The 59,137-nt window shown below is 32.7% G+C and overlaps 1 long non-coding RNA gene across 1 annotated transcript; it reads left to right on the top strand.

Annotated features, from left to right (window-relative positions):
• Nucleotides 1–43,795: 43,795 nt before the first annotated feature.
• Nucleotides 43,796–53,171, top strand: LOC132720233 (uncharacterized). Its single transcript, XR_009624314.1, has 3 exons — nt 43,796–43,871; nt 48,611–48,710; nt 50,564–53,171. It is a non-coding gene; the product is annotated as an uncharacterized LOC132720233 (long non-coding RNA).
• Nucleotides 53,172–59,137: the final 5,966 nt, after the last annotated feature.

The raw sequence follows: 59,137 nt of genomic DNA, 5'->3' as shown, positions 1-59,137 counted from the left end.
TTTTTAATCTTGATTAACCATGTTCAGCACAGTAATTGTCTGTTATCAAAACCAAAGGTTAAAATTATGCTATGGAGGCTTAACCATGGCATTTAATTTATAAAACCATGTTTCTTAAATAACATATTCACCCACTTCAACTTTGTCATTGTGCAACTATAGAATTTGATCATTTTTTATGAAATGAAATTTAAGCTTAACCATGTAGTAGTGCAAAAATGTTGCATTTATTCAATATCCCTCATGTACAGACTCCAATGAAACCGAGAGTCTGCAATTTTCATGTAATTTTGTTGTGATTATTACTTCCGAGGAATCTCTTTGTTTCCAGATTTTTGTAGTAGATAGAAGTACTGTTATGACCCCCTCGTCTTCATTGATTTAAACTTGCAAAAGTCCATCTCCAAGAATATTTATTATAATAATATCCTTATAACTGGAAATGATAAACAAACTTTTACTTGATGTTCATTTACGTTTTTTAGCTCACCAGAGCCGAAGGTTCAGGGTGAGCTATTAGTATCAAAGGGGGATGCTCCGGCGTCCGTCGTCATGCGTCAACAATCGTCTTCTTCTCTGAAACTACTGGGCAGTTTTACTTCAAATTTGGTCTGTAGCATCCTTGTGACAGTCACAACTTGAATTTGCTCATTCATGTCATTCCAATTGGCCCCTTTTGGGTCAGCAGAGCTAAAAATCAAGATTCCTTTAAACATCTTCTTCTACAGAACTAATGGATGGATGATCACCAAACTTTGTCTGTAGCATTCTTGGGTAGTCTTTTATCAAGTTTGCTCATATTATTTTGATTGGCCCCTTTTAGGGGTCATGCACTAGGGCTAAAAATAGAAAAACCTTTAAACATCTTCTTCTACAAAACTAATGGATGGATGATCACCAAACTTTGTCTGTAGCATTCTCAGGTAGTGTTTTATCACGTTTACTCATGTTAATTTGATTGGCCCCTTTTAGGGTCCGCTAATGCTAAAAATAGAAATACCGTTAAATGTCTATTTCTAGAGAACTAATTGATGGATGATCACCAAAGTTTGTCTGTAGCATGCTTGGGTAGTCTTTTATCAAGTTTGCTAATATTATTTTGATTGGCCCCTTTTAGGGCCCTCAAAAGCTAAAAATAGAAATACCTTTAAATGTCTTTTTCTACAGAACTAATCGATGGATGATCACCAAACTTTGTCTGTAGCATTCTTGGGTAGTCTTTTATCAAGTTTGCTCATATGAATTTGATTAGCCCCTTTTAGGGGCCGCTTAAGCTAAAAATAGAAATACCGTTAAATGTCTATTTCTACATAACTTATTGATAGATGATCACCAAACTTTGTCTGTAGCATGCTTGGGTAGTCTTTATCAAGTTTGCTAATATTATTTTGATTGGCCCCTTTAGGGGCTGCGAAAGCCAAAAATAGAAATACCTTTAAATGTCTATTTCTACAGAACTAATTGATGGATGATTACCAAAATTTGTCTGTAGCATTGTTGGGTAGTCTTTTATCAAGTTTGCTCATATTAATTTGATTGGCCCCTTTTTAGAGGCCTCTATAGCTAAAGATAGAAAAAACCTTTAGATATCTTCTTCTACAGAACTAACTGATGGATGATCACCAAACTTTGTCTGAAAGGGACCACTAAAGCTAAAAATAGAAAAAAATCTTCAAACATCATTTCCAACTGAAATAATTGATAGATGATCACCAAACTTTGTAGCATTCTTAGGTAGTTTTTATACCCCCGCACAACAAAGTTTGACCCTTAGTCTTCATATTTGGCATGGAGGTTAGTCATGATTAGTAGATGACCCCTATTGATTTTGAGGTCACTAGGTCAAAGGTCAAGGTCACAGGGGCCTTGACTTCAAAAAGCTTGTCCGCCCAATAACGTAAGATTCCTTTGACTCAGTCGTCATATTTGGCATTGAGGTTAGTCATGATAAGTAGATGACCCCTATTTGATTTTGAGGTCACTAGGTCAAAGGTCAAGGTACACAGGGGCCTTGACTTCAAAAAGCTTGTCCTCCCAATAACTTAAGATTCCTTTGACCCACAGTCTTCATATTTGGCATGGAGGTAAGTCATGATTAGTAGATGACCCTATTGATTTTGAGGTCACCAGGTCAAAGGTCAAGGTCACAGGGGCCTTGACTCAAAAAGCTTGTCCGCCCAATAACTTAAGATTCCATTGACCTACAGTCTTCATATTTGGCATGGAGGCAAGTCATGATTAGTAGATGACCCTTATTGACTTTGAGGTCAAAGTCAATGTCACAGGGCCTTGACTTCAAAAAATCTTGTTCGCCAATAACTTAAGATTCCTTTGACCCACAGTCTTCATATTTGGCATGGAGGCTAGTCATGATAAGTAGATGACCCCTATTGACTTTGAGGTCACCAGGTCAAAGGTCAATGTCACAGGGCCTTGACTTCAAAAAGCTTGTCCGCCCAATAACTTTAGATTCCTTTGACCACAGTCTTCATATTTGGCATGGAGGTTAGTCATGATTAGTAGATGACCCCTATTGACTTTGAGGTCACCAGGTCAAAGGTCAAGGTCACAGGGGCATTGACTTCAAAAAGCTTGTCCGCCTATAACTTAAGATTCCTTTGACCCACAGTCTAATCATATTTGGCATGGAGGTTAGTCATGATTAGTAGATGACCTTATTGATTTTGAGGTCACCAGGTCAAAGGTCAAGGTCACAGGGACTTTGACTTTCAAAAAGTTTGTCTGCCCAATAACTTTAGATTCCTTTGACCCACAGTCTTCATATTTGGCATGGATGTTGATCATGATTAGTAGATGACCCCTTTTTTGATTTTGACGTCACTGGATGAAAGGTCAAGGTCATAGGGACTTTGACTTCAAAAAGTTTGTCCACCCATTAACTTAAGATTCCTTTGACCACAGTCTTCATATTTGGCATGGATGTTGATCATGACTATAAGCTGACCCCTATTGATTTTGAGGTCACTGGGTCAAAGGTCAAGGTCACAGGGACCTTGACAAAAAAAAGCTTTTCTTCTCAATTGCTAAAGAATGTCCTGTCCGCAATGTATTGATTTTGACATTTTCACATTTGAAGCATGTAGAATACATAACTTAGCAATGCACTGGTGTAGTAACCTCAGATTTGGCAGGGAGCTTGTCCTTGAGCTCTAAATGGCCACTGTTGATTCTGACAAAGTGGTATGCGGGGGTATTCACGCCATGATAGTGGCAGTTCTAGTTTTGTAAGTTTGCTCATATTAATTTGATTAGCCCCATTTAAGCTAAAGCTTAAATACCCCAGGTCATGGCATTTCTTCCAATTATTGTTTAAACATATTCTATGGTTAAATTTAATATTAGGAAATATTGACATTCCTACACTGAAGTTGTTTCTGGTGAGCGACTCAGGGCCATCATGGCCCTCTTGTATTTAAATCTGGCCCTTCATAATGTAATGAAAAGCTACAATGTTTTTGTAAAGCAAAACTCTCTTTACAGATACATGTTTATTAATGTATGGGATTACAACAGATAATTCCCTTTTAATGAAGTCCACAACCTACCATACACACGATTCTTTTCACTTGTGTATATGACAACATGTCACATAGAGATGAAAATAAAAATCCTAAAACTGAAGAATGCGGCATATCTATCTGTTCATCCACTTTACTTTGAACAATATCTTCTAAAAATCACTGAGTAAATAATTTCAAAACTTTCTCATTACGATGCCTAGAGATCCTCTTTTAAAGTTGTTAAAAACAGTTCATTCCACGCAGACATCTGGTTGCAATGACAACCGAAAGTAAACACTTCTTCTAAAATTAAAAAACAACATAAAAGCTAGAGCTTAGATATTTAACATGAAACATCGTATAGTTGTTCTTCTATCAAGTTTGTTCAAACATCATGGTAAGGTCACGTATTTGCCTCAGAATTTTATAGTATAATCTTTAGCAAACAGTGATTTCCAGTGATAATTTACTTTTGTAACAACCAAAGACTTTCATGACAACAATTTATTCATAGAATGTAAATTCATTGTATATGTAAAATTAATAAATCATGTTGTGTCCCTTGACATTTTTACATTTATAATAAAAAAATGACAAATTTATAAAGGTAAAAAGAAGTTTGTTACAAATAAGTTGTTTCTGGGTCATTGTATATTTGTAACAAACCTTTGCAAATCTTGCGAGGATTGCTGCAATTTAGATATTTTTAGAGATAATATTAATTATTATGAAATGTCATATGCCTGTAATAATCAATATTACTTTAGAAAAAATAATCGTTTCAGGCAATTCCTTCTTATGTTCAGAATTTTTGTTTAGTTGTTCAAGCTTGTAATTTGTCTCCGGACAAGCCTTATTAATTTATTAAAGTAATAGAACAAAATTAGCATTTATTGTAATTGCCCAAGATACTATCATTTGTTGACCGAATGCTTAAAAGCCATGAAAAAGTATATTGAATTTGATTGAATGGAAATTTGGAACAAAATGAGATTTTTCTGATATGTTTCTGTGAGCATTGAAAAACTAACGTTCTCTGTATAGATCAGTATCAACAACTGATATGTTTCTGTGAGCATTGAAAATCAGTCCAGCAGACGCTTTCTGTATTGATAAGTATCAACAAATTTCGTTTTGGAATACGGCATTGAGAATGAGTATGCATGTATATGTATTTCTTTATATTGCAAGTTTTTTGTTTTAACTTTTCTCCAACACCACATCAACATTAAATACAGCTTTATTAAGGAATAATCAGTTGATTGGATAAGAAACTAATGATGGGAAAAAAGATGTAATATTGTATATTTAGCAATTTATGAACATTTTCTTGACCGATCTCTCTGAAATAAAAATTTTCATTTTGGTCCGTTTGATTTACCGCTTAGAATCTTACTTATATTTTTACACGACATCACTGTTTTTTCTATACACTTGGATGTTTTGCTTTCTTACTGAATATCTTAAAGTGATCAACATCAAAACATCAAGGCAAGAAGTTGTAACTGTTGGTTAACTTTTTTGTACCACAATATTTCTTATCCCTTTGAGGTAAATTGTGTGCTGCTTTTTAAATTTGAATACTTGTTAAGGACTTCAAGTTCTATTTTCAGACAAGTGAACATACCTCTGCCAAGAGTTTTGACAAAAGAATGCCCGATTAACGCTTGTTCTATTTAGAATTCTGTTTACTTTTCGTACCATTTCTATAAGCTTATGTTATTGCTTTGAAACCCTAAATATTTATTAGTGGCCATTTTCCCTACTTCCAGACAATAGCAGATGTCTGTGAAGCATATTTACAAAATTGTTCCAATTTTGGACTTCAACTTCGGTATATTTTAGCTCCATTTTTATTGAAACGTAAAACTTTGAATATGTGTTAGTCCTAGGGTTTTGTATCCCCTTTTTATATGCCCGTTTCAAAAACAGGTCATATCACAGGAAAGTCTCTCGCGGGCTGGCCGCGTCCAGTTTTTTCCGCAGCATGTCTCCTACACATATGAAGGGATTTTATTAAAACTACATAGAAATGATCGCCACAATGAGAAGCGGTGTCGCGGGCATGAACCAGGTATCTAGGGTAAAGGTCAATGTTACACATAGAGGTCATTGAAAAATGGTTGTCCGGAGCAAAACTTTTACATGCATTGAGGGATTTCAATATAACTTGGCACACATGTTTACCATTGTAAGTCAGAGTGTTGCGAATTAAATTCAGGTCCTTGCTTCCAAAGTCAAGATTACATATAGAGGTCAAAGTTTAGATATAAACAGAAGATTTTTTTAAAGGGACCATTTAGTCATCTTTCGTTGATGGATTGTGACATAAATGATAGCTATCATGACAACAAGTGTGGCGATAATAAAATATCCAGATATTGTCTGGATATTGCCCAGAGCATATCTTGTCTATAATGTCCACATCTCTGTCAAAAGCTTTTGTGACAGACGTATTTTTTGACAATTTTGCCCTTGTTCAACTTAAAATGATGGTTTTGTTTTTTGTATTATAAACCCCTCTGTTTTCATAAAAGGGATAATACCCTTTGAATTTTTTATAATGAATCTTAATTATCAATTTTGCATTTTGTACCACTTAACATAAATAAGGTTTAACTTCACCTGACTTATTAATAGAACTGTAATTTTGGTTTTTACTTTTGAAGTTAACCATTTATACCTCTAATTTAACATTATCCAAAACTGTTCATATTACACTATCAAGTACGTAATAATAATAACAGTCGAACACGCTCTCTTGTTTAAATGAAATAGAATCATAAAACCTCCACATTAAAAATTAGGTAATGAGATTAATTGAACTGCACCTAGAATTTGTTCGTATATCTTGTCATGTTTTATTTCAAGCCAAAAACTATAAATGTTGTAGGGAAGATCCTATTTTATAGATATTGTACATCTCATTACAGACAATTCCGTGTCATTCTCGATATGGGTATAATACGTGTTCAAGCACGTAATTAATTTGTCTCCGGAAAAGTCTCATTAGTTTACGAAAGTCTTACATTCGAATCAGCATTTAGTAAATCATCCCAGATTATGTCATTAAATGTTGACATAATGCCTGAAAGCTATTAACAGACATCCTGATTTCAATCAAATATCGTGGAAATGAACTGAGAACTTTTGGTCAATGCCTGTGAGCACTGTTGTAGTCAAATGTTAACAGTTTTGCCAAGAAAAAAACATTTTCCATTCCCTGGCATAAACAAAAGATATATGCCATACATTTAAATTATAAATTAAAGCAAAATGTTCTGAGCAATTTAAATTTTCTTAGGTATTATATATTACTTTAATGATGGAGATAAACGAATTGCCTAAGCATATTTTATAATTGCCAACCCAATCATTTTTGGAGCTTATAAGACAATATCAAATAGTTTTCCTATTTTATAATATAGCGAGCAAAGAAAGACATGTATCATGCAAACCCTCTGGTTGTTAGCCTGAATCCTGGTGTATATCACTGATCAAATTAGAGAAAAATTCCTATGGAAAAGGCAGTTTTAACAGAGTTTTAATTTTTTTTTCATTTTCCTTACGAAAAATATCGTAGCAAGATATCCTACAAAGGTTTCATTACTTTAAGAAGACAGAGGTGTACACTTGAAATAACGCCAAACATTTCTTGTATATCATCTCCATTCAATGCTAGTATATTTCTATTATTATTTACTTTCTATAAAGCTGTCAGAATGTATATATAGTTATGCAGATTGTCTTATTTATCTGTCATGTTTATATCTGTGTGCCAGTAAAATAAAAAAAAACATGCAATGTTGGTAGATAAGGATTTAAAAATTCACGAAGAATTGGTTTCCTAAGCAAACTTGTGGCAGGTATAATGTTTATAAGCGATCACTTACACAGTAAAGATCTATGATCAATAAAAACATTTACTACTTGTCTTACAAAAAGTTGAATAAATGTGAGGTATGATTAGATTCGTCAATTTTATTTTTCTAAAAGCAAAAGAGATAAGATCAGTTTAAAATTACACTGAAAATTACTTAGCATTTTACATTATTTAATGGCAAATCGTGTTTCCCATGTTCTGTTACTTTTATCGTGATGTGATTGAGACATAATGTGTGGAAGCATATTTATTTTTTATACCCCCGCACAACAAAGTTGTAAGGGGGGTATACTGGAATCAGCTTGTCCGTCCGTCCGGCTGTCCGTCCGGCCGGCCGTCCGTCCGTCCGTCGGTTTTTTCTTGATCGCCCAATAACTTAAGATTCCTTTGACCCTTAGTCTTCATATTTGGCATGGAGGTTAGTCATGATTAGTAGATGACCCCTATTGAGTTTGAGGTCACTAGGTCAAAGGTCAAGGTCACAGTGGCCTTGACTTCAAAAAGCTTGTCCGCCCAATAACTTAAGATTCCTTTGACCCTTAGTCTTCATATTTGGCATGGAGGTTAGTCATGATTAGTAGATGACCCTTATTGATTTTCACAAGGTCAAAGGTCAAGGTCACAGGGGCCTTGACTTCAAAAAGCTTTTCCGCCCAATAACTTAAGAATCCTTTGACCCACAGTCTACATATTTTGCATGGAGGTTTGTCATGATCAATAGATGACCCTATTGATTTTGAGGTCACAGGGTCAAAGGTCAAGATCACAGGGGCCTTGACTTTAAAAAGCTTGTCCGCCCAATAACTTAAGATTCCTTTGACCCTTAGTCTTCATATTTGGCATGGAGGTTAGTCATGATTAGTAGATGACCCCTATTGATTTTGAGGTCACTAGGTCAAAGGTCAAGGTCACAGGGGCCTTGACTTCAAAAAGCTTGTCCGCCCAATAACTTAAGATTCCTTTGACCCTTAGTCTTCATATTTGGCATGGAGGTTAGTCATGATAAGTAGATGACCCCTATTGATTTTGAGGTCACCAGGTCAAAGGTCAAGGTCACAGGGGCCTTGACTTCAAAACGCTTGTCCGCCCAATAACTTAAGATTCCTTTGACCCACAGTCTTCATATTTGGCATGGAGGTTAGTCATGATAAGTAGATGACCCCTATTGATTTTGAGGTCACCAGGTCAAAGGTCATGGTCACAGGGACTTTGACTTCAAAAACTTTGTCTGCCCAATAACTTTAGATTCCTTTGACCCACAGTCTTCATATTTGACATGGATGTTGATCATGATTAGTAGATGACCCCTTTTGATTTTGAGGTCACTGAATCAAAGGTCAAGGTCATAGGGACTTTTGACTTCAAAAAGTTTGTCCACCCATTAACTTCAGATTCCTTTGACCCACAGTCTTCATATTTGGTATGGATGTTGATCATGACTATAAGGTGACCCCTATTGATTTTAAGGTCACTGGGTCAAAGGTCAAGGTCACAGGGACCTTGACAAAAAAAAGCTTTTGTTCTCAATTGCTAAAGAATGTCCTGTCCGCAATGTATTGATTTTGACATTTTCACATTTGAAGCATGTAGAATACATAACTTAGCAATGCACTGGCTTAGTAACCTCAGATTTGGCAGGGAGGTTGTCCTTGAGCTCTAAATGGCCACTGTTGATTCTGACAAAGTGGTTTGCGGGGGTATTCACGCCATGATAGTGGCAGTTCTAGTTTTAAACAGAAAAAAACAAACAAACAACGAGTTTTCGTACATTTATGTTCATTTTTAACAGTCAATATCGTGTGGAAAAAAATGTTATTCGCTTTTTACCCATTGAAATGGAGGCATTATTGTATCAATCAATTAAGTCAATTAGCGATTATTGTGCATTTTCACAGCTCTCTCGCACTATATCATCGCAGGTTACAAACATAGATGATTAAAAGTTATATTCATATTTTAAGTTTAAATAAGCTTCTTACCAAAACTATCTTGCTACTTTTCATAGTTAAGCAGTCTGAGGTTAATCTAGGTCAAGCAAAATCAAGCTTTGAAATTTACCGATATCAAAGAAACTTTGACGGTTAAATGTGTACAAAAGTGACGTAAATTTCATCATGAGATATTTGAGCTGCATGAGTTTAACATGACATACATTCTTTTGATGTTAACTGTCATAACATTCAGGAATGTTTTCAGATATTTCACTTTTTGACAAAGACTCTGAGCTACTTATGTGCAAAATAAAATAATGCTTGATTTCCATGAAATGAAGGATGGATGAACTGACACTTTCAGTAATTTGACGCTTTTTATAAATGTTTTTATTTAATTAAAGACTTAACTAATATTATTTCATGTCCCACATTGTCAGAACAACATATTCAAATATTCAATTGTTTTCATTTTACTGGTATTAACAAACATGTTAATTTTACAATAAACAAATTTTCAAAATCTTTATTGAAAACACTTTTACTATAATAAATTGAATTATAAAAGTGGATATTATGCTATATTTTTCAACAAACAAAACAATAAAAAATATGTAAACTTTCATTATGTAAAACTGAAACTTTTTATTGACCTAGATTAAAAGACTCTCTCTCATATGAGACATTTTTAGCTCACCTGTCACAAAGTGACATGGTGAGCTTTTGTGATCGCTTTTCGTCTGGCGTCCGTCCGTAAACTTTTACCTTAAACAACATTTCCTCATAAACCGCTAAGTCAATTTCATCCAAACTTCCCAGGAATGTTCCTTTGATGGTAATCTTTAAAAATTGTTCAAAGAATTTAATTCCTTGCAAAACTCTGGTTGCTATGGCAACCAAAAGAAAAAATCTTAAAATGTCTTCTTTTACGAAATGCAGTGCTAGAGCTCATTATCTTGCAAACAATTTATCACAAAGTCTTCATATTTCACATAGTAATTGGTCATAACTAGTAGATAACTCCTATTGATTTTGGGTTCACTAGGTCAAAGGTCAAGGTCACAGGGGCCTTCAATGTCAGAATAGTTTCCGCTGATTATCTTGAAAACTATTTATCATAAAGTCTTCATATTTCACATAGTGATTGGTCATAATTAGTAGATGACCCCTTTTGATTTTTGGGTCACTAGGTCAAAGGTCAAGGTCACAGGGGGCTTTAATATCAGAATGGTTCTCGCTGATTACCTTAAAAACTTTACATCACAAAGTCTTCATATTTCACATAGTGATTGGCCATAATTAGTAGATGACCCATATTGATTTTTGGGTCACTAGGTCAAAGGTCAAGGTCACAGGGGCCTTCAATGTCAGAATGGTTCTCTCTGATTACCTTAAAAACTATACATCACAAAGTCTTCATATTTCACATAGTGATTGGTAATAATTAGTAGATGACCCCTATTGATTTTTGGGTCACTAGGTCAAAGGTCAAGGTCACAGGCGCCTTCAATATCAGAATGGTTCCCACTGATTACCTTAAAAACTATACATCACAAAGTTCATATTTCACATTGTGATTGGTCATAATTAGTAGAAGACCCCTATTGATTTTTGGGTCACTAGGTCAAAGGTCAAAGTCACAAGGGTCTTGAATGTTAGTATGATTTCCGCTCATTATCTTGGTTATTTTTTATCACAAAGTCTTCATATTTCACATATTGATTTTTCATAACTAGTAGATAATCCCTAGTGATTTTGCGGTCACCAGGTCAAAGGTCAAGGTCACGGGGACCATAGATGTTAGAATGGTTTCCCTTCATTATCTCGATTACTATTTATCACAAAGTCTTCATATTTCACATATTGATTGGTCATAACGAGTAGATGACCCCTATTAATTTTTGGAGTCACCAGGTCAAAGCTCAAGGTCACAGGGTCCTTGAATGTTAGTATGGTTTCCACTCATTATCTTGAAAGCAATTTATTGCAAAGTATTCATATTTCGCTTAGTGATTGGTCATAACTATTAGATGACCCCGATTGATTTTGGGGTTTCTAGGTCAAAGGTCAAGGTCACAGGTACCCTTATATACCAGAATGGTTTCCACTCATTATCTTGAAAAGTATTTATCACAAAGTCTTCATTATTTTCTTATTTCTATAACTGAACACTTCCATGTACCCATTTATGGCAAGTTTCTATAACAAAATTACCAATAATGTGAGTCAAGGGGTAGAAAGGGGGGCATATGTGTCGTTCACCATTTCTTGTTAATCATAATTAGCAAGCAATGACTTCCATATCAACCATTTACATTCCATAGGCTAGGCTTGGTGTATAGCAAGCTTATGTGAAGTCTGGGAATGGGATTGCTTTTGGGACGCACGGTGTTATGTAAATGTTGCTAAAAATTGAAATTCGGTTTCTTGTGACAGTCAATAACAAGGTTTTGGAATGAGATATTTTATGTAACTTGGTGTGCAGCAAGCTTATGTGAAGGCTTCACTTAGGATTGCTTTTTGGGCACGTAGAGTCAAGGTTAGAGGTAACATACTAAAAAATAGGAAATCAGATTCGGTTCAATAACTAGAGGTGAAATGAGATATTTCAAAGAAACATGGTGAGTAGTATTCTAATATGAAGAATTCACTTGAGCTTGCTTTGGGTCCACTAGGGTCAAGGTTAAGGTCACTGTTACTAAAATAGAAAATCTGTTTTGGGTCAATAATTAGAGTTAAAAATTAGATATTTCAATGAAACTTTGTGTAGGAAGCTGACTTTGCTTGGAATTGCTTTGTGCCCCTAGGATCAATGTCTCTTTTACTAAAAATAGAAATTCGGCTTCGGGTCAGTAACTAGAGTTTCAAATGAGGTATTTCAATGAAACTGGTTGAGAAGCAAGCAAACATGAAGACTATGCTTGGGATTGCTTTTGGCCCTCTAATGTCAAGTTCAGGGTCACCGCTACTAAAAATAGAAATTCGGTCCAGTCAATAACTAGAGTTTGGAATGAGATATTTCAATGACACAAGGGGAATAGCAAGCTAATGTGATGAATTCACATGGGATTGATTTTTAGTCATGTAAGGTCAAGGTCATGGGTAACTGTTACTAAAAATAGAAAATCTGTTTCGGGTAAATAACTTAAGTGAAAAATGGGATATTTCATTGGAACTTGGTGAGTAGCAAGCAAATATGAAGACTTCATTTGGGATTGCTTTAGGCCCCCTATTGTCAAGGTCACTGGTTCTAAAAATAGAAATGTGGTTTTTGGTCAATAACTAGATTTTGGAATGAGACATTTCAATGAAACTTGGCGAATAGCAAGCTTATGCGAATACCTTGCCGGGAATTGCTTTTTAGTCCCCGTTGTAGATCAAGATCATTGTTACTAAAAGTAGAAAACTTGTTCACTGAAGCAAGCAAATGTGAACACCTCACTTGGGATTGCTTTTGGGTCATGTAAGTTCAAGGTCATTATTAGTAAAAATAGAAAAACAGTTTCAGGTCAATAAGAAGAGTTAACAATGAGATACTTCAATGAAACTTAATGAGTGGCAAGCTTGCTTTCTAAAAATAGGAAATTGGTTTCAGGTTGATAGGTAGAGTTAAGTGTGAGATATTTAAGAGAAAAAAACTTGGTTTTTAGCAAGGTTATCTGAAAACCTCGCTTGGGATTGCTTTAGGGCTCCTTTTAGGATCAAGGTCAATAACTGTTGATTTTTTCATCACAGTTATTACAAAAGCTTGCTAATTAGTCCCATACCGGTTTACCGTAGGGGTCTTTAGGTTTACCCTCCGTCCGTCTGTCCGTCCGTCTGTCTGTCAGTCCGTCCGTCCATCCGTCCGTCCGTCCACAAAACTGGATCCCGTGATAACTTGAAAAGTACTGAAAATATTTTTATGAAACTTGGTATATGGATAGATGGCAGTATGGAGATTATGCACGTCTTTTTCTTTTCTTCCTATGTTGAAAATTCTGGTTGCTATGGCAACAAATAGGCTGAAAATATGGCAAATTTTACACATAAACTGGATCCAGTGATAACGCAAAAAGTACTGGAAATATTTTTATGAAACTTGACATATGGGTAGATGGCAGTCTTGGGATTATGCACGTCTTTTTCTTTTCTTCCTCTGTTGAAAATTCTGGTTGCTATGGCAACAAATAGACTGAAAATATGGCAAATTTTACACATAAACTGGATCCAGTGATAAAGCAAAAAGTACTGGAAATATTTTTATGAAACTTGACATATGGGTAGATGGCAGTCTTGGGATTATGCACGTCTTTTTCTTTTCTTCCTATGTTGAGAATTCTGGTTGCTATGGCAACACATAGACTGAAAATATGGCAAATTTTACACATAAACTGAATCCAGTGATAACTCAAAAAGTACTGGAAATATTTTTTTATGAAACTTGACATATGGGTAGATAGCAGTCTTGAGATTATGCATGTCTTATCTGTTCTTCCTATTTTGAAAAAATATCAGTTGCCTTGGCAACAAATAGGCTTAAAACATGGCAAATATAACAATATTTGTGATTAGTCAAAAAGAGCTGAACTTTTTTTATGAATTTGCATCTTTAATTCAAGAGTTATCTCCTCTTTAAGAATTTTGCTTTTAAAATGTTATATTTTGGTAACAGGGATGTTTCAAATATTAACTTTAGAGTGTCCTTCAGTCCGTCTGTCTGTCTGTTCATAAAAACTGTTTCCTGTGATCACTTTTAAAGAGCTTTTCCAACAAGTTTACTTAAAATAGAGAAAAATTGAAACATTAGTGAATGGCCAATGGCCCTTCAGAATGTTGATGGGGTTCTAACCGGTAGGGGACTTATGGATTGCTTGCAATACTATGATAATTGCTTGTTTCTTTTGTTTCTTTATTATTTATCATTTACATAGCATATAGTTACATTGTATATTGCTTGTATTTGTATTCCATCTAGAGCAAAACTTCCTACAATAGGGAAATTTGAAAAAAATGTTTTTTTAGGATTTTCCTTGTTTCTTGTTTCTCTATCAATTAAAGAAATCCACAGCAACCATTGCCTTCCCTTGGCAACTGATGACTTCCGTATCATCCTGAATTTATCATAGCAATTACTGACATTGAATATAACTGAAATACTGTTGGGAAAAGGCATAAAATGAAACAAACGAACAAACAAACAAATAGATGTTAGTCGAGTAGCTCAGAAAATATGAATATTTCTACATATTTTTATGCCCCCATTTCGAAGAAGAGGGGGTATATTGCTTTGCACTTGTCGGTCCGTCCCGTCCGTCGGTCCGTAGACCAAATGGTTTCCGAGTGATAACTAAAGAACCCTTAGGCCTAGGAACTTCAAACTTGGTATGGTGATTGGTCATGACATGTAGATGACCCCTATTGATTTTGGGGTCAAGGGGTCAAAGGTCAAGGTCATATTTACCTTGTAAGCAAAAACCGTTTCCGATCAATAACTAAAGAACCTTAAGGCCTAGGAACTTCAAACTTGGTATGGGGATTGGTCATGATCAGTAGATGACCCCTATTGATTTTGGGGTCAAGGGGTCAAAGGTCAAGGTCACATTGACCTCTTGGGTAAAAACGGTTTCCGATCAATAACTAAAGAACCCTTAGGCCTAGGAACTTCAAACTTGGTATGGTGATTGGTTATGACCAGCAGATGACCCCTATTGATTTTTGGGTTAAGGGGTCAAAGGTCAAGGTCACATTGACCTTGTAGGTAAAAACGGTTTCCAATCAATTAACTAAAAACGCTTAGGCCTAGGAACTTCAAACTTTGTATGATGATTGGTCGTGACCAGCAGATGACCCCTATTGAATTTTGGGTCAAGGGGTCAAGGTCACATTGACCTTGTAAGTAAAAACGGTTTCTGATCAATAACTAAAGAACGCTTAGGCCTAGGAACTTCAAACTTGGTATGGTGATTGGTCATGACCAGCAGATGACCCCTATTGATTTTGGGTGAAGGGGTCAAAGGTCAAGGTCACATTGACCTTGTAAGCAAAAACGGTTTCCGATCAATAACTAAAGAACCTTAAGGCCTAGGAACTTCAAACTTGGTATGGTGATTGGTCATGATCAGTAGATGACCCCTATTGATTTTGGGGTCAAGGGATCAAAGGTCAAGGTCACATTGACCTTGTAGGTAAAAACGGTTTCCGATCAATAACTAAAGAACGCTTAGGCCTAGAAACTTCAAACTTGGTATGATGATTGGTCATTGCCAGCAGATGACCCCTATTGATTTTGGGGTCAAGGGGTCCAAGGTCAAGGTCACATTGACCTTGTAGGTAAAAACGGTTTCCGATCAATAACTAAAGAACGCTTAGGCCTAGGAACTTCAAACTTTGTATGATGATTGGTCATGACCAGTAGATGACCCCTATTGATTTTGGGGTCAAGGGGTCAATGTCATATTGACCTTGTACTTAATGACAGTTTCTGACCAATAACTCAACAACTCTAGTTGCCTTGGTTGATTTTTAATATTAAACTAAAAATGCTTTTGGTATACACATTTGAAGGTCTTATGTAATATAACAACTTGGCTGTCATTAATGAGGCAGGCCTACATGATTCATAGAATTTATGCATATATTATTTGGTAAGATTTGTAATAACTTAAATTGCTGCACACAACCTATGGGGTCACAATAATTATTACCTTGTGACTAGTCATGACCAGTAGATACTAGATAACCCTTATTAATTGTTTGTTCAATGGGTCAGAAGTCATGCATAATAACCTGATCACATGACTAATTGGCTGCTGATAGGGGGCATACATGTTTTACAAACATATCTTGTTATAATAAAATTCTCTCAGTATGCTTGAATTTAGAAAGGCACAAAAATGTTAGCTTCTTAAGTGATGTTATAATGTTATTTTTGAAATATTTCTAAGCAGTTGCTGCATTTAAGCAGAAATAACACTATTTTAATTCTTAACATTTTTTGCTTGAAAAAATGATATTGGTGGGTGAATGGATTTGCAGAATAGAATTATGTGTTTCTAAAATGTAAAGTTTTTAATTTAAGAATGGTTGAAGTTTATGAATATGTTTCTAAATTCTTAGTTCCAATGATTATTGAACATTTTTTAATTTTTAGCTCGACTTTTCTATGAAAAGGGGAGCTATCCTACTCGCCCCGGCGTCGGCGTCGGCGTTAGCGTCGGCGTTGGCGTCACACCTTGGTTAAGTTTTTCGTACCACCCCACTTTATTTCAGAAGTATTACAAGTATGGCTTTGAAACTTACCATACTTGTTCACCATCATAACCTCCATCTACAGACAAGAGTACATAACTCTGTCAAGGTTTTTGACAGAATTATGGCCCTTTTTTGACTTAGAAAGTGTATTGAGCTTGGTTAAGTTTTTTGTACCACCTCACTTTATTTCAAAACCATTGGAGGTATTGCTTTGAAACTGACCATACTTGTTTACCATCAACGACCTTCATCAACAGACAAGAGGACATAACTCTGTCAAGGTTTTTGACAGAATTATGCCCCTTTTTGACTTAGAAAATACATTGAATATGGGTAAAATCCACTTATTGCCTTAACCCTTTGAGATATTGCTTTGAAACTTTTAATGCTATTTCACATCATTACCCCCATCTGTACGCAAGAGAAGGTAACTCTGTCAAGGATTTGTTTTTAAAAATTAAGGCCTTTTATCGACTTAGAATCTTGGTTAAGTTTTTAGTACCAGTCCACTTTTTGACTGAACTGTTTGAGATATTAATTTGAAAGTTGGAATACTTGTTTACAATCATGATTCCCAAACATGTCCAGGAGAAGGTAATTCTGTCAAAGATTTTATTTGAATTATGGCCCTTAACTGTCAATGTTTTGTATTATAGGCAAGCACTAAAAAACTTAAAAAATCTAAAAAAATTCATTCCTATCCACTTGTTCACTTTACCATAAATTATGTCATATAAACATTGCTGTAATATTCAAGGGTATCAAACAACTAGTTCACTTTAAAAATACAGAGATTCTTGTATTGCCTTTTACTGCAAAAACTTTTTTTATTGGCAAGCAATAAAAAAGTCGAGCGCGCTGTCTTACGGACAGCTCTTGTTGGAAAATATTACAAACTCTTGCACTATCCAGATTGGAAAAAGTGTGCTGCTTCTTGGACAGTTTTTGTTATGTTAAGAGTTTGTCTAAATATTCCAGGAGCAGAACTTTATTTAACAAACATCACAATAAAAAAATAAGGTTTCACTTTCATTTCCTCTTTAATCACGCTACAAGACTGCATGAAATATTTCTAGTTAATTGATTGGTGAAAGTGGCTGCAGAGTCTCTGATTAACAATCCTCTTGTCCTCAAAAACATGCACCAGCAAAACTATTCAAACACCAGGAGTAAACACTTGATAACAAATGCACTGGGGTTGTCAGAAAACATTTTTTTTTCTAACTAAAGTCAACATACTTTTTTATCCACTTTTTTATCTTTATATATATGACTAAAGTTCAGATCTACTTATTTCTGTTATGTAGATCTGATGATGACCATATATTGTTTCGCCTTCTTTATATTTCGGATTTCCTGAGAAAGCTATTTGTAGCCATGCAATCAAACCGGTTTTTACATAGGCATTAGAAGAAGTATCAAAATACTGTTATCCGTGGAAGTTGAATAAATTGTTGATTTTAGTTAGAAAAAAAAATGTTTGAAGTAATTTTTAACAAATTATTTTAACTTGAAATAATAGAGTTAATTTTTAATGGGCAAGAGGTTTACCAGTTTACTTTTGGGCTATATGGACAACAACATGTTTGTTGAAAATTGTGGAAATTACCTACTCATTATTGATTTTCCCTACTCATTATTGATTTTCCCTACTACATTGCTTTCAGAATTATGAAAGCTGGACAATGATTGACTGTGTGAAAGGTCACCAGAAATGATTTAAAATATGGTCACGGTCATATCTAAAAGCAGAGCGTTATTTAGAGCTGATTTTAATCAGATTGTAGGTTAGTCAAAATCAAACCAAGCAAAACAAAATATAATCAAAATTGTCCCTAGATGTTCATATTGTACTCTTGTTTCAGCTTAATGCGCATCAGCATTTACCAAGGTCTAACATGTATGATATATGTTTAATTTAGTCTGCAAAAATACAGCAGAATATCTGAAATTGTACTGAGTACTTTTCATGCCTTGAGGGAATTTTAGCACTAGATTGAGTCTTTTAAGTTAAAAGTAAAAAGCTCTTAAATATTAAAGTATTTCCATTAAGCCTGAAGTGTATTATATAATATATGGCAGATACTTATGAATAAAATGTATTTTGCTCTAATTTGTCATTTGCTTGATTTTCAAGATATTTACTGTACCAGAAAAGAAAAACAACATTTGAAATATTACTTGAAAATTTGCTTGATCATTAAGGAATACTTGGGTACCAATGGCAAATAACTAATCAAGCCAAAGAATTTACAAGAATAGTGTATATAGTGAAAAAAATTTTTCCTCCCTGTGATATAAATGAATATTGCTTGTACAGTTAAATAAATTGTTGCTATACTGTTTGCACTGTTGATAAACACTGGTGTGTTAATAAGATGAATTTATTGATTTCACACCTTATGACATGTCACCAATGAAGTTCCAGCATTTAGCACCAGTTGAACTCCCAATATAAATCATTATTAAATCATGTTCTATCAATTAAGCCTTGTTTTCCAAGTCCAAACTTTTTGTATCAAATTCATATTGTACTTGAAATTTAAACAAAGTTCTGTCAAAATGTAAAGAAAATTGTGGTGTGAAATAAAGAAGTCATTATACATTGTTGCGTACAATACTGATTATACAATTTATTTGACTCTTACACAACTGCAAAGTGATACCTTTATTGGACAGAGGTTAGCCCCTTGCCCAATATAATTCATTATTGTACTCAACAATGTATAATAGCCTCACAATATCATTTGGCAAATTGGTATGTATTCTATATGGTAAGAGGTGCAAACATAAGTAAATGCAATAATCTTTAAAGCAAAAATTTACCAATGGTTTAAGTGCATGGATTAAGTAACTGGCTGCTGTGAATGTACATGTTGATTCAAATTATTCATATAATGTTAAGTATGAAAATAGAACTTTACTTTAAATTAAAATTAAATCATGATAAAAATTTTATCGCGTTTTACAAATCATACAAATGTATAAACAATGTACATGTATGTTTAATACTGGCATCCAAGAAAACTGAACCTGTATGTATTTTTTGCAAATATATAAATTTAATTTAATGGCTGTATCATTTTAATATCCATTTCCTGTTCAGGGAGGGCTTTTGTAAGTGTATATACATGTAGGTTGTTTGTTCATATATGTTGTAGCATGGATAATATAATTATTGGTGTGTAATTTATTTAGTATTTAAAAAAAATCCTATTCTGATCTCAACAACAGGAGTAGTGTCATCAATAATTTAGATTTCTCAAGAGAAAAGTGGCACATTATCTAATTTGATTAATGGTATTACATTTACACTATAGTTGATAAAACACTTTTCTTGCCATTGTCCCATCTGGGAATATATTGCCACCAAATTCAACGCTGACACATTTCTTTCAGTAATGTTCAAGAATTGGAACATTGTCACTGAAATGAAACTTTTAATTTTCTGATTTACTAAATACATGTATGTTTGATTGCAGTTTTTGACAATTGATTTTAAATGCAAAGATTGAATTGTGAGTATTTCAATGATTTATGCAAAACATAAGTTGTCTTGACACAGATTACATTATTAAAATCATTAATTGCAATGCTTAAAAAGCAACCCAACTATTGCATACCAGGATCAGGTGACATATCTGTGCTGACTGATTAAGGTGAGCACTGTTTGACTTACAGTCAGTACATATTTTTAAGCTTTTTCCTAATGATGTCTGGATTCAAATGTAAGCATGTCCATTTAAGATGTTTAGTGTGGTGTTCTGCCTTCGCTTATTGGGGCAGAATCTTTCACAATGGGGAATATCTAGATATAAAAATGTAACAAAGTTTAATCCACTTTTCCAGCTTTTATTTAATTTGTTAACACATATATTTTAATCAGGCAGAATGATCTAATATAAACAGAATATTAAATTCTAACATATTAATGAAAGTTAGTTTTACATTCATTTACTTGAACAAATAGATAATATTCAAATATTAAGTAACATCTTGTTACCTGAAGTTTTTAACAAAGTTATTAACATAATTATATTTTTTTCAAGTATTCAAAATAAGAACAGCTTAGTGTTCTTAACTAAATTTTAGTTGTTTAACATCAAACATTTACAAAATGTACATAGAATAAAATACAACTTACCTAGATATAAAAATATAAGAAAGTTTAATCCACTTTTCCAGCTTTTATTTAATTTGTCAACACATATAGTTTAATCAGGCAGAATGATACTGCCAGCTGGAAAAGGGATCTTTTAAGGGGTTCTCTCACTGTCCATTGGTTTAACTTAGTTGACCAATAATTAAACATTATTTCTGGAGAGGCGGAACTACAAGTTCTGGCTTAATTCTGAAAATACTTGAGAAATAACTTACATATTTTCTAATCACTATTTGTAAATTTAGTTGTCTATGTTTTTAAAAGAATAAAGTTTATCACAGATGTTAATATAACAAGCATTTTGCAATTCTTTGTCTAGTGTAAAAGGTTTTTAGCACATTGGCTTCTCTGTAACAACATGTCACCTGTTTGAGACATTCCAATTGACCACATAAATGAACTTGAGATTTAACAAAGAAAAAAAGGGTATAATCTAGTTTTATCATTTATAAATTTATGCTTAATTTTGAAATCAGAAAATACAAAATAAAATTTAAAATGAAATTCAATACAAATATTTCACTCACTTATTTAATATACATAATGTAAAATATAAAAAGAAAATAGCTAATTTTTCATAGCATGACACGACCTCCCCCCTGAAATTACTTTATTCCTATAAAGTGTAAAAGTTTGTTTGTCGGACAGTGAGAGTTCTAGGTAAGTAACGGCAAAATATACAAATATAAACATGCTTGCAAAAACACCAAAATTGTGAAACATACTAATAACGTATACAATAATGTTGTAATATAAGATATAAAGATTAAAACCAAAATAATTCCATATTTGAAATAAGTAATATCTTTTTCCCTGTTATCAACATCATGTAATACAAAGTTAGTGAAAAATATATATGTACATGTATCATACAGACTTTATAAATCAGTATTACAATAAAACTCTTCAAACAAAATATACAATAAGACTTTTCTATTTTGCAGATTATTTAGGTGCTGTATCTTTAGTTCATATCAGGCAAATGGTTTGACAAAGGTATAAGGAGTTGACCATGTTGGAAATAAAAATAAACACAATATGTAGAACTCAAAATTTTTCTTATCTTCCTAGATGTTAAGGGTGAAACATGGTGCTGTTTTTGGACACTGACTAATTTTCCTGAAAGTTTGTTTGTCAGGTGGCAACAGTCCCAGTCAAATGACAGAATTGGGTACCAAAAACCTCTGATAGAAATACAGTCAAGGGTTTGTGGTACGTAAGCACGCCAGTAGTTTGGACACAAAGACAAATGTATTAAAGGAATTTGTACACAATCTTTTCCATTCGTTAATTCAACGACAAGAGAATTTGATGTTTTCCGTTGTTTTAGAAGGTATATTGTAACAAACACAATGAATAGGAAAGTACAAATTGATAGTGCTAAAATATAGTGTTCCAATTGAATATTTAATGTTTCGAAAAAATTAGGTGCATCAGTACTTGTAACTTTCTTTTGTTTATAAATAAATGATGGAACAGTTGAGGCTGAAACATGTTTCATTTGAGTATTTCTCAAAACAGTTACCATAATTAAAAGTTTCCTCAATTTAAGTGAAACAAAAATAAGTATAAACAGACATAAAATATGAAAAACAAGATCAACAAGGAAAGGCGGCGTTCAATGAACGCAACCCCCCATAAACCTGCCACAGCTGTTGTACAATACAATAAAATTTCATCTGTGGAAAGCCAAGAGTCTTCAACTGTTATTTGTCCAGCTAGTAGAGGTTCAGTTAATGTCTGAAATGCTATAGCATCATTCTTAGCAGCTTCAGCCATTTTTTGTAGACTTAGATGAGACTTTCTGTCATCAGTTATTATTTGATTCATTGAATGATTATATAGCCTAAAGTGTGGTACTTCAATATTAAGTGGGTTTTCAAAAAGTGAGTTACTTTCAATAGATTGTATTGAAGTATCATTGAAGAATTGTTGTAGAACTGCCAAATTTATGGGGTGTAATTTAGAAATTGTTGTTTCTTGACAATTTGACAATCTTTGAGGTAAGAACATATTCTTAGCTGTAACTGAACATTGGCATGGTACAGATATTGTACAAAAATTACATCCAGTTACCATGTGCCTAGATGAATTACATATGAATTGTAATGTTTCAATTTTATATACAACAATACTTGTTTTAGATAAGACAATCATGTTTGGATTTATATGATCTAAAATAAATCTGAAATTACAATTTTGTTTTACCATAGCTTTATCATTCTGAAATACACCAAGGATACAATTTGGAGTTGTTATTGGTGTAAGAACTTTATTAAATTTACACAAAAATTTAAAATTGTTCATTTTACAATTTGCAAGATCATTTTGATTAAATGTTGTATAAAATTGGGAATCATGTGTCATAGCAAAAAATTGAGGTAAACCTATTAACTGGGTTGCGTGGTTTGTAGAGTCATTTACTGGTACAGAAAATGACTGTATATTGTACAAGGTTAAAGGTCTTTTGAATGGAACAATAGGAAGTTTTAGGGCAACATATAACATTGACCCTTTTCGTGCATAAACTGTTTTTACATTTTCATATATGTCATTAATATCTGTATATACAAGATGAAAACCATTAAATTTGTTATGAATTATTGTCTGAATATCATGTAGTGCTTTTGACATTGTATTTGTATGAATTAAATGAGGAGAAAGCTTGCCTTCTACTAAATCAAACACACTATCTAAGATTTCATTAAATCTGTTTTCTATGTTTCTGGAGTTTTCAATATGTTTTGCAAGAAATACATTCATGGTAGTAAAAGCTCTTTCTAGATTATCGTAGGAACTGTATAATTCATTTTGGATATGTTGGATGGCCAACTCATTTGTTTTTAAACCTTCCATTAAATTGGACATTCTTTGATCAGAAGCCTTTATATAAGAAGCAAGGTTTTCTTCATGTTGTTCCACACCAGATACAACTTTTGAAGTTATTTTGTTAAGTGCATTTATGTGATGTGCCAACCTTTCTACATCTTCTATTGTTGCAGTTCCAAATATAGATTTTGATAAATCTCCAATGAAGGATAATATTGCACGTTTAGATCTACTTTTTACATTCAAATTTCTTTCAGGAATAAGTTTGTAAATTGTTTTCAATGTACTGTTAATCATGATTTCTGTTGCATGTCTTATTTGGTTGACTTCCAATAGTACATCATTAACAAATAGACATGATTTTGCATATTTTGTACATCCTGGCATATCAATCATATTGAGACTTGTTGGTAATTCAATTTCAAAGGTATGTACCCGGATTCTCCACCACGTGTTCTGCTTTCGTTTATTGGGCCAGAATCTTTCACAATGGGGAATATCTAGATATAAAAATGTAACAAAGTTTAATCCACTTTTCCAGCTTTTATTTAATTTGTTAACACATATATTTTAATCAGGCAGAATGATCTAATATAAACAGAATATTAAATTCTAACATATTAATGAAAGTTAGTTTTACATTCATTTACTTGAACAAATAGATAATATTCAAATATTAAGTAACATCTTGTTACCTGAAGTTTTTAACAAAGTTATTAACATAATTATATTTTTTTCAAGTATTCAAAATAAGAACAGCTTAGTGTTCTTAACTAAATTTTAGTTGTTTAACATCAAACATTTACAAAATGTACATAGAATAAAATACAACTTACCTAGATATAAAAATGTAACAAAGTTTAATCCACTTTTCCAGCTTTTATTTAATTTGTTAACACATATATTTTAATCAGGCAGAATGATACTGCCAGCTGGAAAAGGGATCTTTTAAGGGGTTCTCTCACTGTCCATTGGTTTAACTTAGTTGACCAATAACTAAACATTATTTCTGGAGAGGCGGAACTACAAGTTCTGGCTTAATTCTGAAAATACTTGAGAAATAACTTACATATTTTCTAATCACTATTTGTAAATTTAGTTGTCTATGTTTTTAAAAGAATAAAGTTTATCACAGATGTTAATATAACAAGCATTTTGCAATTCTTTGTCTAGTGTAAAAGGTTTTTAGCACATTGGCTTCTCTGTAACAACATGTCACCTGTTTGAGACATTCCAATTGACCACATAAATGTACTTGAGATTTAACAAAGAAAAAAAGGGTATAATCTAGTTTTATCATTTATAAATTTATGCTTAATTTTGAAATCAGAAAATACAAAATAAAATTTAAAATGAAATTCAATACAAATATTTCACTCACTTATTTAATATACATAATGTAAAATATAAAAAGAAAATAGCTAATTTTTCATAGCATGACAGTGGTAAGAGTAATAAAAAGTTGGTAATGTGATTCTTTCATTAAACAAACAACATGTTAAAGCAAATTTCAATAAGTACATTAGATGAAACTTGAAATAGAGATATATAAATAATTACAGAAAGCTTCAGTGGTGGAGGAAGACCTAAGGTGTCCCTCTATGCTTTATTCCCATCACAAGTGGGCGCCTGAGTAAAACAGCTGATCTTCTGTAAGCTAGCTAGAATATTGAACTTTCACACATAAAAAAATTTAACGCAGCAATTGCCTTTAGATTCAAGGATATTTTCATGAAAATTTTGAAAATGTATTTAAAAGTAAAATATTATATTGTGAAGCAAACAAAGAAAATAATTTATACATTGCAACTCCACATAAATTACCACAAATAGGTCAAAACACCCCTTACTGTGTTAGTAACACATTTAAAAATTATGTTGATTTATACAGAAATATGTCAATAATCTCACATAACATGTAAATTATTAATTGAATCATGAATACTATTCTTAAAATATTTACACTTTTTTTCTCAAGTTTAATTTTCGTAAGTTGGCACATCTGGAGGTGTGTAGCTTTTAAGTCTCTGGGATAGAAACACTGAGCATTGTAGGGCAAGTGTACTCTTCTATAGAAGTGTGTTTAATTGTGAATATAACACTAATTATGCTTGATTTAATTTGTTCTGCATGTAAAGAGCTTATTGTCACAATCAAAACAGAATGCTTTTAATGTCAAAGATACAATTTCAGGGTTAATGCTTTTAGAAGCATATTATTTAATCTTAACAAATGGAAAGATTGCATTTTGCTTTCAAAGCATTTAACAATTAATTATTATCCAATTACTCGTAAGGTTTTTAAGTTCATTTGTAATATAAATCCGTGGTTCAAGTGATATATATGATCGGAAGATTGTTACTGTAAACTCCTTTTACACTACTATAATTATGTCCAATCTGACTAAAGTTTAGAACTACTTAATTATTTCTTATTACTTATTTCTACTTATTTCTTACATGTAGTAAATGTGTAGCGTTTAATTAGATTGCTATACATCCATCTGTGGCCTACCTTTAATAGATGTTATCAGGAACTTGGCAAATATAGATTTTTTCCTTCTTAAAACCACGTTACAAACAAACTTTAACTGTTAACAGCGTGCACTACTGTTCACAATTACAGAGTTATCAACATCTTGCAGTTATTATCAACAAATTTACACTAGTTGATAATGTAAAAGTTTTTTTTTTAATCCCAGTAAAAAGATAGGAAAAACTCATATTTGCCGAGTTCTTGTGTATCTCTTTTAATCTTATTTTATCCTTTAAGTTACTTTAAATCATTTGATTAAACATTTGTAAATTGACCAAGTTGAAATTGTAACCTGGAATAAAATAGGAAAATTGCACAAAAATTGCACCAAGTTCTTTCATATCTCTGTTAGTCTTATTTTATCTTTAAGTCACTACCGGTAATCAGTTGATGAAACATTTGCAAAATAATATTCATAATATCATTGCCTTCATGTCAGCTCAGTTGATCAAAACAATATCATATTTAAATTTTGATAATTGAATTATACATTTTACCATGTATGTTTCTCGTATGTTTTATTCCACCTGCTGAGCTCAACTTTGTAATACTGGAACAATTTTGGTGAGGCAAAATTTCTCCATGATAATTGATCTCGGGCATTAAGTCCCATGGTCCCATTGTCTCTCAAGTCATAGTGGAATAAGTAGTTGGTCATTCGAGTAGAAATTGCTACTGGAAACCCAGTTACAGTGAGATGTCACCAAAAATATGTTAAAATTCGTGTAGAAAAAAAAATCGACCAACAAAACCAAGCTTGTTCTTGCTAATATATCAACAGTTGGTAATTGATGGCATCATGATGATGAAGAAAGAATTATAAGATTTTTCTCTGATACTGCAGTAATCTACCTGATTTATCAAGATAAAAGAAAAGCTTTCATTTGTTTTTGTTCTTAACATTTCCCATTAGTCATGATAGGTTTACGGTGGTGTAACATTTACATTTATATTAAAGGGACATTAAGCTGAGATCTATCAGAAATTGGTCACATTCTATGCTGTAAAATACATTTAAAGTCATTGCCGGGAGTTTAAAATCCTCTTACTGTTAAAGATCCTTTTAACTACTGTACATACAAGATGTGATGTGAAAGCTTGATTGGATGTGATCCTAGGAATTAAAGCTTCTATCTTGGAGAAGAATTTTCAACAATAATTGAATCCAACTTTGAACAAGTTTGGCAATCACCATTTTGGCTACAAAGCCTGCATTATTAATACCTTAATTAAAAAATCTTAACAGAAAGTTTTATAAAAAGAAAAAAAGAAGAAAAAAACAACCATTTTTTTAATATCAAAAAATCGGTTGCTTTATTATCATTAAAAGTGGATTAAATTTGTGCTTGATTATCAAAGCTTTTAGTTAACTAGTTCTGTGCTTAATTTACTGAACAATTGTAATTTAATGATCTGCAATGCTTTCATTGTAGCATGTTTATAACACAAAAGGTATCCTGGAAATCATTATTTGTGATCACTGATAAAACGCTTCTCTTGTACTTGAATTATGGTATTTTAAGTGGAAATCAAACAAGTAATTAAACAAAAACCTTTATGAGGGCTTGCTCTGTGCAAAACTGTTCTATGTCCATCTTTTCCTAGTTGTCATATACTCCAGTTTTGCTGTGAGTTTGAATTACATTATTGAGTCACTTTAATGAGTAGTGCAATGAATAAGTTGTAATTAATATTATTGGCATATTTAACCATATTTGCATGCACTTAAAAGATATTTTAATTGATTTTGTAGGAGATTATATTACTGGATAGAGCATAAAATGATGTTTAATTGATATCAATAAAGCAATGTATAGATTTTATCTGTCTTCCTTAATCCTACTTTTTTACATGAATTGTGTTGGAGATGATGTTGAGAAAATTGTCTTTTGTCTCATATGTTTAAGTTACTGCTAATGATAGCTTTATTAGGACTTTTTGAGGCTTTCTAGTTTCAGAGTGGTTATTAGGTTATTGACTTCATACCACCTGGGAGAGGACGGCTCATAAGCTTTATAGCGTTATGCCCAATCCCAAAATGTATTTTGTAAATATTGTTCACATGTTGAATAAATATAGTGGAACCCCACTGTATCGTGCTATTCATTGTATCGATCTATTTACAAATCTTTAGATTTTTTTGCAAAATACGTCACCTACTGATTGTTAACATTTACAACAGTGTCACAAAAATCTTTCGCATTTATTTTTGTGCAGTAAAATGATCAAAAACATGTTTCCAGTACCGTAAGACGTTGTAGATAATAAATTGACTTATAAATAATGTGTTCATATTAAAAGTGCATTTGCTGTCTGTTAAAAGTTCCTAAATTTATGCTGACATTTTAAAACAGACATCTTTGATTCTAATTGACTGAAATGTCTAACATAAAGATGGTTAAGGCTTCCCAAACTTTGGCTAACTAAGTGATTTTCACAATGCATCGATATAATGGCGTGACCTAATTTATCAACCAGTTTGACATGTCTGTAAATATCCATATATTCCAAAGCTATAAACTATATATCAGTGATGTTTGCCATGTAAATATTATGGCAAAAGGATCAAAATAAATGATACAAAATAAATATTTAGAGACATTTGAATTTTTTAAATGCAGCTGTGATTTATGGGTTAATAGATCGATACAACAGGGTTCCAGGCTATGTTTTTGAACCACACTTATTTAACTTGCCCCTCATTGCTCAGTCACTCACAGTGTTTGAATCCTGCCAGGTGTCTTGGAATCTTTCATAATGAAGAAGGTATTCAGGTACATGTAGTTGATAGGTCACATCTGTTAATAATACTCAGGTCCCCACTTGTGCCTGAAATAATAAATGGAGGGCAAGTGCTGTCAGCCTGAACTTAGTAAAGCTGGATGGTTGGTATATGACCATTACATTGTACATGTAAGTGTGATTTAAAAGCCAAAAATAACATAGTAGGTTTCTGTATGTTTGGAATGTAAAAAAGGCAATGACAATAAAATGAAATTATTATGATTATGAATGACTTGTTTCTAGATGATAATAGTATTATTCAAAGCAATGATATCTTCTTCAAAAGTAAGTTCTGACAGAGTTGATGAATTATTGTATCATATTGTCCTGCAGTCTTAAGAATGGATTGTATATTATTCTGAGAGTAAGATAAATTTCAGACAATGTATCACAGAATGACATTCTTCAGGGAAAATGTTTGACAGATATTGATGTATGAGGAGTTCCAGTATTCTAATATTTGATTTATGTTCTTCACATTGTGCCATCTTGAGTTAATTATTTCACTTTGTTCTTTATATTTTTTCAGAGAAAAAGACATGTGTTTTATGATGTATATACTGCTTTTTATATGTTGGATGCTGACCCCGAAGCACTTGTCATTCACAGGTGGATGTCGACAAATTTATATAATCATGAGGATGTTATTCAGCTATTTATAGAAGGCCATTGACTCTTTTGTCATACCATTTAGGAGCTAAATTCCCATGGTTAAAACTTTAAATTCCAATATTCCATCATGATTAAGAAGAAAAAAAACACAGCTATTTACAGAAATATTTTCATAAATCACTTTGGCTTGAAATTGTAGCTTTACATTTGCATTTATATTGAAAAGAAATTAAGATATATTAAAAATTTGTGAGATATCCTACTGCAAGAGAATTGCCTTATTTATAAAATCCTCTAATATTTGATTTGAAAAGTTTTAATATCATCCTTTATTTGATTTTTGAACTGCTGCAGACATTTTATGCAAATTTCATTCATTCTATTTAAGGTATCACTTTCTCTTTGTCTACACTGATTTAAACTAAAAGCTTTGCTTTTAGTCATGAAAAGGTCAAGGGTCCATAGAGTCTCTTTGCAGACCAATGTTTTGTGAAGAACTTTGAAATTTCTCTGAATCGCTTTGGCTTAATATTAATGCAAGTAGTATTATCACACAGACTTGCCTGCTTAACAGTTTAATCTCAGCTTAGAACTTGGCTTGTGTATAAAATTTCTTGTATAAAATATATAAGTCGCTACAAATTGAAAACAAAACAGGTAGCATGTCCGTACATAACCCAAATTTAGAGTTATAAATTAACTGTATGGGCAAGAGTGTAAAAATCTGTTTTTAGCACTGGTGATGGGCAGTACGTCATAAAACTTTGAACTTGGCAAATAGAACTTTGACTTATAACTTGGCTAATAATTGAATAAAATATATTGGTCAGTTGCATATTAAAAATATGTAGGATGTCCGTACATGAGTCAAATTTAGAAGACTATATAAGTGCTATAAATATGAAAGTTGACGCTCTTTTGTTAGTTCTTTAGTTCATTGAGTAGGCCTACAGGCAAAGTGAGCTACTTGCATTAGTGCCACTAGTATAGAGTTAGACCAGCTCATACTACTTATTGTCTGCTTACTTTTAGTTGTTTGATACTGAAACTCCTTAAAATAACAATGGAGTCAGTTTAAAGTTCAAAGCAGGCAAGTCCATTGTAACAATTTAGCAAAGTAAGGACTTCAAACTTTTCAAAACCTGACTTTCTTCTATTTTGCTTGGTATTAAAGTTGCCTGGAGTTCATACACTGGCTAAATTTGACCAGTTCTCAGTCGTGATGAATCACAAAATAGATAGATATTCATGTAAATAACAGAGTTGGATCATTTGATGTACTATTTCAGTGAAACTTGACAAGTGACAGTATAAACTCGTAAAGATTTCTGTTAAAACATGATTAAATAATATAAAAATTACAAAAAATAAATTGATGGAATAATGAATTTAAAACATTAATATTATTGATGAATCATAAAAGTAGTTCTTCTTGACTGGCTTTTATATGTAAACAGTGATTGGTATTGAATTCAAGTAGTCAACTATTTCTTCTTGGCAATTATTATAAGGGCATGTCATAAATAATTCAGATTCCGTAGCACATAATTTAATTTGATTTATTGTAAAGCATAAATCTATTTCAAAACTATAACACACATGCCAAGACAATATCTCATTTGTACTGCTTGGTTAATCTTTGGTTTGATCACTAAGATGGAGATTTTGTACACTATGACTAGTAAGGTAATCACTGTAATTCAAAGCTATATCAAACACAAATCATAATTATATAAACTATTTATTATGCTAAAACTTACACTGTGGTTTCTGTAGCCAAGTGGTTAAGGTTGTTGTCTTTAAACCACTTGTCCCTCACTGCTATATTGGATTTGAATCCCAGCTGGGCTTTTGGATTCTTCTATGTGAAAAAGTTGTCCAGCTTGCTTCTGGAACATTGGTGGTTCTTTGCCTGGTAACTGACGAAATTATTTTTTTTCCATTTGAACAATGATTGTTAGGAAAAAGACTCTTAATTTATATTTCCAAGTTTAGCACTTAAGGTCAGTCCATAATTCTTTTTCTTTAATAACCAAATTCTTAAATTCGAAAGATATCTTTTACTTGTCATATTTCATACCACTAACTCAGTTTTTTTTCCAGTTTTTTTTTTGCAAAAATTTGACACAAAAAATCTGAAAATTATTCAAATATTTTATACTCAAATCTAAAATTTTATGGTTTCAAGGTTTTGTGGACCTCAGTCAGGAGCTCCTTTAAACAAATCAAATGGGAAAAGTCATTTATATATCTTATTAAGTGACTTTTTTTAGCAGTCATTGCAATCTAGTTGTGCTTTTCTCTTGCTTTAATTCCTATTTGATTCTCTCATTTTCAGAATTTTAATTATGAGGATAAAAAGTGTATAAAATAAATTTAAGTCACATGGTCGCTCATTATATAAATTTCCTGAAAACAGAAAAAAAAATCTTTTACAATTGTGAGAAATTTGTGAAAGCTTTTAGTTAATTTGTGCCACACTTCACCTCAGCTGCATTGTATTGTCAGCACTGTCTACTGTGGTATAAAAGGTCTTTAGAATTTTACATATTGATAAATAGCTTCATTTGTACTGCTATAGTATATCATATTTCAATTTTAAATCAAACATTAAAACTTTATGAAAAGAAGCTATTGAGCTAAGCTGTTTTGGATGGTGTTAATGTGTTTCAGTGTTTTCTGTTTGTTCAAGTTTTGACATATTATTTATTTGCTGTGTTGATTTGAAGTTAATGTTAAAACAAATATTTGCTTTAAACAAAAGTAATAATACCATAATTATAAATTGGCATATCTCATCATAGCCTCAAGTTAAATTTACATAGGTCATCAAAGCCTCATGTAACATGGGCTCATCTCATCATAACCTCAAGTTAAATTGGCATATATCATCATAGCCTCAAGTTAAATTGGTATATCTCACCATATATAGGGTCAAGTTAGATGGGCATATCTTATTATAGTCTCAAGTTAAATGGGCATATTATATTATAGCCACAAGTAAATGGGCATATGTTAATATAGCCACAAGTAAATGGGCATATCTTATTATAGCCCCAAGTAAAGTGGCATATCTTATTATAGCCACAAGTAAATGGGCATATGTTAATATAGCCACAAGTAAATGGGCATATCTTATTATAGCCCCAAGTACAGTTATCTATCTTATTATAGCCACAAGTAAATGGGCATATCTTATTATAGCCACAAGTAAATGGGCATATCTTATTATAGCCACAAGTAAATGGGCATATCTTATTATAGCCACAAGTAAATGGGCATATCTTATTATAGCCACAAATAAATGGGCATATCTTATTATAGCCACAAGTAAATGGGCATATCTTATTATAGCCACAAGTAAATGGGCATATCTTATTATAGCCACAAGTAAATGGGCATATCTTATTATAGCCACAAGTAAATGGGCATATCTTATTATAGCCACAAGTAAATGGGCATATCTTATTATACTTATTATAGCCACAAATAAATGGGCATATCTTATTATAGCCACAAGTAAATGGGCATATCTTATTATAGCCACAAGTAAATGGGCATATGTGGGCACCTGAGTAGGACAAATGACCTTCCATAAGCCAGCTCTATAGCTTTCATCCATAGAAAATAGATATAAAAATAAGATGGGATTTGATCCTAAAGTGTTTAGGTGCAAGTGATTTGAATTCTACTTAATCTTCGGTTACATTTTGTTCCAATTTGATTGATATTGTTCATAATAATTTAAAGGAGCAAAGTAAAATAATATCGTAATAATGGCTTAATATTTTTCCTTTAAAAGACCTAATTCATTAATAAGAAATCTATTTCTTGTGTTTAGATGCCAGTTTTATCAATTAAGATAAAGTTATTGATTGTGTAAAATGCACTACAATATTACAACTTTTCATTTGCCTTATCAGTAAATCAGTCAGTGTGGTTGTAATATATGGTGCTTTTACTAAATGAGCTAAATGGCTTTATACACTCAGGAATTAAGTTTTATGGTAAGAAATAAATGAGCTCAGGCTCTGAGGTAATAAAACTTGAGTCCTCAAATTGCAGGATTTTCATTGGTCAGAGTACATTCTGTGGCAGGTTCTGGCCAATCAAATACCTGAGCTTGGAGACTATCTGTATAACTGCAGAGACTGGCCTAGCTTACAATAATTTGGATAAATTAAAATATATGTGTCAACCAAAAAAATGCCCTTACTTTGTTTATTACATAGTGGAAATATATATATGTTAACATGCATAATGTCACATGGAATTGTAAACATTCATTTCATTGACAAATCGGCACAAAACTATTACCTTTGGCCATTAGTAGAGTATCATGACAAAATGTGGTCAATAGTTTAACATGTACAAACATTATATCATACAATATATAACAAAAAGAAACTTTCATATATGTTTTTGTGCCCCCCACTATAAGGAGGGGGGGGGCATTTAGATTTACCCTTGTCCGTCCGTCCATTCGTCTGCCCGTCCGTCCTTCCGTCCGTTCCCTTTTTGTGTCGCACATAGCTCAAAAAGTAATTGACCTAGAGTCATGAAACCTTACAGGAATGTTGACCAGCATGTGAAGTTGTGCACATGGGTATTTTTGTGTGGATATATGTAGTATTTTTTGAGTTATTGCCCTTGAATTAGTAAAAATTTCCAATTTTCAACTTGTGTCACACGTAACTAAAAAAGTATTTGATTTATAGTCATGAAACCTTACAGGAATGTTGCTCAGCATGTGTAGTTGTGCACCTGGGTATTTTCATGCGGATATTTTTAGTATTTTTAGAGTTATTGCCCTTGATTTAGTAAAAATTTTCAATTTTCAACTTGTGTAGCACGTTACTCAAAAAATATTTGACCTTGAGTCATGAAACCTTACAGGAATGTTGATCAGCATGTGTAGTTGTGCACCTGGGTACTTTTGTGTGGATATATTTAGTATTTTTAGAGTTATTGCCCTTGACTTAATAAGAATTTCCAATTTTCAACTTGTGCCGCATGTAACTAAAAAAGTATTTGACCTAGAGTCTTGGAACCTTACAAGAATGTTGCTCAGCATGTGAAGTTGTGCACCTGGGTATTTTTGTATGGATATTTATAGTATTTTTAGAGTTATTGCTCTTGACTTAGTAAAAATTTACAATTTTCAAATTTTGTCGCACGGAACTCAAAAAATATTTTACCTAGAGTCATGAAACCTTACAGGAATGTTGTTCAGCATGTGTAGTTGTACACCTGGGTATTTTCATGTGGATATTTTTAGTATTTTTAGAGTTATTGCCCTTGACTTAGTAAAAATTTACAATATTTAACTTGTGTTGCACGTAACTCGAAAAGTTTATGACCTGTAGGCCTGAAAGTTTACAAGAATGTTGGTCAGCATGTGTACTTATGCCCTTGGGGTTTATCTTGTGGATTTATTCAGTATTTGTAGTATTTGCCCTTTACTTTATAAAAGATTTTTAGTTTTCAACTTGGGCACATGTAGCCAAAAAAAATTATTTGACCTAGAGACATAAGATTGACAAATAGGTGGAGTGTGGGGGCACCTGTGTCCTATGGACACATTTCTAGTTTGAACTCTTCATATCCTTATCTCTTTCTTTTGTAGTTTAAAATTTGTTTACTTTTCTGGGTGTGTGAAGCATTAAAAGCTCTTACTGTTCTTTAACAGACTCAGCTCCAACAGTTTAAATTCAAAGTGTTTGGTTGACCTTTTAGGGTTCCATTTAGACTTTGTTATATGTGTGAGAGCTTATATAAAAAGCTTTATATACATACATATAATTATATATATATATAATTAAGCAAATACATGTATTACAATTGTATATCAGTACATCATGGCAACATAAAACTATAAATGATATATATATCTTACTGACTTTCTTTGCAATTCCATTCAAAAGCATTATTAATGAATGAAATATAATGATTACTGCACACATAATAATGTGTATCAGTGGGTCATATTTCCTCTAGACTCTGTAATGTTCTATCAGTTAGAAGTAAATACTGACAGATATAATGAATTATTGTATCATATTGTCCTGTAGTCTAAGATTGTATTTATTTATCTTAGAGACTAGAATAAGATAAATATCAGAGAATATATATTAAAGATAGACATTCGAGAGGGGAAAGTTTGACAGATATAGATAGATCTTTGAGGATTTATTATGTGATTTATACAGTATTGTTATGTGATATTCTGTCTTTATTCTACTTATTACACCCTATTTAAATTATAAGACTCTATCATAAGGAAAAAAAATCATACATCGTAACGTAATTGAGCCGCGTCACGACAAAACCAACATAGTGGGTTTGCGACCAGCATGGATCCAGACCAGCCTGCACATCCGTGCAGTCTGATCAGGATCCATGCTGTTCGCTATCAGTTTCTCTACTTGTAATAGAGTTAGTAAGGGAACAGCATGGATCCTGATCAGACTGCACAGAAGTGCAGGCTGGTCTGGATCCATGCTGGTCGCAAACCCACTATGTTGGTTTTGTCGTGACACGGCTCATAAACTGTATAGTGTTTGTTTTTTATTGTGTTGCTCATTGAAGTCATGTAATTCATAAAATTATAGTTTCCACAGTATAAAGCCCCTATGTTTATTTGGCAAAATTTACAGAAGGTGAATGTTTATGTAGTATTAACCCTTATCCTGCTAATTATGTTAAATGGACTTGTCCAACTCACAATCTGGACACTTCCATTCTTAATTTTAAGGGAAATATTTCTAAATAAAGTACAGACTGTAATAGCCAATAGTGCAGACCATGATAAGGTGGCACAGATTGTCCCCTTGATCTCTGTCTGCACTGTTTACATAAGTAAGAATCAGATTCTGCTTGCAGGGTTAGGGTTACTATCATAACTGTTAATAATTATAAATGGTTTAATTCATAAATAATGATATTTGGAGGAGGATCTGTATACATGGACATGTATTTATTAAACAATTTTAATTTGTTGAATATCTCTTGATGATTTTTACTTCTCTTCCACCCACGTCTGCATAAATGATCAGTTATAAAAAAATTCATATAATTTTGGTAACTGATCATGATTGAACACAGTTCATCTGTCACAGTGATATGTTGTTGACTTCAAACAAGGGGTCATACTAATTTTGGCTAATATTTGAGGAATTTCTCAAATTTATATAAAGATTATGAAATAGCTTCCATTGTTCATGATTGCTTGAAAATGTTCCATTATCTATTATAAGCTTGAATGAGGCATTATTAGAAAGGTGAGCCTCACTGAGACCAAGCTGAACCCTACCCAAGTTATCTCCTCATTTCAACAAAAATTGTTGAAAAGTTTTAGATTTCTGGGGTTTGTACAATATGCATACAATGCAGTGGGAAATACTTTGTTTTATAAGTAATTTGATTTCCAAGTGGAAATTAATTGATACATCCAGGTAAACTTGTAAAAGCCACTGGATTTATAGATCATAGTCAAACATTTCCCTGCACAATATAGATTATATATTTTGAAAATATCTCTTTGAAATTAGTGACATTATTCTTCTTCTAGAAACAGATGCTTTATGTATATCTGTAAAATCCATTTTATAGCTTCCTTTTGATATGATTTTTGGAGGGAGAGAGAATATTATTGCAGACATTTTATGCAAATTCAATTCATAACACAGGATAGGATTGTGTCTGCACATTTTCTTCAAAACTTGCATTGAGCTCTTTGAAGCATTTAGGAAGAGTAAGTGAAGTACATGTATTAAATACCTCTAGCAGGCTTAAGTTGCAGAGTGGTAAAGGTTGCTGATTTCAGATCATTTGCCTCTCACTGCATTGGGTTCGAATCCTTTCATGAACTCTAGATTCTTTCATGTAAGGAAGCTATCCAGCTAGCTTGATGAAGATTGATGGTTCTACTCAGGTGCCTTCTGATGTCTGAAATAATTCACAAAGGTACACATAAGGTCCTGCGACCTCCACCAGTTAAGCCAAAAAGTTGTCATATGACCTTTACAGTACTTTAAATCTAGCAAAAATAAAAGGACTAGGGTTAGAATCTAGCTTCCTATTAATGGTTTAAAAATGTTTGGAAGAAACATTTGATGATGAATATGAAATATGACAATAACATTCATAAAGGATGCAATGGTCCTTGAAGGCAAGCTTGCAGAAATTATCACATATATTCTTGTTACTCAGGTGACAATATTTTAGTTTAGATAAGGTTTTTTATAATTATAAAGTAAAATTGTACAGGCATGTCATCAATAATTCAGTTCTCAAAAGAGAAAACTCACACATTGTTTAAATTGATTACTGAAAAAATAGGCCACCCAACTTAATAAAACACTTTTCTTGCAGGCTATGTCCCATTTTGGAATATTGTCATCAGTATCACTTGTTTCTTTAAATTGCTGTACAATTTGTCAAATACAGTCAATTGGTACTTATATACAGAATATTATATAGAGATTTTTTGCACCAATCTTTTAATAATATAATTTTCAAGGTTTTGTTTGATTCAAGTTAATTATGCTCCCCCTCCCCTTTAAAGAAGTGGAGTATGTATTACTTTAAAGGCACAGCATGACAGTCATCTCTCAAAGCTGTTCAGATAGCTCAATAGGTTGATAGGATCATTGGAATGAGAAATCAGGTGGCCCTGGTTTGATTCCCAGATGGTGCAGGTCACTTTTGTTGTGATTGATCATGAAATCCTTTCTACGGTCATTCGCACTGTACCTCTGCTCTGGCACGTACAGAAGTTATCAGTTCCTAGCTTGCACTTAAGTGAAGTCAACTAGTACAGGTAACTGCTTGACAGCCTAGGAATGATGCATTGGTTGAATTAACTGTGCTCTGGTAAATTTAGTGTTGTTTACTGCCATGATCTGGAGTGAAAACTACCAATACTACTACCACTGTCATCTATTAGCTTGTCAGGTAACGGTGCATCTTGTTGGACCAATAACTAGAGAACAGTTAAGTTAAACCTAAAGTCCATATATTTTACTCTGTGATTGGTCAAATGAAGAAGGCCTTTGCATTATATTTATGATTAACACAAGCATTAAAATGAGAACAAAATATCAACTTGGTTTCACAAACATTTCTTGTTTAAAAGATATAGTATAAATGTCACTATTAATGTTCTAAAATTGAGGAAATTATTATGTTTTTACATTATAATTTTTATCATTAATTAAGTCTCTTACGACAAAGGTGAACTTCGCAAACAAGTAATGCATTCAGGCAAGTTGAATAATTGGTCATTATCCCTTTGTGTTATTTAAATCTTTCAAAGCTTTTCATGCTGCTTTGAATTTGGTTTCATTCTATTTCAAATTTGAAGCAAATTATAGAACGCAATCAGTTAACCATATTCATTCATTGTTAAATTTCCTGTATAAAAATCTTTAACAATTGTGAGAATTTTGTCAAAGCTTTTAGTTAATTTGTGCCACATACTTGATCACGGCACCAATGTTATGTCAACAGTTCCTGCTGCGGCATTGTGAAAATTGCCTCTACATAAAAGGTCTCCCGGAGTTTTATATTTGTTATCACTGATAAATCGCTTCATTTATACTACTTAGATACATCATATTTCTATTGGAAATCAAACATTTTATCCAAAAACAACAGCAATAATAACTGAGCTTTGAGAATCAATGATCTTGATTTTTCTTCCATTCATTGTAAGCATATAGTTATCTGACAGGAATTTTAGCTCTGATCTTAAAGTTGATAACTAAAGAGCTTGTATTATAACAGGCTATCGATGGATGGAATTCCTTTATTTAAAGTGAATTGGTCTTTAATACAACAAATATTGATAAATGTTGAGTGTATTTACTATCAGACACAACAACCAACTACAATAGAACTATTATTGTATGGAAGTTGTTGTCATATGTTAGATTTGATGTAACATATAATAACATGTATTTATAAAGCAGACAATTAAAATGTTCTAGAACAAAATATTGTAATTTAATTCATATACATGTTCATACTTAATCGCTTAGAGCTTTTTCAAGATTTTTTTTTTTTTTTCAAAAAATATTTTTATTAACAATATCCATGCTCTTGATCCATGCTGGTCGCAAACCCATTATGTTGGTTTTGTCATGACACGGCTCATATATATATATATATATTATTGAAATGATTTGCTTTTTGCCTCAGACCAAATAATTTTATAAAACAAGCTTTTTGGCTTCTTATCATACTCTGTCTAGATGCCAACCTTATCAAAGATAAAGATATTGATTCTGTGATAGGCACTTCAATAGCACCATGTTTTATTTGCCATATCATAAAATCTATTGATAGCAATAATTTATGGTGCTGTAACAGATGAACTGCTCCATATTATGATGTCTGAATTATGTGCGATGTACAATGGTAAAAAAATGCAATATTACAAAAAAGACAACACAATTATACATTAAATGTTTTTGCATTTTCCTCTTTGTCTAAATCTGCGGTGTCGTTATGAACAGTAGAAATAGCAGAAATAAAGTTCCCGCAGAAAAATGTACTTATACAGTACATGTAATTGTGTCATTTATTTTCTACTAATGTCTAGGGTTATAAAACAAAATAATTATGAATGAATGTTTGAGACATTTTGAGCGTTTACTTGTCAGAAACCTGTCAGTCCTGTTCTAGGGATAAATAGTCAGCTCCTCCCTCCTCTGATCACTCAGTATTTATCATTTACATGACCCATAGACTAATTTCTTGTGGTTCTGGGGATTTTAGTGTCTAGATTTCTTTTGTTAGTTTGAGGATGGGTGTCCATGGCTGAGTGGTTAAGATAGTTGACTTCAAACCACTTGCCCCGCACAGCTGTAGGTTCAGATTCCAACAGGGACTTGTGAGGAAAATATCTAGCTACTAGCTTACATAGTGTCAGTGGTTCTACTCAGGTGCCTGAAGTTATGCACAGAGGGTCTTCTGAGGTCTTTCTCCACCAGTGAATGTGGAAAATCACCATTTGACTTCTACTGTGTTTGTACGATGTTAAACTCAACCAAAAAGAGGTTTGTTTTAGGACTGACTTTTATAACCTGTTTTCTGCTCAAGAATTATGCTTTGGGAAAAAAAGCATTTACAATCATATGTAGAAACATTACAGTAAAATTTATTTTCTAGACAATTACTGGTTAGACAGAGAGATGCACTAAGCATGTCTACTTGCAGATGACATACGAGAAAATGTGAAATAGTTGGAAAATATCCAGCATGCAATCAGATTCGTTATTTCATGAATATTCTCTGACTTATTTTTAGCTCACCTGTCACAAAGTGACAGGGTGAGCTTTTGTGATCGCTTTTCGTCCGGCGTCCGTCCGTCCGTCCGTAAACTTTTACTTTAAATGACATCTCCTCATAAACCACTGAGCAAATTTCATCCAAACTTCACAGGAATGTTCCTTTGGTGGTCACCTTTAAAAATTGTTCAAAGAATTTAATTCCATGCAGAACTCTGGTTGCCATGGCAACCGAAAGAAAAAAAGTTTAAATATCTTCTTTAATATATAGTAAAAACTTAAAAAATCTTCTTTTAAAGAACCCAAAGAGCTAGAGCTAAGATATTTCATCAAACATGTTCTAATAGGTGTCTACCAAGTTTGTTCAAATAAAAGCCCTGGGGTCAAAATTGGCCCCGCCCCAGGGGGTCATTGATTTTCCCTATATGCATATAGTAAAAACTTAAAAAATCTTCTTTTAAAGAACTCAAAGAGCTATGGCTAAGATATTTAGCATCAAACATGTTCTAATAGGTGTCTACCAAGTTTGTTCAAATAAAAGCCCTGGGGTCAAAATTGGCACCGCCCAGGGGGTCATTGATTTTCCTTATATGTGTATAGCAAAAACTTAAAAAATCTTCTTTGAAAAAACCCAAATAGCTAGAGTTAAGATATTAAGCATGAAACATCTTTTAGTGTCGAGTGTCTACAAAGTTTGTTCAAATAAAAGACCTGGGGTCAAAATTGGCCCCGCCCCGGGGGTCATTGATTTTCTTTATATGTGTATAGCAAAAACTTAAAATCTTGTTTGAAAAAACCCAAATAGCTAGAGTTTAGATATTAAGCATGAAACATCTTCTAGTAAGTGTCTACAAAGTTTGTTCAAATAAAAGCCCTGGGGTCAAAACTGACCCGGCCCCAGGGGTGTCATTGTTTTTATCTATATGTGTATAGTAAAAACTTTAAAAAAAATCTTCTTTTAAAAAGCCCAATGAGCTAGAGCTTAGATGTTTAGCATGAAACATCTTCTTATGGTTGTCTACCAAGTTTGTGCAAATAAAAGCCCTTGGGTTAAATTGGCCCTGCAACGTTGGGGAGGGGGGGGGGGTTGGGGGGCTATATACAGGTGAGCGACCTCAGGGCCATCATGGCCCTCTTGTTTATGCATATAACTGTTATTAGAAATGTATGGTATGGTATTTTATGTCAGTAAATGCTTCACCATACAATCTGATGATTTTATATTGAAACTTGGCACTTTTGTAAATAATTTTGTTTTTATTTACATTGTTTTATTTTTTCCTTAGAAAACATCACATAATGTCTTGTTATTTATAAAAAGTAATGATTTTTGCTAGATTCCTTTGTATTTGTTTTGCTGGGAATGCTGGGAATATTTAGCATAAGTTGGTACAAAGCCATTCGTCAGTCTTTGTTAACTAGATCATGTCTAATGATGAACTGAAAAACTGCAGTGTTTCAAGTTCACTTGGCATGATCTATTTGGAAAAAATCTTTATATTAAATGACTTCATCATGGAATTACAAATAATTTTGGCAGTTTATGAATTTATTGAAAATAGAGATATATTGTATGTGTAATTTTAAATCTAAATGTTTGATACTCTTAACATGTCAGTGCAATGATCTTTTGATACACTCAGTTGTCAAACTTCATATAACTTTGATGTGACAGTTACCATTCTGTAGAGTAATATGACTAAGGTCAAGGTTGATTTTCCTCAGAACTTAATTTATACATATACATTATATATAAATTAAGCAGCTCCAGATGCCATAATTGCCAATAGCTAGATGGTTAAAAATTTGATTGATCTCTAAGCTCCCAAGAAAATTTCATGCAGGTCAGTAAATCAAAGGTCAAGGTTGCAGAGACACTGAGCCTTAAATTGATAGGACAATATTGCTTAAGGTCAGCAAAAGACTGCTATCATTCCAGTTAAACATATTGTAGAAGTAATATATTTTCAAAAGAACTCATTTAAAGCAGTTCATTTACTCAAATTACTGTTGAAATTTTGGTCCCCATTTTAAAAATGGACTGCGACTGACAAGCCATTTTTTCTTTACAAGTGTTTAAATGAAATTGATAGGCTTAACTTTGAAAGAGATCAAGGGAAAAAATCACCCCAACTAATGATGATTTCACCTCCATTTAGCACATTCCGGAAATATTTCCAGAGCAAGAGCTATAGAGAAAAAAAAAGTTGAATTACTTGAAAACAGAACTGTTGATTCTTGTTCTGGTAGTTAAAGTTTGCTAATTGATTTCTAAAAGCTGGAAACAGAAAAGAAGTTAAATGAGAATTTTCTAGCAATTTATCCTTCTTCTCATCCTTCCTGTAATTAATTAAATGTCATAATTGGCATGGGAATTTCTTTTCCTTTGTTCAGAGTGATTTATAGTTTTATCTTCTTTTTTTCTTTAATACCTTTTCATCTCCCTTTTGTTACTGCAAAAAAAAAATCTTTTTTTCTCTGTTTCAAACTTTCAGATTTTTTTTTTTCGTGGAAATTGATTTTTTATACTCTTAAGTTTCTTTCATTAAGAATATTGTAATATTGTATTGTGTAGGGGTATTTATAATAAGGTTTTAATTTGAGATTAACCTGCCCTTTGTAGCAAAATTTAATAAACCCCTGTGACCCGTGCAGACCAAAGAACAGCTGCAATCCGGGGGGTCAATCGGTTGCATATTTATTCAGTCAGATGTACTGAAGAATAGCGAAAATTTTTTAGCGGCCCGTAAATAAAGGTTTACTATGTTTTGGGTCTAAATTTGGGAACGGTTTTAATGACATCACAGCTTTAGTTGATAGATGAATGGGGGATCTTTTTCCCTATCTATGTTATCATGATCACAAATTTGGAAACCCCTAACTTTTAGTTTTTAAAAGATAATAGATTATTAGATTATTTAATATTGTTTTTGACAAAAATTTGTGTTTGATTAAACACAATTGTTGAAATTTAATGTAAAGAAACTAGAAAACCTCTATAATTTATAAAATTTCTATTTTCAGTACCCCATATGATCCCAAACAGTTAGCAGTAAAGAGAATTGTTGGTGTCCAAGGAGATATTGTAAGGTATGACATGACTTTGCTGTTGTTGTTGTTCAAAAATTTGTTTGGAAAAACTCACCTACTTAGTTCATTGAAAGGACCATATACATATGAGCCGCGTCACGACAAAACCAACATAATGGGTTTGCGACCAGCATGGATCCAGAGCAGCCTGCGCTTACGCGCAGTCTGATCAGGATCCATGCTGTTCGCTATCAGTTTCTCTACTTGTTATAGAGTTTGTAAGCGAACAGCATGGATCTTGATCAGACTGCGCGGATGCGCAGGCTGGTCTGGATCCATGCTGGTCGCAAACCCATTATGTTGGTTTTGTCATGACACGGCTCATATATACTATGTGTAATTCTTGGTAATTTGAGAGCATAGTTTCATCTATGATTTGTATAGACAGCTGAGTACTAAAATTGTTGATGACCTTAAGACCACATGCTTTGAGTTTGAATCTCTCACTTAAAAGGTATACAATTAAAAACTTGTTTATGAAAGTTCAGATGTTCTACTTACAACAAAATTAATGATCAGAGGGTTTATTGATAGTTTCTTCACCTAATTTCATGTTTATTATAAATATAGCTTTATATAAAGCCACATGATTCCATAGAATGATAAAAAAACAACATATATGTTGAAAGAAACAAGAATGTATATTAAAATATTTAACTCTAAAGGCTAGCATCAGTAGTGACTTGCCTATATTAACAACAAACATCTAACAAGGTCAGCCTACACTTCCAAGAAATCTGACAATATTTCAACAATATGCCAAGGAATATGTATGATAAACTGCATTCATCATACATGTCTGTACTTTTCTGTACATATTGTTCAACCAAAATGTTACTTGGCCATGAACAAGAAAATGTTTCTGCTAATAAAGTATTTGATTGACTTGACTTCATAGCTTTAACAGTACTGTGCAAACTTATGAAAGCAGATTTGTTTTTTACCCCAAAGTCTGACAATTATTTAGTTAATAAATTTGCTGTCTGTCATTTGTCCATGTGGAGAAAGAAAACATTTCTGGTTGTCAGACCGTAAATAAATTTGTCTGATGAATTTAAGAGCTACATTGGGGTTCATATGGGCATGTAACATTTACTTTGATGGACAGCTTTGGTCAGCAGAAAAGGCGCTAATGGGTATCATTTACAGAACATTCTCCAGAGAAAATATTCACCATTGGGGTGCTTCATTACTGAAATAAAAGACCAAGTACTAAATGAGATCTAGACAGAAAATCAAATGTTATTTATACATGTATAGAGGACATTGGAGGAGGTGCAGATTGGTTTTGCTGTTTGTCAATGCTTTTAATCACCAGGGTGATAATAAAAAAAGCTATTATAATCGCATACAGTATAGCAATAATTGGTTGGAAATTAAACTAAATGACAGGTCATATTATGAAAAAAATATACTTTTCAGGGGAAAATAAGATGATGGAAACTTTATTAGATAGCTGTTTGTTTGGTCACAGTATGATGGTAATCAGGCTATTTATGTGGACTATATAATGAAGCATGTGATTTGTTACTTTAGAAAAACCTGATTGATGCAATTACTGGTGTATAGCCTGTAAATTGGTGATTTTCATTCATAGTCAGCATTGACTTCCTTCTAAATAAATCAGCTAAAATGGGAATTGAACAAAAATTTGCTTGTATTGTAACCAAATACATCAGCCTATGATTTTTTGGCCAACTTACTAGTTTAACAATTAACTTAATAGATTGTCAAGCAAGCAAACTCACAATTTATTTTCTGTTATTATTGGTTACCAAAAAGATTCAAGCCCTGAATACAGTATGTGTAAATGGAAGAAAAGATGAATCTTTATCCATTTTCATACAAGTTGATATTTATGCCCCACTTTGAAGAAGAGGGGTATCTTGCTTTGCATTTGTCGGTCCGTCGATCCGTAGACAAATGGTTTCCGAGTGATAACTAAAGAACCCTTAAGCCTAGGAACTTCAAACTTGGTATGGTGATTAGTCATGACCAGTAGATGACCCCTATTTATTTTGGGGTCAAGGGGTCAAAGGTCAAGGTCACATTGACCTTGTAAGTAAGGAAAATATCTAAAGGATAAAAAATACCAACTTTATATATAAACTATAGTATTTCTTATTTTTCTCACATATTTATTCTGAATACAGAATTTTTACCTCCCTGTTGCTTGTTGGTTTTTTTATTTTTTGACATTGATTTTTTTACCTTTTAAAAGTATTTTTTACTCTGGAAACAATGGATCTCTTATCGTTATAAAAGATAAGAAACAAATAATTAGTTGATATATTTTCCATTTCCTTTCTTTTGCTGCCATGATTAAAGTATTTGAAATTTTAGTTTCATCCGATATTCCAAACAATATCATAATTATTAGGCATAACGTTGAAATGAATTTTCTACAAAATTTAATATCACAAATTCTTAACTCTTTTAACTTGCATAAACAAAATTTTAGCGACTTTAAAATGAAAATTAAATGATGACTTAAAAACTTCTTTAACTAATCAGAGATTAATGAACCATAAACATGAACATAGACAAATGATTTAAAACAAAAAGTTATAACATGTTTTTTTTTGTGTCCAAATCGCCATTCTTGCACCAACCAGAAAATTCAAGTGGTCCGACGGACCAGTTGCTTTCAAAATTAGGTGGTTCTTGCCAAAAATCAGGTGGTCTCGGACCAACCGACCACCGCTAATGTCGAGGCCTGGTCAAGGTCACATTGACCTTGTAGGTAAAACGGTTTCCGATCAAATAACTAAAGAACGCTTAGGCCTAGGACCTTCAAACTTGGTATGGTGATTGGTCATGACAGCAGATGACCCTTTTTTTGATTTTTAGGGTCAAAGGTCAAGGTCACATTGACCTTGTAGGTAAAAACGGTTTCCGATCAATAACTAAAGAACCCTTAGGCCTAGGAACTTCAAACTTGGTATGGTGATTGGTCATGACCCGCAGATGACCCCTATTGATTTTGGGGTCAATGGTGTCAAAGGTCAAGGTCACATTGACCTTGTAGGTAAAAACGGTTTTCCGATCAATAACTAAAGAACGCTTAAGCCTAGGACTTCAAACTTGGTGTGATGATTTAACTAACACTACTTATAGTTTTTTTCATGAGCAATTTTTAAATTCACCATATTGCCATAGCGGTAAAACGAAAAAATTACAAAATAAAGACTGAGTTCAATTAAAAGACCACTTCTATGTGGTCCCAAAAGTGGTCTTCATGACGGGACTACTATACTATAATTTTGGGAAAAAGATCTGACTTGTCAATCCATCAAAGTATTCAATCAGATTATGTATTTCCTTAATATGATTTGAGCCTCGTCACGACAAAACCAACGTAATGCGTTTGCGACCAGCATGGATCCAGACCAGCTTGCGCATCCGCGCAGTCTGATCAGGATCCATGCTTTTCGCTATCAGTTTCTCTACTTGTAATAGGGTTTGGATTTGCGCAGGCTGGTCTGGATCCATGCTTGTCGCAAACCCATTATGTTGCTTTTGTCATGAGGCGGCTCATTTAAAATTTAGATATAGAATAAATCAGTTATTAACATTGAACAGTGGTACAATATGGAAATCATTATTTGTGCTCATACGCAGCTTGTGAAGGCTTGTTCGATATGGTTTTCACCAGCTCTATATTGTACATTTCAATGTTTATCAACCTATAATTCATCAAAAATATTGTTTGTTCTTTCACAAAATTGTTCATTCATTCATCATACACAATGTTATTAATATATAAACAATATTTAGGAAATAGATATCAATTTGGAGTGCATTGCTGCAGAATAATGTACGGTTCAAATTCATATGTGCAGACAGCTTAGATAGACCTGAGTGATTAATTACAAAGCGATTGAACAATAAATTGTGCAGTATTATACTATAATACTACAATGCAAGAAAAATTAATAAATTGTATCTACTTCTTCTTTAAATGCTTTTAAAAACTAGTTTGAGGCAAGAGAAGTAAATTTTCTGACCCATCATTTGGTATTATCGGGGTTGTATCACATGACGTGTAAGCATTTCCTTTTTTTTATGACATGCATTATATAATCATAATAATAATGCACTCGACAGTCCTATCTCTTTGATTTGGTAATAAAGTGAAGTGTGTAAAAATATGTATTCATGTACAATATTACTATTCATTTGTGTTATTAATATTCATGTACAGTATTATTGTTCATTAACAGCATTAGAATTATTCATGTACAATATTATTGTTCATTAACAGTATTAGAATATTCATGTACAGTATTATTGTTCATTAACAGTATTAGAATATTCATGTACAGTATTATTGTTCATTAACAGTATTAGAATATTCATGTACAGTATTATTGTTCATTAACAGTATTAGAATATTCATGTACAGTATTATTGTTCATTAACAGTCTTAGAATATTCATGTACAGTATTATTGTTCATTAACAGTATTAGAATATTCATGTACAATATTTTATATTCATTCACAATATTTATTTTACATATATTTTTTATGTATTTAATTTTTATGTACAAATTCTTTGGCACAAGTCACAGTCCTGCTATCTCAAAAAAGTCCCCATGTCTTGTATTGATTTACACAACAACTTTAAAGAAAAAAGTTGACTTTAGCTGATGTTGCTCTGACAAATGAAAATTTGTGTAACAAGAAAAAGTAAATTTTATTCTTTGGTATTTATAAAAAATAAATTTCTATTCTTCAGGTCAAAGAATAAAAACAAGAGAACACATATTCCTGTAAATTATGTTTGGGTTGAGGGAGACAACTCTAAATACAGTCATGACAGTAATAGCTATGGACCAGTGAGTTGTCTTTCTTAGTTTACAGATCATGGCATTTTTGATAAGTACTAAGTTAGCAAGAAGGTTGATGAGAATTATTGTTACTTTTATTAGCTCATCTGTCACAAAGTGACAGGGTGAACTTTTGTGATCGCTTTTCGTCCGGTGTCCGTCGGTCCGTAAACTTTTACTTTAAATGACATCTCCTCATAAACCGCTGAGCCAATTTTATCCAAACTTCACAGGAATGTTCCTTTGGTTGTCACCTTTAAAAATTGTTCAAAGAATTTAATTCCATGCAGAACTCTGGTTGCCATGGCAACCAATAGAAAAAACTTAAAATATCTTCTTTTAAAAAACCCAAAGAGGTAGAGCTTAGATATTTGGCATGAAACATCTTCTAGTGAGTGTCTATCAAGTTTGTTTGATTTTCCCTATATGCATATAGTAAAAACTTATAAAATCTTTTTTAAAGAACCCAAAGAGCTAGAGCTTAGATATTTGGCATGAAACATCTAATGGGTGTCTACCAAGTTTGTTCAAATAAAAGCCCTAGGGTCAAAATTGGCCCCGCCCCGGGGGTCATTGACTTATAAAATCTTCTTTGAAAAAACCCAAATAGCTAGAGTTAAGATATTAAGCATGAAATATCTTCCAGTTAGTGTCTTCAAAGTTTGTTCAAATAAAGCCCTAGGGTCAAAATTGGCCCTGCCCTGGGGGACATTGATTTTCCTTATATGTGTATAGCAAAAACTTAAAAATCTTCAAAAAAACGAATAGCTAGAGTTTAGATATCAAGCATGAAACATCTTCTAGTGAGTGTCTCCAAAGTTTGTTCAAATAAAAGCCCTGGGGTCAAAACTGCCCCTCCCTAGGGGTGTCATTGCTTTTTAACTATATGTGTATAGTTAAAACTTAAAAAATCTTTTTCTAAAAAAACTCAACAAGCTAGACCTTAGATGTTTAGCGTAAAATATCTTCTAATTGGTGTCTACCAAGTTTGTTCAAATAAAAGCCCTGGGGTTTAAAACTCGCCCCGCTCTGGGGGCCTATATACAGGTGAGCGACTTCAGGGCCATCATGGCCCTCTTGTATAATTTTTAGCTCGACTATTCGCAGAATAAGTTATTTTTAAAGTAATAATTTCTTCTTACTATAACCCATATATCTTAAATGGAATTTGGCATTTGAATATTTATGGGAAAAGTTGAGCTGACTGATCTTAAATGTAATATTAAAAAAGAAAAATATGCAAAAGAGAGTTATGGCCCTTAAAGACTGCACTTTACCTATAGCCATTTGTTGAAGCACAATATTTTCAATTCAGATATAAAAATAGAATTGATAATTACCAAAGGGTTTTAACTTCTAAATAACTTATGGTTCTTGGGCATTACATTTTTCTTCCTTGAGATCTATCAATCTTTCTAGTAAGTTTGAAATTGATATAGTCATATAATATTTTTGATGTATGTCCTGGACATTTTTGAAGAAAAAACAAACAAAGGAAAAAAAACTCCATAATTCGTAAAGTATTGATTGTACTTGGCTCTGCACTTCTTTCCAATCTATGATGTTTCTAGTTGATAAGTCCAATACCTTTTGAGGTATGCTGCAAACAAAAATCAAAATATGGAATAATATAAAGAGCAATTTCTCAAAAACTACTCAAAATACAGTTATGGTTCTTGGTCATTACACTTCTCCTTAATAAAATCCATCAATGAATGAAGTTTCATGTTGATACCTGCGATATTTTTCTTGCCCCAGTCAAAATTGACATTTTAAAGAGTATTTTCATTAGTAGAGTTCCAGTTTTTTAGTCATTTTCATCGTCATTTTTATGATATATATATTATCATTTATACTTTTAGGTTTCAAGAAGCCTCATTACAGCAAAAGCAACCCATGTTGTTTGGCCACCAAGCAGATGGCAAAAACTGGATTTCTGTTGAAATAGCCTCAGACCGTGTATTAAAACATGAACAATATGCCTTACAACTTTAACAATTTACAGTATTTTGAGAGGAATTTTAAGGATGTTTAAACTGTGATGAGTGTCATTAAGTTTGATATTTAATGCCTTCAATGTTTTTATCAACTACATGTATTGAAACAAAGTAGATAAGTAACTTAGACATGGATTTGATCACCAGAGCATAACATAATGGTTAGCTAATGCTTAGCATTGAACAGTACTCAGCATAACCACAATAGATCAAGTAACTATAAGTGGTGGTTAGTTTTTTAAATTTTAGCTCCAATTAGCCTTTGAATTGACCAAACTTTGCTTTTAGTATTTATCTTTTGGAAAATGTTTGATGTCATCTGAAATTTGATTGTTTAAGTGAAGGTACTCTGTCCACTCATTTCTACATGCCTTGTCCTTAGCCAATGTGTTATGTTTCTTTAACACAGAACACCCACTAAGATTTATACTGTCTACCCATCAACATTTGCGGAAGAGAATAATATCACTTGTTAGTTGAAGAGTGTTCCTGTATTTCAGAAATGCTCAGAATGGTCTTATTTAGTATGATGGCAATTTTTCATTGTTCTTGCAGGATTGAGGCTTTTTGTCTATGAAGCCATTTGATTGCCAGGTGAAACTATCAGGTGTTTAAAATTTTACTATTTTTATTTAATTTTAAAAAGTCGTCTCAGCTTAACTGTGGGCAATCGTTGCTTTTGAGTGTTTCAACTTGACAAAAGTAGACCAAATGTGTAGTTATATTTTAACGACAGTTTTATTTTTGTGTCCGATTATGCACGTATTTCATATAGTTACTGTTCATGTCTGTTGCAACAAGATCTGTCAAATGTAAATAAGTCAATCGCAGTATGTTTCTGATAGCACATCATCTGTGATCTGTTTGAACATGCCTAGACAACGTTATAGTAACACATTTTGGTTTGGATTTTTACGGATAAAATGTTAGGGATACAGAGAATATTGATGACTTTTTTAAAAAGCATAAATGTAATTATGAGACTGTAATACATATATAATATTGTACAGTTTTTGTTATTATAAAAAGATGTTATTATATCTATGACTTGTAGTTATTAGTCCCCTACCGGTTTAACCGGAGGGAACTTTAGGTTTACCCTCCGTCCGTCTGTCCGTCCGTCCACAAAACTGGATCCCGCGATAACGCAAAAAGTACTGAAAATATTTTTATGAAACTTGATATATGGATAGTTGGCAGTATGTAGATTATGCACGTCTTTTTTTTATTCCTTTGTTGAAAATTCTGGTTGCTATGGCAACAAATAGTCTGAAAATATGGCAAATTTAACACCTAAACTGGATCCAGTGATAACTCAAAAAGTACTGAAAATATTTTTATGAAACTTGAAATATGGGTAGATAGCAGTCTTGAGATTATGCACATCTTTTTATTTTCTTCCTATGTTGAAAATTCTAGTTGCTATGGCAACAAATAGCCTGAATTTCAAGATTTCTGATTTAAATTTTTCAGCTTTTTCACTATTAGTTCTTTATTTTTTAAGGTGTTTACTTCAAACTTTAAATATAAGTTTCTAGTCATCAACCACATCATATGTGACAAGGTTTACAACTCTAGCACAAAAATTATCAGTATTACCTCCCTTGAACTTAGAATTTTAATGAAAAAAAATGTTGTCTTTTTTAATAACCTCTTTATTTCCTAATGTATCTACTTCAAACTTCATATATATGTTTCTTATTATCACTCAACATTTTTGAGAAGGTTAAATACTCTAGTAAGACTATTTCCAGAATTATCTCCCCCTTGAACTTAGATTTTTTTTCGAGAAATTGGTATTTTTCACTCCAACTTCTTCATTCCTTATAGGATTTACTTTAAAATCCCACATCATAATAATATGACAAGATTGTATAAACATAATTTCCTTACTAGGCAGGGAAACTTAACACATTACTGTGATATAGACAAACTTTGAACTCAAAAGATTTAAGTTCATTCATGTCATTCATTCACTGGTAAAATTGAATGGCCATAATGGCCCATCAGAATGTTGCTGGGGTTCTAACCGGTAGGGGACTTATGGATTGCTTGCAATACTATGATAATTGCTTGTTATATCTGTCATTTGTAGTATAAAAAAGGAAACCCTGTATTTAGTCTCAAACTGTCAAGAATTTTATTGAGAGATCACTTTATTAATAGACTGCTTTTTTGCAGTCCCTTGAGTGGTCTCTTGATACAATGTTGACTTTATAACGTGCATGTTTTAAAGGGCCCTCCCTTTACAATTTCTCTGTCACTGTAAGAAGAAATATTTGCTACTGAGGTATTTCTGGACAGAAGGGATTAATTTCCTTTAAAATACGTTCATTTTCAAAAGTATTTTCAAAGCAATTACAGGATATGATTTTAACTTTTATCATATTAGGGAAATATTTCATATTACAAAAAATGTATTTTATTTTGTAAATGACAAACTTAAAAAAAAATAAAAACTTGTAAAATTTAATGTTTTTAATCATTATATCCCTAATAGGCAGCCAATCAAAATTGTGCCATCAATATTGTTTCTGTTCTTAAAGAAAATTGGTTAATTTAAGCTCTTTATACCAATGCAGCATCTGCATTGCAGTTGCATAAAGTTATTGAACCAAACTTGGCAAGATTGTTCCATAGGTGAGGGACTTCCAAAGATTTTTCAAAAAATTGATTTTGTAAAGAAATTTGGTTGCCATGGCAGCTAATTAAAGAAATAAAATGAAAACTGTTGAAATTTTAATTCTTTTCTAGAACCATAAGACCTGGAACTTTGGTCTTTTGCATCTAGTGTATCTCTTACAAGCAAGTTTGATCAAATAATTGCTCCTGGTATCGAATTGGCTCAACACCAGGGAAACATTTTTATGTGCAGATATATTGGTAAAACGTTCGTTCATGTGAGGTGAGGCAGACGTCCAACTAGCTTACTCAAGACCGTTGGTTCTACTCACGCGGGAGGGGGTGGGGGTACCTGCTGGTGCCTTAAATAAAATAATGCAGGAAGGGCAACTTGAGTTCTTCCAGTAAAGCTTGAAAGTCTTATAATCCAGTGTTGTTTGGTGTAAGTGAAAATACAACAAAATTGAGAACTGAAAGGTTAGATATTTAGCATTAGTGCCTACCGAATGGAGACATACGCAGTTTGTTCAAATCATGACCATTGGGTCGAATTCGCCCCGCTATGAAGGCACAGGTTTTCTTAAAAAGAGAAGAAATAGTTAAACATATTTCCCAGAACCATATGGCCTAGAATAAAATTATATATATGAAGCAATCCCTCGTGGATCTATACTTAATACGTTGTCCAAAACATAATCTGCATGCTCAAATTTGCCCTACACCAGATGCCAATACATTTTTTTGTATTTAGTAAGTCGCTGTACAGCGGTTATTTTTGATAAGGGTTGTTTGGTGCACAGCCAAGGGCCTGCCGTTCTAGCCTTTACTGTGGATAAGAGCTGAAGCACCTTTCATTGGCGTCAGTGCCTATTCCGTAGGGCCATTCCCGTTGGCTTCAGTCAAGTTATCGGCAGAAGTAAATTAGAAGTAAATAAAGTTGTCAGGCGAAGTTCGAAAACCAGGTTTCCATCCACAAAGCTGCGAAACTTGCCGACGATCTGTGTCTCTCCAAGACTTGTACGTACCAAGGGGAAGACAGACTAATTATCATTCATTTCCTCTTGATTATCTGTATATCTTGCTTTTTTAGCTTGGAATAATAATATCTGTCATATTTTGCGGTTCGGATCGGAATATCCGTCCCGAGGTGACCCGCCCATTGGGCGGTAACGAGGCTTGCCGAGTTACCGCCCATGGGCGGGTGACCGAGGGACGGATATTCCGATCCGAACCGCAAATATATGTCAGATATTTTTTCTTGCATATTCTACCATATTCCATTATATTTTAAATTCTTTATCTTTATTTTCAATGAAAATTTATATCATTACAACCGTAACTACTTTCATTCAACAGCGTATGAATTACAAAATCATTCATAACGGTAAAATGACGTCATCTTTATCGTGCCATTGTAGAGCACGCGACTCATCTGGAACCCCCCATGCCAGATGAAATTTCCGGCATGGGTAAAACTAACGGAAACGCCAGTCTGATATGCAAGAATATTGTCTCTTTAATGGATGTCAAAATAAATATAATTTAAGGTGTTTCATAATTTGCATGGCTGTAAAATTTTCACATGTTATTTAGAAAACGTATTAAATTTATGATATGCTTTGTTATACTACATAGTTTTACATCTAGGGCTTACGTTTCAGATGGTTTCAAAGTGCATTTTATCGGCATATCAAATAAACACAAAAAAAATATGAAAATGTAGTACTTCAAACGTTTCGATTTCACCAGAGCATAACTAAAATAAAAAATAATAACAACAAAATAATATTAATGATTATTTAAACAGGAATATAATGCTAGTATATATTATATGGAGTATAATGATTCATACTGCAACTAGCTCAAACTGAAGGCAGCAGTTGCTTCCCTTATACCGAAAGTAAAGCAAACAAGCACATTTTATTCACCAATTTTAGAGTATAAATCGTTGTAAACGTGTAAATTTCGACAATAGTGAAGCATAATATTCGCTTTCGAAACATATTGCAGTGATCATTTTTCATACAATTTTTCCAACCTCTTAAAAAAACTTGTAGAACATTTATAAAGGATTTGCATGTTGTTAGTGTGTATACCACTTGATACCTATATTATTGCATTACGTATTTCACAATGATCTTTATCATATTTTGACATTGTATGTCCATCATTTTACATAAGTATTGAAGTACAATTTGTCAGAAGCTTATTTTCATAATTGAAGAATCGATCAAAACCACTTCAAATTGAGATTTTATGTGTTACTTTTTAATTGGTAATAATAAAATTGATCTTATAATAATAATGTTATAATATCGTGTTTATATGGTTGATACTGTGGCATGATTCCTCATGAGATTTATGTATAATCCATATTAAGCAATAGGAGCTTAAACCCCCACCCCGACCCGACAATTTATAATAGTAAATATATAATTATTCTAAATATAACTTATTTGTGTACATGCAAAAATGCCCGGTTTTTACACTGTTCCCCTGGTAAAAGCTATTTAATCAAAACTTTCATAACATTAGACACGTTATTCTTATAAACTGTTGTTTTCGAAATATTTTTTGCATGTCTCGTTCTATATAAATTGTTAAATACACCCACATATGTTATAATACTGATATTATTTGTAAATTGTCTGTTGTTACATTATATGTAATCTTGATAAAATAAAGAAATATTGTATTGTATTGTATTGAATTGTATTGATAGTTGTTGATGACTTACTCGTTCTAGTTTATTATAGACCTTTTTTATGAAAAATCGATCAGAATTAGAATTTTCTCGCAAATGCGAAATCTGCATAGGGCAAAAATACATCGCCATACATAGAAATATAGTAGATGTTCATAGACAATTCCGAGTTAGTTCAAGGTAAACGGTAGAAAATTATTTACAAATATAGAAAAGATGACTTTATAGTTTTGTTGCGAAGAATGCCATAAAAAGGCACGGAAAAGATACTTGTTTAAGATCACGGACCTGACATAATTTTTTAAAGAAGATGTGGAAATATATCTATTAGCAAATGAAAAGTCAACTTATTTGCTGTTGAAATAGTTCATATAACATCAAAAGAAATTTTATAACATGAAATCGAGATTAATTATCATTTTGAAAAATTATCAGAACAGGTGATAATGCATTTTTAGTGTTCAATATTCCTGATTATATCCTTTATCCGATTTGCCTGTGATACAAACAGAAAAATTTAAGTCACATAAATATATCTTAAATAATTAATTATTTTTTCCAAAATCTTGAGAAGTTAAGAGGGGTTGTTTGGAAGAGATATAACACACGTTTTATCCGCTTCTTCATAATACATGTTATTTTTAATAATGCACGTGTCACAATTTTTCTCTTCTCAATATCCATAAACATTGATCGGTATATTTAAAAGTTACATAAATTACCATTCCCTTAACCACTACATCCGGCAGGAAGAAACAAAACAACTAACTTCATTGTATTTTTTGGTCTCGCAGTGGGGCTGACTGGCTGACTGACCGACCGTGTATTTCAATTCCGTAATATACATTACATACAATTACATATACATGAATTCATATATTTATAAATTCAAAATAAATTTATATAATCTTTCAATCATTGTAAATTACATATCATCAAACGTAATATATATCAATCAACATATATTCATACCATACATTACTGCATAATGTATGCAGAAACGAGTCTCACTCGTTAGCATTTCTAAAGGCAGCCACGCCTGTCATGAAGGACCGCCCAATGTGGGCATTAACACAAGTACATTTACACTTGCATATTCTTTATGAGAGAAACCTATCACAAACACAAACTAAAATACATAAATGTATGACATGAATCAGACATTACAGCCATGTTCCGAGAAAAAATGATTACCAAAATACTTATAAAGTATTTATAGTCAAAAAAGTCATTAAAGAAAATGACATTCAACACATATCTGAATAAAAAGAATTAAAAATTAAACGCATGTATCGGACAGTCAATCCCAAAGCTGAATGACTTACACACTGAAAAATACGCACGTGCAAAACGTGCGCAAAACGACACCTATCGGAACTACGTTATCAAGGGAAATCAATTTTCGACTAATTCGCTTTGCTTAAACGTCGAAAATTATATTTCCCTTAACCACTACATCCGACAGGAAGAAACAAAACAACTAACTTCATTGTATTTTTTGGTCTCGCAGTGGGGCTGACTGGCTGAACCTAAAAGAACGGGCTGCAATATTACGGTTCGTACATTCATAAACCAAGAGATTTTGAAACTCTGAGTCTCTCATCAACTGAACTTTTTACATAACCATCTTTTTCGGTTTCACTTTGCCATCTCCCATGGCGCTTAAATAACCTATCAGGTATGCCATCATTAGCAGCAGCAGTAGCTCCTCCTGCCCTTAGAGAATGGCTACAAAACTTATTTACATCATCAACTAACTTTTTAAACGACTGTACAAACAAATCTCGGAAATTACTATAAGATAAAGGCTTGTCTTGATTTCTTAGCACATGGCCATCTTTAGTAGCAGTAAGACGCCCAAACAGAAAACATTCTGAACCAGGACGGATACCCGTCCAAAAAATATATTTTTCTAAATTAGCAACCGGACACAAACACGTTCCGGTTCGGGCTATAAATACCCTTGCTCCTTCACGATACATATCGGTTTTACTTGATTCAATAAAAATACTTAAGTATGAATCATAAAAACAAATATCACTTCTCTTTAACTTCAACACTTCAGCGGATCTCAAAAAACCAGCAAATGCAATTAAACATATACATATAAATCTTTGATTCATTATGTTTTTCTCAGCGTACATATAACTGAACATTTTATGCAACAATTCTACTGTCATACGTTCCTTCTTATGTATAGGCTTAGCAAGTTTACGTTTTCCACCTTCTACGACATTTTTCACTAATCTAGAGTCTGTTGGTGAAGGAAATTCAAACAAATCATGATACCACTTAATGCTATATACAGCATTTAAAATTGGACTTATAGTATTTGCAGTTTGTATTAATGACACTATATATATAACGCTACATGAAATGCCTTGGCGGGCAAGGCCTCCCCGCTATTAAGCCCATTGGAAATTACCCATTTACGCCAACGGTTAAATCCTCTCTTGTAACTAAGATATGTACTATCCGCTTTAGATTGCTTTAACAGCTCGGGCAACGAGGACACCTTCTCCATCAAGACATCCGGCAAGCCATCAACTTCACATGCATATCTCTGAAAAAATAAATGTACACACAAAAACATAATAAGTACGATTGTTCAAAGTTAAACCACTCAAGGGACACAACCATACCGTGACACATTTAGTCTGCCTTATTAAAGCATATAAGTAAAGCGAACATTCTAAACTTTAAGTCCTCTATACCAAATAAGCCTGATCCGTTTTTACAAGGCAGGTAGAAACTTTTACCCGAAGGTAAAATAAGATAATCTATTACAAAAGATTGAAAAGTTCATTTTTGGAACATATCAATGGCCAAAAACTAGCGGATTTCCATTCAGGTACAATCAAAACACCTCGTGCACGGCATGCTTGCATTTTACACAAAACACGTGGTATCAAAATAATTGGTGGTACAAATAAACCAAATACATTTCCCCAGTTATATGTAAAGGCATCAACACCTGAGGTACCTTCACACAAAAATCTTGAATAAAAACAATCAAGTTTTGCATTGTGTTTTGAAGCAAAAAAGTCAATTTCTAAATTACCCCACCGGCATTGAATTAAATCTAAAATGTGTAAAGATATGCCCCAGTCATC

The sequence above is a fragment of the Ruditapes philippinarum genome, unplaced genomic scaffold, assembly GCF_026571515.1.
Source record: "Ruditapes philippinarum isolate M1 unplaced genomic scaffold, ASM2657151v2 ctg5168_1_1_1_1, whole genome shotgun sequence".
NCBI lineage: Eukaryota > Metazoa > Mollusca > Bivalvia > Venerida > Veneridae > Ruditapes > Ruditapes philippinarum.
This window is presented reverse-complemented; position numbering and strand designations above follow the sequence as displayed.